We start from the raw sequence: 72,089 nt of genomic DNA on the forward strand, positions 1-72,089 counted from the left end.
ACACAGGAAACACACATATGGGGTGGCGCATGAACAACTTATCACTAGATGCTTCAGGAAGAGGTTTCAGCAAAGAGCAACAATGATTTTACAGATGAGTGCAAGCCACCTGCTTACATCCAGAGCGTGGGAAGGAACTGAATATCACCAGCACAAGTCCAGGGAAAATGAGAATATTTAAACTCAAGGGGAAATACAGATGATTAGCAGCTGAAGGGAAGAGGAGCTCCGCAGGATCTTAGAGGGAAAGGGATGAAAACCCAGCAGAGGAGATTCCTAGTACACTGAATACTAACAGCAGGAGAAATAGAAAGTCAGGCAGCATTTTGAGCAGCCAAATGCTGTTACCTTCTATTGCCAGAAACCACAAGATTGTATATCGCCTGTGACACACACGTGACATTACCTTTTGATACAGTAATTGCCGTTCCCCACTGATGCCTTCTTGTGACTGTGGCTGCTCAAATACTTGGGCATACCATCTCCTCATGTGCCTTTTGAAACGTGCACGTTGAGAGGCCAGAAGATGCCATAACTGGAAACGTAAAGAGCTCCTCAAAGTGTCCAAGTGTGGTGTCACTTATCTCTTTAGACTCGCCATGGTGGGAGGAAGAAGGATCAGGGTGAGGATTATGTGGTCCTGACTCTTCACTAGTCATATTGGACCATGTAGAAGATAGTGTGGTGCTGGTAAACAGACTGGAAGTATTATTTGCCATCCAACCAACATTCTGCTTGCTTCAACAGTGGTGTCCTGCACCCTCTGCAAAGTAAGACAGAAAGCTAGGTGTAGATCATAAGTGTCTTTGCTGTTCTCCTGCATCAGGGCCAGTTTGCCCTGACTCTAGGCCACAGCCTCTGCATGCACCACCATCAGCCGAATATCCACTTCCACATCCCTTTCCACAGGCCTTGTGCCTTTTAAATTATGTATGCAGCTAAGATCAGTATTATTGGAGAATGGAATATATTTTTTAGCTAGCAGCAGCACACTGTGTAAGGCTTCAATCACTCCCTACAGGCCTGTAATCCATGATCCCTACTCCATCAGCTTGCCCTACACTAAATTAAGCTAAAGTGGGCTTTACACGCTGCGATCTCGCTAGCGAGATTGCAAGCGATCGTACCTGCCCCGTCGATGTGCGACTTGGGCATATCGCTGTCCGTGCTGCACAACCTCGCTTACACCCGTCAAACGGACTTACCTGCCCTGCAACGTCGCTCTGGCCGGAGAACCGCCTCCTTTCTAACGGGGCGGTTCGTGCGGCATCACAGCAATGTCACACGGCAGCCGTCCAATAGAAGCAGAAGGGCGGAGATGAGCGGGACGTAAAATACTGCCCACCTCCTTCCTTCCGCATTGCCGGTGGAGGCAGATAAGGAGATGTTCGTCGCTCCTGCGGTGTCACACACAGCGATGTTGGTGCCGCAGGAATGACGAACAACATCGCTAATAAGCTGAAAACGATTTTTTGTTTCAGGACAACTTCTCCGCAGCAAACGATTTTGACCGCTTTTGCGATCGTTTAAGGTCGCTCATAAGTGTCACACACTGCGATATCGTTAATGACGCCGGATGTGCGTCACAAACAACATGACCCCGACGATAATTCATTAACGATATCGCAGCGTGTAAAGCCCCCTTAAGAGTGGTATTATTAGAGAATAGATTACATTTTTTAGGTATCAGCAGAATGGTCTGTAGGGCTAGATTCCCTACCTAAATGCTTCTTGCACACTAATCCTACTCCAGAAGCTTGCCCTACACTAAACGCAGCTAAGAGCAGTATTATTAGCAAATAGATTACATTTTTTAGGTATCAGCAACACGGTCTGTAAGGCTAGAATCCATGCTTACATGCTTCTAATACACTACCCCTACTCCAGAAGGTTGCCCTACAGTAAATGCAACTATACACTACCCCTACTCCGAAAGATTGCCCTCCACTAAATGCAGCTAAAAGCAGTATTATTAGAGAATAAAGGAAATTTTTGAGGTATCAGCAGCACGGTCTGTAAGGCTAGAATCCCTGCTGACATGCCTCTAATACAATATCCCTTCTCCAGTTGCTTGCCTTACAGTAAATGCAGACTAAGAACGGTATTAGGGAATAGAATAGCTTTCAATTAGCCCTGAAAAGGACTGTTTGTATACTATTGTACCAGCGGGTACTGTCACACTATAACAAACTGTCCCTTCTTCACCAGAATCTCTCCCTAGTCTCCACACTATTTCCAGGTAGAGTGCGGGAACATGGCATCTCTTGATCTTATATAGACCTGATGATTTTATGCAGCCAACCAATCATAGTAATTTTTATGGCATTGCCATGATTGGTAGGCAATCCCTACATGTTTACTAGCTGATAAAAAGCCGGAAAACATGTGGGGCGGGGACTCAAGCATGGCGTCTAAGCAGCAGAATAGAATACTTGATGGAATATCGAGCGTCTCGAGCACAGTAATGCATGATCAAGTATCGAGCAGTGCCGAGCATGTACACCCATTGCTATTTGTTTCTCTACAGAGAGTCCGGCTGTGTCTGACATCTAGCTTCAGCTCCTGCAGCTGTAAGATGTCATTTAGCTGCTCTACTTTGTAGTGACTTTTTAGAACATTACTGTAGAGTAGAATGTGGATCTCCCAGAAATGGATTATCTGTGGGAGGCCTTGAATTAGTTAAAAATTGTGTTAATGGTCAAATAGCTGCAGTTCTAAAATAAAGAGTTCTAGTTTTCTGAACCATGAGATCATCATGTTAACATATTTTGAGACTTGTAACGTTTTCCTTTTTTTCATCAATGTAACTATGAGAGCTTGTTTTTTGCAGTGTTGCTTTTTTTTGCAGTAACCAAAAAATGTGACACTGACATTTCATTTTTTTTTCTTACAATAATTGTAGATCACTTTACTTGATTTCGTCTTTTGATAGATTAGACTTTTATGAACTCAGAGATACCACATAGGTTTTTTCCTATTTTATTTTCTTAGTGTCTTTAAGGGACTTGAAGTTGCTATATTCTAATTGATTATACTATATTCTTCATTACCACAGTATTTCAGTATTTAGTAAAATCAGTTTTCTTCTACACAGGCTGCCCTTTAAAGGAGTACCGAAATGGCATGCCCAATCGTTATTATGCATTAAATACCGCTGCTTACTAATAATGATAGCGGCATCTAGGAGGTTGAGCAATTCTTGCTGCTGTTAGAGGCTGTTTCTGAGCGTGCATCAGAAAAAGGAACCTGACATATGTTATAACTGTACGTCGTATGTTGGGAAGGGGCTAAATAGGAAAAAATGAAGAAACTACATTAATGACTTTAATATATATATGGAATAAGTTTTATTCATACCATTTGGATTTCATTAATAATTATGCTACTTGTAAGTGAGCTGTGAAACTCAGATTTCATATTCTTATGTGGCTATGGAATCAGATGTGACGGCTACTTCTGCACACTCTAAAGCCCTGTGCACACAGTGCATTTTGATGCAGATTTGGTGCAGTTCTGTGATAAATCTGCATGTCAATCTTATCCCAGCAAAGTCAATGAGATTTCTGAAGTGCTGTGCGCACGTTGCTTATTTTTTACTTGCAGATTTGATGCAGAATATTATCTGCAGCATGTCAATTGTTGGTGAGTTTTTTAGCCCTTCCACCCATTAACTTCATTTAGAAAAACACATGGCACAAAAATGCACCAAAAATGAGTGTGTTTTTTGTTGTGGTTTTTGTGCATTTTTCTGCCAAAAGGTGCAGATTTGATGAACAAATGTTCTGCACCAAACACTCAGTGTGCGCACACAGCCTAAAGCTACTGTGGGATTTATAGTGTAGTGTCCCATACATATTATGTATATTTCTGGAGTCATACAAAGTGCCAGTACTGATGATATTGTTCAAAATTTGCTGTTTAATGCTCTGTTCACATCTGCATTTTTATTTCTCTTCCACTATAGAATCAGAAGTCCAGCCGGAGCCGGAGTCCAGCAGCACCAAACAGATCATATTCATTATAATGAGATGCGTCTGTTTTCTATCATTTTATGGGACAATTTAGCAAGTCGAGTATCTTTTCCGTGATCCTTGATCGGATTCCAGAAATTTACAGACCTGTTGTCCCTGGAATGGGTTTATATGTCTGCTTTTTTTTTAGAATTTCATGGTATTGAAGTTCTGGAGTGACCAGTCTTTGGCACAGCAGCGCATCGTCCTTAGATAGTCCAGTCTTTAGGTTGTAACCAAGTATCGTGGCAAACCCAGCCTGAATTGGCATCAGTGAATTGTCCTTTAGTTTCATGGGGTCAACCTCACCCTCTAGACATTTGTCAAACATTACAGTCCTCATTCTCTTGAGCTCTTTAACCTCACGTTCCATACGTTCCACTCCAAATGTCTGTACACGTTTCCAGAAAGAATTATTGAAGTAGGTATACATCTCCCAGTCCAAACTATTCCATGATTTTACCTTTTCTTGAGTTTCAGGAGTTAGTGTTTTCTTACTACTATTACTTCTACTATTGAGAGGGAAAGACAGGACATCATAGAAAGACCAGCAGAGAGCGTCCTTCAGGAGAATAAGAGACTCATCATAATATTCTGTGATCAGCACTAGATCAAATATATTATCCATAGCGTGCCATGCTAACACTGACTGCTCAGGGGAACTATTAAGATCCAAACCTAAATCAAAAGACAGCAAATTCTTACCAAAGCTGACCTCTCCATATGAATCTTTGTAAAATATTTTTGAATTCTGTAAAAAATCTTCCAGATTTTTAGCCTTTGTGAAACATTCGAAGTCCTTGTTGTAGGAAAAAGATGATTCCATCTGAGAGATTGGGTTTCGCAGGATGGTGAAGTAGAACGTGTCCTTTGGCATCACTTTTTCTACCTGTCAAAATTCATGAAATAGTTAATTACTTTAATTCTTTATAATGATGCTTATGAAAATCTAATTATAATTATATAACTCTGGAGGTAAAAAGTATGAGGATAGAAAATCTGCTGTCTCTTACAATGTCAGCACTATGGATAAGATTTATCTCACCCACACCCTGGGGGAAACTCCTCAGTGGAAATATACTTTTTTTTGGATTTTTAATCCATGGCACGGCATGCTGCCAACCAATATTTCAAATGTCTTTACCTTTTTTTTGCAATGCAAAAAATTTAAATTAAATCTATTTAAAAGCAACTCCAAAACAAAATGGTCCATGGCTTTTGCCACTGTGGATTCCGGAAAACTACTAATACAAATCCTGTATTTTGTGGTTAAATAGTTAATACAATTGAAAAAATGTGAAATATCCATGAAGATCACCCAAAGGATTGAAAAGAACAATGGGAAAGAGCACATATAAAACCCAGTTGTCGATCCACTGCACCAAACATTCATAAAGAAACTTTCTACATGTAGCAAAGCAATTACCATATTTTTCGGAGTATAATAGGCACTGGACCATAAGACACACCCAGGTTTTAGAATTGTAAAATAGGAAAAAAAATTTGAAGCAAAAAATATGGTAAAATATTTACCTAAATAACATACTGTAGTATTTCACCAACGTAAACAGCAGCGGCAAACAAGGGAAATGAGATGAACTTTGTCCAGGTAGTGGACAACCCCTTTAAGGAGAACTATAACTCCAAGCATATCCTGTATGGCATGCTTGGATGGGAGGCATATATACCAGGATGGAGACCATGTATACCAGGATGGGGACTATATAACAGGATGTACTAGGACTATAAAACAGATATACCAGGATAGAGGACATTACTACCTACATAATAAAGGAGGGGCAATTTGTATTTCTTTATATGATTTAGAATGCTACCGACATCTGACTAATCAACGTCCATGGAACGGGGAGCCCAGATTCAAACTTTGCACCAGGGCCCATTATAATCTAGTTACGTCGCTTGGAATAGCATAGGCATGACACCTGCATGACACTCGCTAACTTTTCTGGTTGAGAATCTGAACCATGTTTAGAAGTGAGTGCACACTAATCCACAATATACAGTAAAGCTGCCACATGAGCTGCAGAAAAATGGAAACATTAACCTACAGTTTCCTATCACAGCCCATTAACAGGAGTAGAGCTATTTGTGGTAAATAACAGACAACCTTTATGAACACTTAAGGGGCTTTTTACTTCTCAGACAACCACATAATTAATTCTATATTCCCTCTTTGAAAATAAAAATACCCTATTCTGACCCCCAGTGCACCCACATACTACGTTTATACACCATACTACGGTGTTTTTCTGTATATAATTTGATTCACAACGGTCTGTGACTGATGAAAACTTGTGATTAAAAGTCAAAACATTGCCTTTTTTCTTTCTTGGACTGCCTTAATAAAAACAATCTTTATGTTGGACACTATTGGAGGGCAAAGTGTCTTCTACACCTCCATTACTGGCACGGTTACAATGATGTCGATTCCAGGTGTCTCGATGATCAGAGGACATTGTGCAAAGTTAGCCTTGTAGCCAAACAGCGGCTGCTAATGAGCTATAGTGCTTACACCTCCCTGTATTCATGAGAGCACATCAGATCAATAGTGCTTGCTGATTGACTACCAAGCTCACGTGGCAGTAATAATGTGACGCCCTGACAAAATCAGGTTGTCACAGGAGACTGCATCCATCTTTCAGATGTATGACTTCCTCCTCCTTAGCCTACCAACACATCCTCACACAGGTACAAACACGCCACAAAAGCCTAGTAACCCCCCCAGAACAATAGGGACTTACCAGTGGGCGGGGCCAGGCAGATGGTGACACCCACCTAGGGGTCCTGAGGTGTCAAGGGGAGGGAACACATAGACAAGACAGGGAGTCTAGTGCTGACAGTGGAAGTGAGAAGAGTGAAGTGGTAGTCGGGGGTTGCAGCTCCCGCACTACTGGACTACCTGAGCTGACTAGATGGCAGAGCAGGGCCACAGGCGACGGAGATCCGGTAGCAGGAGACCTTAAGTGGACCGGGGCATGGTTGTAGCCCACTGGTGCAAACTGGTGTCAATTAGCCAGCAGGGGACAAGATTCCAAGTCTTGTCCCACCAGCAGCCCAGATAGAGCGAGACGATAGCCCAACACGGGGGATAGGGCGTCTGCAAGTGCCTGAAAAAATCCCAAGGGTCAGATCTCGTGGGCCACAGCTCCCACAGCAAAGACACCGGGAGTGGACTTTTCCCGTTTCATGTGGACTACTCAACACATGAGACACCAAAGTAGAGTGCAGGAGGAAGGGCCCCTGTTCTTTTCATCGGTGTGCGGGACCCGAGCACATCTCTCCGGAGGCTACCGGTATCTGGCACTTGGTTTACTATCTGGACTCTGTGTGATTTATAAAAAAACAGTGAGAACACCGGTATCATCCGGTCCATCCTGCAGACTGTGTCCCAGCATTCCACTCCACCTACCCCTGGGCCCTGGGACAACACCTCCCTTACCCGTGGAGGGGATAACATCCTGCTGCCCCACTCCATCAGCCACAGGTGCCCCATACCAAGGCAGCGGTGGTGTCACCAACTATCACCGCAACTCACGGGTGCCGTCACTAACAAACTCTCCCCTGTAAATAACCCCTTTATTGCATTGTGGGCGACGGGCTGCTGCACGAGCCTCGAATCCGGCTGTCACTCGAGCCACAGCCACGATCCCGGATCCGAGCATCTCGAGTAGCCCCCCTGCCGTGGTCTGCGTCCCCCGCCCGCGACAATAATATCATGCGAATCTCGAGAGATGTGGTGTCAATGTGGTACCCCTGCGGCATCAGGCGCCACAGGGTACTGCACCTACATTAGGTTGTAGTACTTATCCCAGGTCCAAGGAAGGTCAGTACCAGTTCCACACACACCTAGATGCAGTCACAGTGGATTGCCCTCCCCAATGGGGACCGGGACAGGGTTGGGTCACAGTAGGGGGTCACAACAGCGGTTGGGTTTCCAGGACGTCACCGCACCAGGGGCTCCCCGATCCACTGGAACCAGGACTCAAGGTAAGGGAGAAGCAACCACCAGGGGGAGTGAGGAGCAAGCAGTGGGAAGAGCAGGTTGACCTAGTGAGAGTAGTGACCCAGCCAGTGGCAGCGGCTGGGGGCAACAGCTTGGAACACACAACACAACTACAACAAAGAGAGAAGAGCTTCAGACACAGAGCAGAGTGGACATGCCGCAAAGCAGTTCTGTGGCCAAGGCATTCAACACGGTCGCTAGGGAGAAGCAGGCAGCTGCTTCCACAGGACTGGCGCTGTCGGGGTACAGAACCCTAGAGCAGGCATACTTCACGTTGTCTACCAACTCTGCAAGGGCTAGAAAAGTCACCGGATCTGTCCCACCGAGTCTGGAGCCAAATAGCATATAGGATCTGGGGCTGAGGTCCTCGACCGGCCCCACATCGGACCTGCGCTATCAGCATACAGAACGGGAAACTTTACTGACACTGGGATCCCCAAGTGCTACACGTCACAGGGATCCGATACTTAGCGCATAAAAGGAGGAAGGGCCCATAGGCTGACACACACGGGACCTGACCTTTCACAGATTCGGGATCGGCTGGAGCCCATCGTGGCAGAGATTTGTACTCTGGAGCAGCGCCTGAACTACCTGTGAGTAAAAGACCTGAACTACAGCCCCTGCCTCTGCCTCTCCTTTACCGTCGCCCAGCGCAGTGGGACCAACAGGGACTACCACAAACCCCCATCCATCTTCCATCATCCTCCGTGGGGTAACCCCGTTTCACCTGTGGGGAGCGACACCATCCCAGCTGTGACCCTTACCATCAGCCCCGAAGAGCAACACTCGCAGCAGCGGCCAATCCCTGGCCGTGGACCACATGTGGCGTCACGGCCTAAAAAAGACTTTCCTAACCGTCACTACCACCTCCATCCTTCATCCTTCCTTACATCCACCGCCTTCCTTCCCTCCTGTACGTCTCGGGGTCACGAAACCGAGCCAGGCCAGCCTGTGATGACGCAGTGGATCTGCACCCCCGGCCCGGCGACATGTCGGGTTAAAATCCCTCGACCCCAGGGTGTTACACCGACATTGCTGGAATGGCGCCAGTATGGGAAATTAGTATAAGGTGTTTTTATTTTACAGGTGGGACTGTAGTATTAAAGAAGGCATTGTCTGATTAGTGGAGAAACCCTTTAAAAAGATTTGTTTTGTTACACAAGAAGCAACTAAAATCAAAAGATAGAACATTGAAATCTACTTATTTCTGTTGCTTTAAATTACTATTTAGTCATTCATAACTCACCTCTGTATAATTGAATCGCATATGATGACACATAATATTAAAAATCTTCTTGGATTGATCAGAGAATCCATTTACAAAAGAGGTTTTGAAAAAATTGGCATATGCGTAGCTAGCGCCTTCAATAGGGAAGGCAAAGGTTAAGTTGCAAAATTCTCCATAACGGAACAGAATGTTCATGATTGAGCTGCTCGCCGTCTTGTGAGTTTTTAGGAAGAAGATGTTGTCCTTGGGTTGACAAGATTTTGTGTCTCGTTTGTTCCAGAAATCAGATTCCTGAATTAAAACTGTTTGGCTCCTTCTGTTTAATTTTAAAGTCATTAGCAATTCCTTCCACATCGGCCCTTTCAATGTATCAGATAATTGACCCTTTTGCAAATAAAGCAACAGTTCCGATGCAATATCTTGTTCTCTGACAAAATTGTTGTCACCTCTTTCAGCTGGGAGCATAAGTCCATCTTTATTATCAAAATGTAGCGTATTTGGTGTTGAAGCAATCTCATGTGTGTTATACCTGTGTGAGAATAAAATAAGGTAACACATTATAAAGATCATAGTGGTCACATTAGTTATAGCAATAGGTCTGATAAATTAAGGCACTGACTTGATAAAACTAAAAACTATATCCACTTTATCAGTTGCTAGAGCTCTAGAATATCAGATAGTGAGTTTTATTTTAATTGCCTTTTACTTCTACAGAATACACTAAGCAGAAATATAAACTCAATGTTTTTGTTTTTGCTTCTATTTTTCATGAGCTAAACCCTAAGGGATACTTTGCACACTACGACATCGCAACTGCGATGTCGGTGGGGTCAAATCGAAAGTGACGCACATCCGGTGTCGCTGTCGACATCTGAGTGTGTAAATCGTTTTTGATATGATTAACGAGCGCAAAAGCGTTGAAATCGTATCATCGGTGTAGTGTCCGACATTTTCATAATGTCGCGGCAGTGACAGGTACGATGTTGTTCCTCGTTCCTGCAGCAGCACACATCGCTGTGTGAGAAGCCTCAGGAGCGAGGAACATCTCCTTACCTGTGTCCCGCGGCTCACGCCGCCTATGCGGGAGGAAGGAGGTGGGTGGTATGTTTACGTCCCGCTCATCTCCGCCCCTCTGCTTCTATTGGCCGCCTGCCGTGTGACATCGCTGTGACACCGCACGACCCGCCCCCTTAGGAAGGAGGCGGTTCGCCGGCCAGAGCGACGTCGCAGGGCAGGTAAGTGCGTGTGAAGCTGCCGTAGCGATAATGTTCGCTACGGCAGCTATCACAAGATATCGCAGCTGCGACGGGGGCGGGGACTATCGCGCTCGGCATCGCTAACATCGGCTTGCGATGTCGTAGTGTGCAAAGTACCCCTTAGAGCAAAGACTTTTTCTATGTATACAGAAGGCCTTAATCTCTCACATATTATCACAAATTTGACAAAATTTGTGTTAGTGAACACTTCTCCTTTGCCGAAATAATCCATCCACCTCACAGGTGTGGCATATCAAGATACTGATTATACAGCACGATTTTTGCACAGGTGTTCCTTAGGCTAACCACAATAATAGGCATACTGACTACAGGAATGTCCACCAGAGCTGTTGCCCGTGAATTGAATGGTCATTTCTCTATCATTAGCCATTTCCAAAGGCATTAGAGAGAATTTCGTATTACATCCAACCAGCCTCACAACCACACACCACATGTAAGCACACCAGCCGAGGACCTCCACATCCAGCATCTTTGCCTTCAAGAATGTCTGAGACCAAAAACCCGGACAGCTGCTGAAACAATTGGATTTCATAACAAAACTATTTCTACACAAACTGTCAGAAACCATGTTAGGGAAGCTCATATGCATGGTTGTCTTCCTCATTGAGGTCTCCAACTGACTGCAGTTCATTGTTGTAATCGGCTTGAATGGGCAAAGCTTGCATTCAATGGCATCTGGCATGTTGGAGAGGTGTTCTTGATGCCATTTTAATTGCACAGAGATACTTTAAGGAGATCCTGAGTTCCATTATTGTGCCATTCATCCACAACCAGCACCTCATGTTGCAGCTTAATAATACACGGCCGCATGTTGCAAAGATCTGAGTCCATTTCCTGGAAGCTGAAAACATCCCATCTTTTGCATGGCAGCATACTCACTGGACATGTCACCCACTGAGCATGTTTGGGATGGTCTGGATCGGCATATACAACAGTGTGTTCAAGTTCCTGCCGATATCCAGGAACTTTGCACAGTCATAGAAGAGGAGTGGACCTACATTATTCAGACCACAATCAACAACCTGATCAACTCTATATGAAAGGAGATGTGTTACACTGCATGGAGCAAATGTTGGCCATATCAGATACTTACTGGTTTCCTGAACCCCCCACCCCCTCCCCGGGAACCTGCAAATACTGTAAAACTGCACACTTTAGAGTGGCCTTTTATTGTGACCAGGCTAAGGCACACCTGTGCAATAATCATGTTGTCTAATCAATATCTTGATATGCGACACCTGTGAGGTGGATGGATTATCTCTGCAAAGGAGAAGTGCTCACTAACAGATTTAGGCAATTTTTTGATTAATATTTGAAAGAAAAGGGTTTTTTTGTGTACTTTTACTCTTTTTGATTACACGGTGTTAGCCAAATAACCTATGCTATTTAACCCCTTAGGGATGAAGCCAACTTTGTACTGAGTGACCAGGCCTTTTTTTGCAATTCTGACCAGTGTCACTGACAGATTATTATAACTCTAGGACACTTTAATGGTTCTCTGTGATTCTGACATTGTTTTTTCATGACATATTGTAGTTCAGGATAGTTATAAATTTAGAACTTTATTTTTTCCTTTTATTTGTGGAAAAAAAATCATAATTTTGAAAAAATTTTTGCAATGTTCAAAATTTTAATTTTTATACCCTTAAACCAGAGAGTTATGTCACACAAAATAGTTAATAAATAACATTTCCCACTTGTCTACTTTACATCAGTGCAATTTTTCAAACAACATTTTTGGGGTTAGGAAGTTAGAAGGGTTCAAAGTTCATCAGCAATTTCCCATTTTTTCAACAAAATTTACAAAACCATTTTTTCCAGGGACCACATCATATTTGAAGTGACTTTGAGAGGCCTAGGTGACAGAAAATACCCCAAAGTGACACCATTCTAAAAACTGCACCCCTCAAAGTACTCAAAATCACACCCAAGAAGTTTTTAACCCTTCAGGTGCTTCACAGGAACTAAAGCGATGTGGAATGAAAATAAACAAACAATATCATTTTACCTAAAAATGTTGTTCTAGTTCCAATTTATTCACTTTTAGAAGAAATACAACAAAATGGAACCCAAAATTTGTTACCTAGTTTATTTTGAGCACGCTGATACCCCACATGTGGTCAGAAACCTCTGTTTGGACAAATGGGAGGGCTTGGAATAGAAGGAGCAATATTTGAATTTTGGAACACTATTTGGCTGAAATAGACTGGGGGCACCATGTTGCATTTGCCGGGCCTCAAAGGTACCTAAACAGCAGAAACCTGCCACATCTAGCAGTAGAGTGAGCATTTTGAACCCACAGGTACTTCACAGAATTTGATAACATTAGGCTGTCATATTGAACATTTTCATTGTTTTCACAAAAATGTTGCTTTAGCACCAAATTTGTCATTTTTTTCAAGCGGTAACGCCAAAATGTGGACCCCATTGTTTATTACCCACTTTCTTATGAGCTCGGTGATACCCCACAAATAGTCAGAAAGCTCTGTTTGGACAAATGGGAGGGCTCAGAATGGAAGGAGCAATATTTGAATTTTAGAAGGCAAATTTGGCTGAAAAAGATTGCGGGTACCATGTTGCATTTGTAGAGCCCCTAAGGTACCTAAACAGCAGAAAACCCCCAACATGTGACCCCATTTTGGAAACTAGACCCCTCAAGCAATTTATCTAGATGTTTGGTGCATAGTCTGAACCCCCGAGTGCTTTACAGAATGTTATAACGTTGAGCCATGAACATAATTTTTACTTCAGCTAGATACCTTTTTTTCACAAGGGTATGAAGAACAAATGTACCATAAAATGTATTGTGCAATTTCTCCTGAGTATGCAGATATCTCATAAGTGGTGGAAATCAACTGTTTGCATGCATGGCAAGGCTCGGAAGGGAAAGAGCGCCACAAAGATGGCCACACGCTGGACCTCATCTTCACTCGCCTCTGTTCCCTATCTATCCTCTCTAACTCGCCTCTCCCCCTGTCTGACCACAACCTACTCACATTCTCTTCCCTCTCTTCTCCAAGTATGCAACCCCCCTCCACAAACTTCCACACCCTCGCAGAAATATCAAACACATTGATTTACACGCACTTTCTCAGTCCCTTCTCCCCCTCACAGACATTGAATTTCTACATGATGCAGATGCCGCTGCAACTTTATACAACACTACAATCTGCAGCTCTCGAATCAGCTGCCCCCCTCACACACACCAAAACCCGCACAATCAACAGGCAACCCTGGCACACAAGGCAGACTAAAGAACTAAGACGGGCTTCCAGAATTGCTGAGCGCAGATGGAAGAGGTCTCATTCCACTGAGCACTTCATTGCATATAAAGAGTCCCTCACCACTTTCAAGTCCACACTCACTGCTGCAAAACAAACCTACTTCTCATCCCTCATATCTTCTCTCTCTCACAACCCTAAACAGCTATTCAACACTTTCAATTCTCTCCGCCGTCCTCCGGCACCACCTCCCTCTCCTCTCCTCTCAGCTGAAGACTTTGCCTCTTTCTTCAAGCGGAAGATTGACAACATCAGAGCAAGCTTTGGCCCACAATCACCACAGCCCCTCATCATAGCTACTCATCCCTCTTCCTCCAAATCCAGCTTCTCCACCATGACAGAAAACAATCTCTCCACTCTACTCTCAAGATCACATCTAACCACCTGTGCACTGGACCCGCTCCCATCGCACCTCATCCCCAACATCACCGCAGTCCTCATCCCAGCCCTAACCCATCTCTTTAACCTATCACTAACAACTGGTGTATTCCCTTCATGCTTTAAACATGCCTCTATTACACCCATCCTCAAAAAGCCCTCCCTTGACCCATCCTCTGTGTCAAACTATCGCCCCATATCCCTTCTCCCCTATGCCTCAAAACTACTGGAACAGCATGTCCATCTTGAATTGTCCTCATACCTCTTCTCCTGCTCCCTCTTTGACCGGCTTCAATCTGGCTTCCGACCACATCATTCTACCGAAACTGCCCTAACCAAAGTCACCAATGATCTACTAACTGCCAAAGCCAAGCGACACTACTCTATCCTCCTCCTCCTGGACCTGTCCTCTGCCTTCGACACAGTAGACCATTCCCTCCTACTACAGATTCTTTCATCTCTGGGCATCACAGACTTGGCCCTATCTTGGATCTCCTCATACCTAACCGACCGAACTTTCAGCGTCTCCCATTCTCACACCACCTCCTCATCTCGCCCCCTATCTGTCGGTGTCCCCCAAGGCTCAGTTCTTGGACCCCTGCTGTTCTCCATCTACACCTTCGGCCTGGGACAGCTCATAGAGTCCCACGGCTTCCAGTATCATCTCTATGCCGATGACACACAGATCTACCTCTCTGGACCTGACATTACCTCTCTACTAACCAAAATTCCACAATGTCTGTCTGCTATTTCATCCTTCTTCTCTGCACGATTCCTAAAACTTAACATGGACAAAACAGAGTTCATTGTTTTTCCTCCTCCTCACTCATCTCCTCCAACAAGCCTTTCCATCAAACTTGATGGTTGCTCACTCTCCCCAGTCTCACAAGCTCGTTGCCTTGGAGTAACCCTCGACTCTGCTCTATCCTTCAAGCCACACATCCAAGCCCTCTTCAACTCATGCCGATTACAACTCAAAAATATCTCCCGGATCCGTGCTTTCCTTAACCAAGAATCTGCAAAAACATTAGTTTATGTCAGTTTATGCTGCAGAGGAATGAAACGCAGTGGGCAGGAGATTTCTAAAAATCCTTCCACTGTGCTTGTACTGCATAATGCAGTGTTATGGACGCAGCCAAAACACTCTGCGTCTAAAACGCTGAAAATCCTGATCATGGGCACACAGCCTAAAAAGCTAGGATGGATGTATGGATGGATGTCAAACACATATATAATGTCCTACCCCCTGCATATTCTAAGCTGGCACCCTTTAATGCCTTTCTTGTGGCACTAAAGGGTGTTTAGCCCCCAAAAATAAATAAATAATTTAGAAAACCGACGTGGGGTCCCCTCCCATTTTTGACAGCCAGGTAGGGTAAAGCAGACGACTGCAGCCTGCAGATGGCAGCTTCACCTTGGCTGGTGATCTAATTTGAAGGTCACCCCACGCTGTTTTTTTTAATTATTTATAAATAAAAAAATAAAAATGTGGTGTGTCCCTCAAATTGGATTACCAGCCATGAATATTTATTTGGCCCTTTCCAGCCTAAAAATAGTAGGCCACAGCTGCCCCAGAAGTGGTGCATCCATTAGATGCGCCAATCCTAGTAATTCTCCCCAGCTCATCCCGTTGCCCTGGTGTGGTTGCAAATGGGGTAATATATGGGGTTGATACCAGCTGTAATTTCATCTGGCATCAAGCTAAGTGGTTAGTAATGTCGCGGCATCTATCAGATACTTGACATTACTAACTGTCAGTAATAAAAAAATAAAGACAAAAAAAATTATTTCAAAAAACACTCCCCAACACATTCTCTCTTTCTCCAATTTGATGAAAAGAAAAAAAAATAAGGTTCGCCGTAATCCATTTTGGAGGTCCCACGATGATTCTGGACCTTCCAGAATATGGGGAGCACGCTCAGCGAATGTATCCCCCATTTTCTGGAAGTGCAGGCACTCCATGAGAGAAGTGTGGATACGGTGATCTCCCTGAGAATACTGCACTCACATTCCCTAGGTCCACACCGCAGCAGTGTGAACTGGAGTATACTCACTGCGTGCAGTGAGCCAGCCGAGAGCCGCTCTCTGCGCATGCGGCCGACATATTTTGAGAAGGAGGAGGAGCGATCATGGGGGATCAGTGCTGCAGGAGGTACCGCGGGTTCTGGGGGAGACTGGCTGGACCTGTGGAGGACCTTTCTGTCGCATCTGTCATGCCAGACATGAGAGAAATCAGTGAAAGAGGATGAATGCAGCATGTGTGCCACTCGTGCGGCCGCCATTTTAGATGATCTGGAGGAGGAAGTAAGCCTGAGGGTCACTTTGGATGGGGACCAGGGGAGGAGATTTATCTCCCATCTGACATGTTTGATCATGCCTGGTGGGAAATAAAAAGTTTTTTACTGGCGCTGCCATTTACTGTAATGTCATCACAGTTATATGGTGTATAACGGTGATCACATGACCGGGGACTGGAAAAAATGACCCGAATCGTGATCTCCAGGGTCTCAGCTACCCCTGGTATACCAACTTATGCTCTGACTCATTTATTTTCCTGTGTTTGGTTGTACTCTGTACAAAAGGGGGTGAAGTCCCTCCACCCCTGAGCTAGACATTCAGTCTATATAGCTTCACATGGACAAGTGGCTCTAGTTTGGGCTTTGCCCTTCTCTACCCTTATTTATTTATACTGATGTCACTGACGCAAGGTAAAGTTTTAAGACCAGAGTAAGACGTCCTGACTAGGTACACCTTCTCACGGTGGGATAGTTTTAATGCTTTTTCATCAAACAATATTAACCAAGGAGCCTCTGTTATTTAAATGTACTACTACTAGTTACTTTGTAATAGGTTATACGCTCATTTTGCGTTTTTCGTTTGGGATTTGTTTGTGAAATGGCCATAGTGTGAATTTGCTTCTTTTGCACATATACAAACTGGTGCTCTGAATCATTTTTTCACACTTTGATTAGACTTTTCTTTTCAACCCCTTCCCAGACTGGCCATGTTTCATTTTTGCACTTTCGTTTTTTTCTTCCTCTTCTTACAAGAGCCATAACTTTTTTGTTTTTCCATCAATATAGCCATATGAGAGCTTGTTTTTTACGGCAAGAGTTGTACTTTTGAATGACACCATTTACTCTGCCACATACTGTACTGGAAAATGGGAAACAAATTCTAAGTGTGGTGAAATGGCAATAAAAGTTCAAATAAACAATATTTTTTAGTTTTGTTTGTTGTTTTTTTGTTTACTATATGGTAAAACTAGACAAAAAAACTGATGGCACTTCCTAACATGCAGTCTGAACAGGACATATAAAGACAATGGCAGTTGCACTCTAAAATGCTAAGGCATGCAAACCATGAATATAAGAATATAGACATGCATTACTGCTTAAGGACTTATAAGAAAAAATGAGATATTTAGCATACAAAAATGGCTATTTCTATATCTGCCCAGTAGTCACGTCTGTGAATATCTCATTTACTGGATACCTACACTTAACTAAAGCTTCTCTATAGGTTTAAGACCCTCCATGTGTATGGGAGTATTAGGGAGCTTCTGCAGTCTTTTTGTCTAGGTTCATGCCTTCTGACTGTGCACCCCTCTCCACTAGCCACAGGTGATTTTATTCTTTAGTAGCAGGTTCCTATTTGCCCATAAATTATTCAAGATAGAAGGAAAAAGCCAAGCACAACTTTCAGCTAGCAATCACTGTGCCTCATTCCCCTGTCTAGGTGAGCAAATGTGACGCCCTGGCAAAACCAGGTAGTCACACAAGAGGCCCCTGCATAACAACATCCCTCAAAGGGTTACAACAGCCGACCTGAAACCCTAGCCCCCCCCCTCAGGGCAAGACAGACACACCAGTGAGCTGGACCAGGTGGTTAGGAAATGCCCACCTAGGGGTCTAGACAGCCTGGGGCGGGAAAACCACCAGATTAAGTCTAGAGTTCAAGTTGAGAGGAGTGGAGGCTGGGACTAGGTTTAGATCCAGCGGAGGCGAAGCTCAAGTTGACAGGCACCAGGGTCGGAGCCCTGGTACCTTGGCTAGGTGGCAGATGGTGGTCCCCGTCAGCAGGCGACGGGAAGACGGCAGTCTGAGATCCGAGGTGGACCGGGACAGGGTTGGAGCCCACCGATACCGACACCGGAGAACTGACCCGGAAACCGTGCACAGAGGGGGTACTTGGACCCTGAAGCCAGGACCGGAACCAACAGCCTAGCTAATTAACCAATTGAGGGCAGGATTTTAGGTCCTGTCCCAACCAAAGTCCCAAACACAGAAAATGACCCACAGAGAGGGATAGGGCAACCGCCAGGGCCCGGTAGATCCCACAGGTCAGCATCAGCGCATGGCTCCTCAGGTACACAACAAGCCGGGCGCTGACTCCCGTGTTCCATACCGGGAAGTCCAACACAAGCAAAAACAATGCAGAGGGAAAAGACGGCGACCACCAGCCCGGGTGTGGGACCAGAGTACAACCGGCCGCAGCCACCAGCAACTTGGTTTACCAAAAGACTTGAGTGATTTATTCAACTGTTTGTAACCAAACATCCCCTGGTACGTCCGGCCGCGCAGGCCCCTGCCATCACCATCCCTTGTACAGAGCCACTGGGCCCCAGGGCAACCATCCCTACCCATGGAGGGTTTTTTTAAATAGAGGAAATAGGAGTAATTACACATGAATACAGTACAAAAAGCTTTATTGGTACAAAAATCAAATACAAAAATCACACAGTTGTAATAAAAACACATTAAAAAGAGAGTGTTACAGCGTGCAATGCTCACAATGAAGAAGGGACACCTGAAATACCCTCAATTACCGCCTGCATTAAGACAGAAGCAACAGTTGCTATGCCATAGTTATTGATATAGGGAATGATATAAGTCTATGATCTAAATGAACACCACAATTATATAATATCTTGAATCTATAGAGCTGAATCTAATGAATATATAATTGCATGCGTATAAACTAATAATACATATATTGAATACTAAGGCAATGCCTTGTCAAATATATATGTTCAATTAGATGGGGGATCACCTACAAAGTTAGATGGAGTTGTAACAAATGGTAACCGAAATCTGATTCTAATATAACGTCAGTATAGAGCTGACATCCTCCAGTCTCAATCATACCATTTATCAAATAGAAATATCAGAGCCTGGGTGGACTGAATAGCCACAGTGTGTCAGTATGCAGTAGGTCAGAGACGTAAGAGCATAAAACAGTTACACATATGGCAGTATAAGTGAAAAATCAAAGGTCACAGGCTATACCACTAGGCAAAAGAACCCCGATTCAAATCACTAAAGGGTAATCTGCTCCTGGTCCATCAAGTGCAGCAAAAGCATGTGTGCCATGTCTTTAAGATCTATAGATCCATTCAGCTAAAGTAATAAAATCAGGCAAGTAAAGCATACCCATGTTGATATGTGGCAGATGTCACCTCCTATGCCCCGATGCGCATTTCACATCGAGCTTCCTCAGGGGGCTACTCGTTAATCGGCACCTCACACCTATTATAGCTGCCATTACCCCATAACACCAGCTGTGGATCATTAACGGCGCGTGCATGCCTCTATCTGCCCACCGCCCCAGGACCGCCGCTCGTCAACGGCTGTTGCACGCGAATACTAACTAAAAGAAGCCAGTACCCGCGCGCCGCCTATAGACAGCGGCGCGATCCCGGACAGGAGGCGGAGTACAGCCTTCCTACCCATGGAGGGGTTAACATCCAGCTGCCATTACATCTCCTCCTGGGTGTCCCACAACAGCAACGATGGTGCCACCTTTCACCACACACCGTGGGTGTGAATGAGAATCCTGACCTATAGGAGTTGACGTCCTTAAAAAATTCTAAAGAGAAGTGGTGTCTCCATATCACTTCCAAGAGATGACATTCTGGATCCACCATGGATGAGTATATATATGGGCGTCTTCAAATTGTGCCATGTAGATATTGGCATAGTGGGTGCCATATTGGATCCCATTTTTTTCCCCTCTGTTGTATGAAAAACTGGTCTTCAAAAAGAAAAAAATTGTTCTCAAGGACCAGATGTAATAAATTCTTACAGAATAAATGTTGGGCTAGTGAAGGATGCTATATTTATTCAAAAAACAATCTACTGCCATTAGGCCTACTTGATGCTCTATGCTCATGTAGAGGTTGTTTAACGTTACTAATAGGCTCTGTGGTGGGACTGAATGTAGTTGATGCAAATGAGATAGCAAGTCGGAGCCAGGGAAGCCTATATGCAACAATGGTGCAAAACCTATTAACAGCCCTACACCTGGGCGACATCCCACTTGTGCCTTGCATGGCTCATGTCCTGAACCTAGTTGTCCAGAAATTTTTAGCCCACTATCCCGCGTTGAATGTGCTGCTGCACAAGACACGGTTAGTGTGTGCTCACTTCCGATGTTCGCACCCCACGGCTAATCGACTTGCAACGGTACAAAGGACTTTCGACCTACCGGCTAACCGGTTGATATACGATGTGCAGAGATGATGAAATTCCACTTTGCACTTTCTGTGCCAGCAGCAACCCTGGTGTACTATGCCATGAAGCATAACCTGGAACAATGCAGTACGGATGTGGAGCAAATCAAGATTGCGGAATGGGCAAAGAGGAAGGTCCCCTGCACCCTTCTGCACAGTTTCAAAATGGCTACAAAGCTGATTAGCGCTGACGATGCTGTCATCAGCATCACTATTCTGCTCATCTACATGTTGGAGCAAACTTTTAATTGTCTGCGGGAGGAGGTGGTGGTCCATGAAGAGGAAGGCACCAATTTTTTAGAACATAAAAATATTCTAAGAAGAAACGTTTGGGTAAAAATAGCAAATTTTATTAGTAGTTAAAAATAATGACCGCCAACTGGCAGTATGACTAGAAACAGGGGCATCACATGTATATACAGTACAGACCAAAAGTTTGGACACACCTCCTCATTCAAAGAGTTTTCTTTATTTTCATGACTCTAAAAATTGTAGATTTACATTGAAGGCATCAAAACTATGAATTAAAACGTGGAATGAAATACTTAAAAAAGTGTGAAACAACTGAAAATATGTCGTATATTCTAGGTTCTTCAAAGTAGCCCCCTTTTGCAGGTTTGTGATGCCACCGGTTGTGCATGTTAAGATGGAGTACCACCACTGCGATTGGGAGTACCCGGTGGCGATGGTGTGGGCAACCAGGAGTTTAACCCCTCCACGGGTAGGGGGAATGCCCCGGGACTCGGTGATGGTGTCGGGGAGGTGCCGTTGGGTTGGTAAGGGTTAATTTCGTACTCACTCAGTCCAATAACGCTGATGCTGACAACCGTAGTAAACCAAAGTTCTTGATGCCACTGCAGCAGGGAGGGAGCACGCCTGGATCCCGTGCCCATTGGTGCTGCTTGTTAGCCTGTGACCTTGACCTTGGCATCTCTTTTCTGTAGTTGGACCCTTTTAGCATAGAACTAAACGGGTCCCGCTCACCAGTATGGCTAAGTGGGTGAGCTTGCTCTCAGGGTTTACGCTTGGGATTTTCTGATTTTGGAGTGGGTGGAGAACGGATCTTGAAGGCTCCGTCCTCGTCGAGTAAATTAGCAGGACACCTGAAGCTACTTCCCGGCCTAGGGTTCTTGTACCCCGTCATGCCCTGGCCCCTGCCCGGTGATGGCACAAGGCCGCCGACTGTCCTCCTCGACAGTCCGTGCCCCTTGTCACGATCCCCTGTGACCGGGGTCCAGCTCCTACCAGGCCCAGACCAATGTCTGCCACCTAGTAACCAAGGAGCCAAGCTCCTGACTTCTCCTCTCGAGAGTCACCGCTTGACTAACCGTCTCCTGACACTCCTGACCTCCCCTAACCAACCCTTCAAGTGGGCGGCCCTATTCCCTTCAGGCTGTCAACTGGTGTGTCTGGTGGGTGGGGTGCAGAGTGTTCCTAGGGTTTTGATTAGCTTGTTCTTAGCAACACCAAAGGTCAGGGACCCATAACCAAGGAGGAGGTGGATATCATGCAGAAGGGCAGATTGCACAATACCCTGTGACGATCTGATGGGCCAGGGTGTCACACTACAAAGTATTAACTTGAAGGGGATGAATAATATTGCACACCCCACTTTTCAGATATTTATTTTTTAAAAAAGTTTAAAATAAGCAACAAATTTAATTCAACTTCACAATTGTGTCCCACTTGTTGAATCTTCACTATAACATTAAATTTTTTATCTTTATGTTTGAAGCCTGAAATGTTGGAAAAGGTTGAAAAATTCAAGGGGGCTGAATACTTTTGCAAGGCACTGTAAGTCTTGTGGGTACTGCCTGAATTATGTGACCAAGAGGCCCACACTGGTCAATGCAGCATGTCTTCCTTTTTCTAATTCTAATGCTGGTCCACAGGCCTGTGTGTTGCATGGACAGTACCTCCCTGCTCTTTTAATGCCCTATGGGGAGGGGGGCCATTGATGCTATTGTACTGCTGTGTCCCTGGAAGGATTTTTAATGTTGAGACTACAAAATGGGTGTGAAACTTATGTCTTGTGGGTAGTGCCAGGCTTCTGTTACCAAGAGGCCTACACTGGTCATTCTTCCTTTTTCTTTTTCTAAAGCTGGACCACAGACCTGTGTTGCATGGACCATCTTTCCCTGCTTTTTAAGCGCCCTATGGGGAGGGGAGCAACTGATGTTATTATACCCCCGTGTCCCTGGAAGGAATTTTAATGTCCAGACTCCAAAATGGGTGTGAAACATATTTCTTGTGGGTACTGCCAGGATTCTGTTACCAGGAGGCCTACACCGGTCACTGTAGCATGTCTTCCTTTTTTTATTTCTAATGTAAGGCCATAGCTTGTGTGTTGCATGACCCATACCTCCTTGCTAATAAGGCCCTATGGGGATGTGGCAGTTGATGCTAGTGTACTGCTGTCTGACTGAAAGGTTTTTAAATGCTGAGAATCCAAGATAGGTCTCATAGTTGTCTCTTGTCTGTACTAGCAGAGGTATGGGAGCACTAGTCCTACACCTGTCTCTCATCCACCTCCAGATTTCTTTTGTCAATAGTCTAGCAAGCTAATGGCTATGCGAAAACATTGGTGCTGTACTGTAAAAGGTATTTTTGCTGTTTTGAAAGCCTTTCAACCTCCCTAAGGCTATGTGCCCACGGGGAAAGTATCCTGCGGATATATCCACAGGACTTTCCACAGGAGCTCCCAGAAAACCACAGCACAACTTTGTCTGTTTTAATGCTGCGGTTGTATTGTGGAATGTGACAAAGATGAGATATATAGATAAAATATCAAATATTTATTAGAATTAATCGTAAAACCAAATCATGCAAAGTCATAAAATCACAACCTTCATGTCCTGAAATATCAGCAGAAAAGAAGAGTGACAATACAGATCAGACCATGTATACCACTATAGATGATCAGTATAGCTAGCAATAGAGTGAATGTAGTAGTGGATATGATTGCAGAGGATGTTCTATATGGAGTGATAACTCCTAAATAAAGTGTGCTAATGCAAAAACATCCAAAGTATAACCAACAATGTGGTAGCAATGTGGTACCAGAGCCTCCTAAGGAAGTTTCTAATGGACAAAACATGCTTCGGGTTTAGCGGCAGGCAGGCCAGCGCCCCCTGAGGAAGTTTATAATGGATGAAACTCACGTCGGGGTTAGCGGCAAGCAGCCACATCTGACCATTCACTAAGGTATCTATGTAACCAATTTTCAACCACATTCTTGATTATACTTTGGATGTTTTTGCACTGATACACTTTATTTAAGAGTTATCACTCCATATAGTACATCCTCTGCAATGCTTTGCACTACTACATGCACTCTATTGCTAGCTATACTGATCATCTATAGTGGTATACATGGTCTGATTTGTATTGTCACTTTTCTTTTCTGCTGCTATTTCAGGACATCAAGGTTGTGATTTTACATTTTTGCATGATATGGTTTTAACATAAATTCTAACAAATATTTGATATTTTATCTATATATCTCGTCTTTGTCACTATTTTCCACCTGGTGTCAATATCTGTAATTTGTGAATGCAAAATGTTTTGCATTTTTTAAAAAGATCAATATGATTACCTCCTCTCCTGAGTCTATGGACCTGCTTTATTACATGGAATCGTAATTGTACTACAGAGTGTTTTACCTGATGGAAATGGTGGAGTAATGGTAGCCATGTTTTATAAAGCCTGCTTTACACAATATGACCGATTGTGCGATAGCACGATCGATCATACCCGCCCCCGTCGTTTTTGCGTCACGGGCAATTAGTTGCCCGTGGCGCACAAACTCGTTTAACCCCTGTCACACGCACTTACCTTCCGGACGACCTCGCTATGGGCGACGAACATCCACTTCCTGGAGTGGGAGGGACGTTCGGCGTCACAGCGACGTCACATGGCAGCCGTCCAATAGAAATGGAGGGGCGGAGATGAGCGGGATGTAAACATCCCGCCCACCTTCTTCCTTCCATTAAGCAGTCGGGTGCTGCGGGAGGCAGGTAAAGCTACTGTTCATCGTTCCCGTGGTGTCACACGGAGCAAGGCGTGATGCCACTGAAACGATTAACAACCGCTGCTAATTTAATTAAACAATTTTAAGAAACCTAGCGACGAGCACACAACTCACGATTTGTGAGCGATACTGCGTCGCTAGGAGGTGTCACACAAGACGCTGTCTTGTACGATGCCGGATGTGCATCACGAAAACCGTGACCCCGACGATGAATTGCACGATCAGTCGTCTCGTGTAAAGCCCGCTTTATAGTGTATAGCAGATTTGTGGCTCACAATCCAGTCTCATATATGTTGTGTTGTTTCACCTATATAGAGCAGGCCACAAGGACATTTAATAATGAAAACAACAAAATTGGATTCACATGTAAAGAAACCTCTAATTAGGGAAGTTTTATCGGATTGAACGTGCTACCTTTGATGACATTCGAACATACAGCACAACCTAAATGTGAAAAAGTGCCTGTTCTTCGGTTTCCAAAAAATGATTGAATTGTTTAGATAGTTACCTTATATCATCCCTTATTAATTGGTCCTTGATGTTGCGAGGGTGCTTTGAGCACATTAATGGGGGGGCCTTAAATGCCTCGATCCCGGGGTATGCTCTAGTGAGTAGTGGCCAATTTTTATGGCTAGTGAAGTAGATCTTAGGCATTGAGGGATGATATTGATGGACAAAAGGTTTTTTCAGCAACACTGTGATCAAAACCATAATTTGGTCGAAACATCCTTCTGTCACATCCACTACTGATATTCTGGCACCTGTTATGCACTGCTTGATTAAAACTTTCTTTCTGCATGAAATAAAGGTAGCATCTTGATACAAATTGTGGGTTGTGCATAATCCCTTCACCGGTAACTCGCCCCAAGACTGAGTGCATACCAAATTCTTTACGACTTATCACTTTAGACAGGACAACCACTTTAAGAATTTTCCTGAAAATTGTTCTTAGAAAATCCATTTATCTTCAGTTTGGTATGTTTTACTGTCAGTCTCTAAGAGTGGCGTACTCTGACAACATTGTTACCAGCAGCGACCTGGAAGTCAGATTTGTGTCCAGGCATCTTCATGTTGTTCATTTTCCATCAATTTCAGGGATTTTAGTGCCCCCCAGATTTCCTAGGAGTGTCTGCTTTAAAAATGCTTGAGTCTCCCTTTTACTTCCATTTTACTTGTTACTTGAGACGTGCACCCGAGCAGTCCAATTTGCTTGATTCGAGTACCAAACACCAGAGCATTTGAACAGAATATTATGTATTTTCATTCTTGCTTTTACAATTTTGTTGAAAGTTATTACGGTTTTGTCAGCAGTTTTGTTCACTTTGAACAATCATGGAGTTCAAGTTGGAGTTCTCCTTGTTTTTCCCAGTTTGTCTTTTCCCATGGTGTTTTATTATTACAGTGGTTAGTCTAGCGTACGCCACCAGCCAGTTCCTTATGCAGGGGTTCAGTAGGGTGGTCGCAGGGTGTTTAGATATTCCTGCTCGGCGACAGATTAAAAGAACCTGTACAGGGACTGATTAGGTGTCCCGATGACAGTAGCAGGCTAATGCAGGAGGTGACAATTTTTCCTCCCTAGCGTTAGGGTCCACCAATGTTATCGTGCCCCCAGTGTTCCCCCATTGTCTGTTGTGTTGTTTAGGTGTTTATTCGTTGCACATCTGCCCTTGGTTGGACTGAAAGCGCTTGTCACCCATGTGGGGTGACAGATTTCAGCTGGTGTCATTACTTTCCATGGCTTTTTGCACCTCTCTTTCTTCATGTGTTCAATACTTTTCCCTTTGTCATTTCTCATTATTACACAAAGTTTAATTTGTGGACACCCATGGTTTGATTTTCTGCCTTTGTGGATTGGATGTGATGTTTTCGACATCTGGTGAGAAATTCATGTCAATAGCATCTTAACGAATATATTTGCTTATAATATTATTGAGGTGTTCAATACTTATTTCACCGCCGCATTCAACATGGATACAAGGGCAAGAACATCAACAATGAGCGAAAGCGTAGGCATTCTTATGCAGAATAGCAGTTGGTACTCTTAAGTGAGGAATCATTATTTGAAATACTTGGCTATAACAGACAGATGCTTGAACAACAAAGGGTTGGAGATTGGTACAATAAAACATTAGTACAGGCAACAGTGATCCATGGTGGAGGGTCCTGCAAGTTTGGGGCTGCATTTCAGCAAGTGGAGATGGGAAGTTGGTCAAGATTAATGTCCTCAATGTTGAAAAATAAATACTTATCAATCAGATAATACCATTACTAGGGGTCTAATTGGGTCCAATCTTAGTTTGCAGCAGGACAATGACCCAAACTATACAGAAAACATAAGTAAGAACTACAGTCATATGAAAAAGTTTGGGCACCTCTATTAATGTTAACCTTTTTTCTTTATAACAATTTGGGTTTTTGCAACAGCTATTTCAGTTTCATATATCTAATGACTGATGGACTGAGTAATATTTCTGGATTGAAATGAGGTTTATTGTACTAACAGAAAATGTGCAATCCGCATTTAAACAAAATTTGACCGGTGCAAAACTATGGGCACCCTTATCAATTTCTTGTTTTGAACACTCCTAACTACTTTTTACTGACTTACTAAACCACTAAATTGGTTTTGTAATCTCATTGTACTTTGAACTTCATAGGCAGGTGTATCCAATCATGAGAAAAGGTATTTGTCACGGCCAGGTGTGCGGGCAGGCCCAGGAGGTGGATCCACTGGACCGAACTCCTAGATGGTAGGAAAGAGTCCGGCAGCTGGAACACTAGAAACAGCAGAACAGTCCTTGCACACGGGAATAGCGGAGAAGTCCCTGGGACCACGGAGTTACGGGTGGTAGTCCGGGTGACGCAGCTCAGGTTCGGAAGCCGAGATGATGTCAGGCGGGGTCCGGAACCTTGGGAGCAAGATGACGGGTCACCGCAGGGATCCGAGATGGTGCGGACTGTCAGGATGGCAGAAGGACAGCGTTCGGGGTTCAGGATACGGCAGACTGGATGGCGAAGCAAGCACGGCTCTACAAAGAGAGATAGGTGAGTACACGCACTGAAACACCAGGAGACCTGACTCCTAGCTTAGGGAACACGAAGATCAGGCCCCGCCCCCTTGGACTATACACCCCTTTATACCCTGTACCTGATTAGCCTCATTACCTGTTAATGGACGCTGGCCCTTTAAGAAAGGGTCAGTGACCGCGCGCGCGCCCTAATGCGCATGCGCGCAGCCCGGGTGCCAGAAGCCAGGGAAGGAGGCTGAGAAGAGGACGCAGGGGAGCCGGCCAGGGCCTGGGAAGCCGTCGGGCGCCGCGATCGGGGACCAGGGGGCCTGGGAAGGACGGGGACCGGAGGCTGGAGAGCGGGGAGCGTGGCAGGTGAGCCGGGGAGCGGGGCTGAGGACCCGGGGAGGGAAGCCAAGGACCCGGGGAGCGTGACAGTACCCCCCCCCCCCACGCCCCCCTCCCCGCAACCGGGACATGAAGGCACGGATCAGAGGAGTGCCCACGTTCTCCCTGGGCTCCCAGGACCTATCCTCAGGACCATACCCTTCCCAGTCCACCAGGAAGAACTGTCGACCTCGTACGGTCTTCATGGCCACGATATCCCTTACCGCATAGATGTCGTCATCGGCAATAGGTGGAGGAGCCGGACAGGCAGCAGCGGAGAAGGGACCAAGGACGACCGGCTTGAGCAGGGAGACGTGGAAAGAGTTGGGAATCCTCATCGTGGCCGGGAGCTGTAGCTTGTAGGAGACCTGATTGATCTTGCTGAGGACCTTAAACGGCCCGATGTAGCGAGGACCCAGCTTGTAGGAAGGTATCTTCAATCGGATGTACTGGGAAGCAAGCCAGACCAGGTCACCAGGAGAGAAACACGGAGGGTCCAGACGCCTCTTGTCAGCGTGTTTCTTCATCCGCTGGGAAGCGCGTCCAAGGGACGCCTTGACAGAGTCCCAAATGGTAGCGAAGTCACGGGCTACAGTATCAGCCGCAGGGACATCCGAAGAAGGGGATATAGGCAATGGAACGGAGGGCTGTAGTCCGTAAACGACATGGAAGGGAGATTTGGAGGACGACTCACTGATATGGTGGTTATGTGAGAATTCAGCCCAAGGCAGAAGCGTGGACCAGTCGTCGTGATGGGCGTTGACATAGTGACGTAAGAAGGATGTCAAGATTTGATTGACCCTCTCCACTTGGCCATTAGACTGAGGATGGTATGCGGAAGAAAAGTCCAGAGTTACTCCCAGATGCTTGCAGAGCGCCCTCCAGAAGCGGGAGGTGAACTGAGTTCCTCTGTCGGACACGATGTGGGATGGAAAGCCATGCAAGCGGAAGATGTGATGTATATAGGCTTCCGCGAGTTCCTGAGCAGAGGGCAGTCCGGCCATAGGGACGAAGTGAGCCATTTTGGAGAACCGGTCCACCACGACCCATATGACTGTGTGTCCGGAGGATAATGGCAAGTCCGTAATAAAATCCATCGCTATGTGTTGCCACGGAACTGAGGGTATAGGCAGAGGCAGAAGACGGCCATAGGGCAGGTGTTTGGGCGTCTTGTTCCTGGCACAAGAGGAGCAGGCAGAGACATAAGCAGCGACGTCCGTGCGAAGGGATGGCCACCAGTAATGGCGTACAATCGCACCCCATGTTCTCTTCTGGCCTGCATGACCGGCTGTTTTGGAGGCATGACCCCAGTGTAACACTTTTTGCCTGTCAGTTTCAGAGACGTAGGTCTTTCCGGGCGGTATCTGGGCCAGAGTGACAGGGGCCACCGGAATAATCTTGCTAGGAGGGATGATAGGTTGGGTAGTCTCTTCCTCCTGCTCCATGGGCACGAAAGACCTAGACAAGGCATCAGCGCGTACATTCTTGTCCGCGGGTCTGAAATGGAGCTGGAAGTCAAACCTGGCAAAGAATAAGGACCACCTGGCTTGCCGTGGGTTCAGTCGCTGAGCGGACCGCAGGTATTCCAGGTTCTTGTGGTCCGTGTAGATAATCACGGGGTACACTGCTCCTTCCAGGAGGTAGCGCCACTCCTCCAGAGCCAGTTTGACCGCCAATAGTTCTCGGTCACCGATGGTGTAATTACGTTCCGGCGCTGAGAAGCTCTTGGAGAAGAAACCGCAAGTCACCATCTTGCCGGAGGAGGATTTCTGCATGAGCACTGCTCCAGCTCCCGAGGAGGAGGCATCCACTTCCAAGGTGAACTGGCGGTTTAACTCCGGACGATGGAGTACAGGAGCGGAGGCAAATGCTCGCTTCAGGGAGCAAAACGCGGCGTCGGCTGCAGGTGACCAGTCCTTTGGATTAGCCTCCTTTTTGGTCAAAGCGGAGAGAGGAGCAGTCAGGGCAGAGAAGTGAGGGATAAACTGGCGGTAGTAGTTGGCGAATCCCAGGAACCGTTGGATTGCCTTCAGTCCAGAAGGAGGAGGCCAGTTGAGTATGGAGGAGACCTTCTTTAAATCCATCTGCAGTCCAGTGCCCGATATGATGTATCCCAGGAAAGGGAGAGAAGACTGCTCAAAGACGCATTTCTCATATTTGGCGTAAAGACGATTCTCCCTCAGTCTTTGCAGAACCAGCTGTACGTTCTCTCTATGGGTCTGGAGGTCCGGAGAGAAGATAAGGATGTCATCCAGATAAACTACGACACAGACGTAGAGGATGTCCCGGAATATGTCGTTCACCAATTCTTGGAAGACAGCTGGTGCGTTACACAGGCCGAAGGGCATCACGCAGTATTCATAGTGCCCATCGCGAGTATTAAACGCGGTCTTCCATTCGTCCCCAGAGCGGATACGAACTAGGTTGTAGGCACCCCGAAGATCCAGCTTGGTGAACACACGGGCTCCCCTGAGCCGGTCGAACAATTCGGGGATGAGCGGCAGAGGGTACTTGTTTTTGACGGTGATCTGATTCAGACCCCGGTAGTCGATGCATGGGCGTAGGTCACCCTCTTTCTTCTTCACGAAGAAGAAGCCTGCTCCCGCAGGAGAGGAGGATCTCCGGATGAATCCTTTTGCCAGGCTCTCTGTGATGTAGGTAGACATGGCCCTGGTTTCGGCCGGAGACAACGGATATATCCGTCCTCGAGGTGGTGTTGTTCCTGGGAGCAGGTCGATGGCACAATCGTAGGGACGGTGTGGCGGAAGTACCTCAGACTCCTTCTTGTCAAAAACGTCTGCGAAGGACCAATAGGCCGAGGGCAGTTCCGGTAGGTTCTCTGGAACCGGAGGTCGTCGGATAGGTTGTATGGGCTTCAGACACTTCTCATGACAAGCAGAACTCCATCGGGTGATTTCGCCAGTACCCCAGCTGACTGATGGTTCGTGTGTCCGCAACCAGGGAAGTCCCAGCAGGATTTGATGGGACATGTGTGGAAGGACGTAGAGAGTGATGTTCTCGGTGTGCAGGGCACCGATACGCAGTTCGACCGGTCTGGTGACCCAGGAGATGGTATCAGAGAGGGGTCTCCCATCCACAGAGGCAATCACTAGGGGCTTCTCGAGTAGAGTAACAGGCAGCTGGTACTTGTCCACCGTGGCCTGCTGGATGAAATTGCCTGCTGCTCCAGAGTCGAGGTATGCCTCAGCCGTGAAGCGCGTCTCTCCCGTTGACACTTGCACAGTCCACATAACCGGGTCTGAGAGAGTCCCAGCACCTAGGGTGGCCTCTCCTACCAACCCTAGGCTTTGGAGTTTCCCGGCCTTTCCGGACAGGAGCGTAGGAGGTGAGTGTCCTCTCCGCAGTAAAAGCAGAGGCCCTTGGCGAGCCGCTCTGCTCGACGTTGTTCAGATTGCCGTACTCGGTCGATCTGCATGGGCTCTTGGACGGGAATCCCAGCTGTTGATGACTGCGATACGGAGGACTTCTGTGGAGGAGGGGAATGCCGTACCGGACGTCTCTCCCGAGACAGCTCTTTGGAGCGCTCCTGAAAACGAATGTCCACTTGAGTTGCTAGGGCAATCAGGGCATCTAGGGTGGAGGGCACGTCACGACCCGCCAACTCATCTTTGATGCGACTCGAGAGTCCTTCCCAGAAGGCGGCTGTTAGGGCCTCATTATTCCACCCGAGTTCAGAAGCCAACGTGCGGAAACGGATGGCGTATTGGCCCACCGTCAGTGTTCCTTGACGTAAGCGGAGGAGGGATGAAGCAGACGCAGAGGCGCGTCCCGGCTCGTCAAAGGTGCTGCGGAAGGCCTGCAGGAACTCTTGGAGATCCTTGGTCATAGGGTCCTCCTTCTCCCACAACGGGTTCATCCACGCCAGTGCCTCGCCCTCCAGGTGAGACATGATGAAGGCGACCTTGGCTTGGTCGGAGGCAAACAGATGTGGCAGCTGCGTGAAGTGGAGGGAGCATTGGTTTATAAACCCCCTGCAGGTCTTGGGATCTCCGGCGTACCGGGGTGGTGAGGCCAAACGCAGTCTGGAAGCATCCGAAGAAGCGGCCACGGGAGCGGGGGACGTGGCTTGACTAGTGGCGGCTTGGGATGTTGTAGACGTGACTGCCGCTTGTAGCGTGGTCAGGCGGGTGTCCACGGAAGTCATGAAGTTCAGCATGTGGGTCTGGACTTCACGCTGGCGTTGGAGTTCCTCTTGCAAGGCCGCTAGTGCTGCAGCGGGATCCATGGCCTGATCTTACTGTCACGGCCAGGTGTGCGGGCAGGCCCAGGAGGTGGATCCACTGGACCGAACTCCTAGATGGTAGGAAAGAGTCCGGCAGCTGGAACACTAGAAACAGCAGAACAGTCCTTGCACACGGGAATAGCGGAGAAGTCCCTGGGACCACGGAGTTACGGGTGGTAGTCCGGGTGACGCAGCTCAGGTTCGGAAGCCGAGATGATGTCAGGCGGGGTTCGGAACCTTGGGAGCAAGATGACGGGTCACCGCAGGGATCCGAGATGGTGCGGACTGTCAGGATGGCAGAAGGACAGCGTTCGGGGTTCAGGATACGGCAGACTGGATGGCGAAGCAAGCACGGCTCTACAAAGAGAGATAGGTGAGTACACGCACTGAAACACCAGGAGACCTGACTCCTAGCTTAGGGAACACGAAGATCAGGCCCCGCCCCCTTGGACTATACACCCCTTTATACCCTGTACCTGATTAGCCTCATTACCTGTTAATGGACGCTGGCCCTTTAAGAAAGGGTCAGTGACCGCGCGCGCGCCCTAATGCGCATGCGCGCAGCCCGGGTGCCAGAAGCCAGGGAAGGAGGCTGAGAAGAGGACGCAGGGGAGCCGGCCAGGGCCTGGGAAGCCGTCGGGCGCCGCGATCGGGGACCAGGGGGCCTGGGAAGGACGGGGACCGGAGGCTGGAGAGCGGGGAGCGTGGCAGGTGAGCCGGGGAGCGGGGCTGAGGACCCGGGGAGGGAAGCCAAGGACCCGGGGAGCGTGACAGTATTTAAGGTGGCCACTTGCAAGTTGTTCTCCTATTTGAATCTCCTATGAAGAGTGGCATCATGGGCTCCTCAAAACAACTCTCAAATGATCTGAAAACAAATATTATTCAACATAGTTGTTCAGGGGAAGGATACAAAAAGTTGTCTCAGAGATTTAAACTGTCAGTTTCCACTGTGAGGAACATAGTAAGGAAATGGAAGAACACAGGTACAGTTCTTGTTAAGCCCAGAAGTGGCATCCAAGAAAAATATCAGAAAGGCAGAGAAGAAGAATGGTGAGAACAGTCAAGGACAATCCACAGACCACCTTCAAAGGCCTGCAGCATCACCTTGCTGCAGATGGTATCAATGTGCATCGATCAACAATACAGCGCACGTTGCACAAGGAAAAGCTGTATGGGAGAGTGATGCGAAAGAAGCCGTTTCTGCAAGTACGCCACAAACAGAGTCGCCTGAGGTATGCAAAAGCACATTTGGACAAACCAGTTACATTTTGGAAGAAGGTCCTGTGGACTGATGAAACAAAGATTGAGATGTTTGGTCCATATGCATGGAGGCAAAGAAACACGGCATTCCAAGAAAAGCACTTGCTACCCACAGTAAAATTTGGTGGAGGTTCCATCATGCTTTCGGGCTATGTGGCCAATGCCGGCACCGGGAATCTTGTTAAAGTTGAGGGTCGCATGGATTCAACTCAGTATCAGCAGATTCTTGACAATAATGTGCAAGAATCAGTGACGAAGTTGAAGTTACGCAGGGGATGGATATTTCAGCAAGACAATGATCCAAAACACTGCTCCAAATCTACTCAGGCATTCATGCAGAGGAACAATTACAATGTTCTGGAATGGCCATCCCAGTCCCCAGACCTAAATATAATTGAAAATCTGTGGGATGATTTGAAGCATGCTGTCCATGCTCGGCGACCATCAAACTTAACTGAACTGGAATTGTTTTGTAAACAGGAATGGTCAAATATACCTTCATCCAGGATCCAGGAACTCATTAAAAGCTACAGGAAGCGACTAGAGGCTGTTATTTTATGCAAAAGAAGGATCTACAAAATATTAATGTCACTTTTATGTTGAGGTGCCCATACTTTTGCACCAGTCAAATTTTGTTTAAATGCGGATTGCACATTTTCTGTTAGTACAATAAACCTCATTTCAATCCAGAAATATTACTCAGTCCATCAGTTATTAGATATATGAAACTGAAATAGCTGTTGCAAAAACCCAAATTGTTATAAAGAAAAAAGGTAACATTAATAGGGGTGCCCAAACTTTTTCATAAGACTGTATCTGCAGTGCAAAGAAGAACAAGGAGTCCTAAAAGTGTTTATATGGTCCCCACAAGACACGAATCTGGGATTACATGACGATGGATTGGGCAAGTTTGCATCCACCCATGATCTGTGGTCAGTTCTCCAAGTTGTTTAGAAAAATGTCTTTGTCAAGTTTCTATAAAATCTGTCTGCAAGTGTACCTAGAAGAATGGATGCTGTTTTGAAGGCAAAAGACAGTCACACCAATTGTGTTATGTTAATATGATTTTTTTTGTTCATTCATTCAATTTCATTTTTGTTCATCTTTTAAAGCATTCTCACTGTGTAGCATTTTTCAATAAAATCTTTACCCATAAACCCCTTTATATTATTGTCTTTGATGTCATTCAGGAGTAGTTTTTGTGCTATGATCTAACAATATGGTCAAAAACTAAAACTCAAGCATCATATTAATGTTTTGGCTTTCTGTTACTTGAATTTTTTTTCATCAATAGTGGTTGCTAATCCAATGCCTCCAATCTTTGTGTGTTGTAACCCTAAACCCTTTTCATCAAAAATAGCAAATATTATGAATGAATGATTCTCTTATCTTTGTGATAAATGTTTATCTTAATGTTAGACACTTGTCTCTCACCTTTCTGTCTCGTATGTTTTCATTACTTTTAAGGCCCAAACCAACACTATTGTAATTAGAGCAAAATATGCAGAGATTTTCAAGCTCTTAATGCTGCTGCGTACACACCTGAAAGACAAACCAAAATGAATTAAGCCAATTTCATCACACATTTATAACAATGCACTCTATACAATTTACTTTATATTCTTTAAGGCCCCTTTATACACTGAGACTTTCTAGCAATGCCACCAGCGATATCGACCTGGCCGGGATCGCTGGAAAGTCTCTAACAGTCGCTGGTGAGCTGTCAAACAGGCAGATCTGGCCAACGACGCAGCAGAGATATGGTCCTGCAGAACGACCTCGCTGGAAAGGGAACGCTAGCACGCCTATGGACTGGGTCGCTAACGATGTCGTTGTAACGGTGTCAAACACACCGATACATGCTTCGCAGCGGGAAACAAAGGACCAAAGAATGATCCTGAACGACTTGTAGCGAATAGCGACCTCACAGCGGGGGCCAGGTTGCTGATGCGGGTCACACACTGCAATGTCGCTGGGAGGTCGCTATTACGTCACAAAACCGGTGACGTTACAGCGATATCGCTAGCGATGTTGCAGTGTGTAAAGGGGCCTTTACACTGGATCTGGGCAAACAGTAGCACACTTCCACATCCAGTCCTTTGGCTGTTCCTGTCTGAACTCCAAGTGGGAACATCAAAGGGCTGGAAACAATGACGTTCCACACATTAGTTGGGGAGCTTGGTGCCAAGCAGCACAACAATCTCCCTGTCCAGCTCCTGGATTTCAAGAATATCTGCATCCTGGGAATGCAAATACCGCTGAACACAAAGGTGTAATGCAGAGCTGTCAGCTTCCTGCACCACCATTCAGGCAGGTATAAGTAGGTACAATAATGTCACTATATCGCTCTCATGTTGCACAGATCCTCAGTACACGCAGTACTAGAGATGAGCGAACCGGTCGCGGTTCGGCTCGAGGTCGGTTCGCCGAACGGAGGTCCCGTTCGAGTTCGGCTCGTCGAACGTTCGACGAACCGAACTCGAACTGCATAGGAAACAATGGCAGGCAATCACAAACACATAAAAACACCTAGAAAACACCCTCAAAGGTGTCCAAAAGGTGACAAACAACTCACAACACAACACAAACACATGGGAAAGTGACAAGGACATATACTCATGCGAAAACAAAAGAGCTGGACAAGAAAAAAGAGGAGGACACACAGATATATGAGTATATGCAAGGAAACATCGATGCCATTACTGTGCAACTTGAGCCCTGCTCATTTTAGGCTTCCAATCTGGATAAATTGCCTGAGCTTGCCACGTACGCCTTGGGGATCTTGTCGTGTCCTGCAGCCAGCGTTCTCTCAGAACCTGTCTTCAGTTCTGCTGGGGGTCTGCTGGCAGATAAGCACACGCGTCTGTCCACTGACAATGTGGACATGGCTCTCAGAGGACTTTTCTTCCCCTGGGTCAGCCAGGGGACGGGAAAGGCACGCGTATTTTTGAGAGTGCTTCATGCAAAGCATCTTTTTCTTTTTCAAAAGGGGGGTCAACTTATGCCAGTCAAGTGGGGTGTGTGTGGCCCAATTAGTGGCAACGAGGGAGACTGTGGTTGGAGTCCCCTCGCTGTGTTTCTGAAAGAACCAAGATGAACAAGTCATGGCTCTCAGAGGACTTTACTTCCCCTGGGTCAGCCAGGGGACGGGAAAGGCACGCGTATTTTTGAGAGTGCTTCATGCAAAGCATCTTTTTCTTTTTCAAAAGGGGGGTCAACTGATGCCAGTCAAGTGGGGTGTGTGTGGCCCAATTAGTGGCAACGAGGGAGACTGTGGTTGGAGTCCCCTCGCTGTGTTTTACATGATTTTCGAAGGGCATGACATGCCTAAGAAGTTGAGTTTCATCATCTGCAACTTGTTGGCAACAGAAAGGCTGCCTTTACACCCTTTTGAGACCGAGGATTTTCGAGACCTTATGCCCATTGCAGTGCCCCAAGAGCCGATGGCCAGTCGTCACTCCTTCTAAAAGAAAGGCGTGCCCGCGCTACCACAGTAGGTCGCACACAACCTCACCGATTCCTTGAGAAACTCTGTGTGTGACAGGGTGCATTTGAACACAGATACTTGGACCAGTAAGCATGGACAGGGGAGTTACATGTTGCTGACTGGGCACTAGGTAACTATGGTGAGAGATGGAGAAGGGTTTGCTGTACAAGTCTTGCCGTCCCCACGACTTGTGTGTCAATCCTTCCTCTGTATGTACAAGTTCCTCCACTGCTTCTGCCTCCTCAACCTCGTGTGGGTCCTCCACCTCGGCCCAAACCCTGTGTGGTCAGGCCACCCTTCCTTGTAACTGCGCCCAAGGAATCCCACACACCTCCTTACTATGCTGGCAGCAGAGCTCAAGGCCATCAGGCGGTCAAATGTTTACTTTGAAATGTAGGGGAAATGTGAGACACTGCTGAGGAATTGTGGACGGTTAGCTCTGGAGAGTGAGACCGAGTTTCACCAATGGTTGTCTCCACTCAACCAGCAGTCAGGGAAGGTCGGGTGCGACAATGATGCAAACCAGTCTGCGGCCCTTCTTCAGGGCAATGTGACACACGGGCCTTGTATGGCTCACGTGTTGAATCTGATTCTCCAGCAATTTTTAAAATACCATCCCGGCCTACATGGCCTTGTGCAGCGGGCACACTGCTATGTGCTCACTTTCATCCTTCGCACCCAGCAGCTCAACAACTTTCATCGCTCCGGAAGTCTTAGGGTCTGGCAGTTAAACGCCGGAAATGCGATGTTCCGACACGCAGGAATTGGAATCTGCACATGTTGCAGCGTGTGTGGCAGCACCGCAGAGCCCTGCTGAAATACGGTATGACGTATACCCTGGGCTAACTTGATCCAGAGGTGGTGCAGATCACGCTGCTGGAGTGGTGTCAGATCAAGGACCTATGCACCTTTCTACACAGTTTACAAATGTCGACGAAGATGTTTAGCACTGGCAATGCCATTCTCAGCGTGACAATTCTGGTCATCTACATGATGGAGCACACTGTAAGCATTATTCGGAGTCAGGTATTGGTCCAAGAGGAAGGTGAGGAAGTACTGGAGGAGTCATATGCAGACGGGATAATAAGATCTACAAGGTCCATATGGTAAGCGGCACCTAGGCAGCAGTTATGGTGGGGGATAGGGATTAACAAGGGCGCATAGTATCAGCAAAAATTGTTGAGGAAGGTGCAGGAGCCATGAAGAAATGGAGGACGAACTTGCGATGGGCATGGAAGACTCAGCAGATGAGTGAGAGCTTGCTCACATTTCGGTTGTGCGAGGTTGGGGGGAGAGGGCAGAGGAAGGAGGCACGATTCTCACCTCTCTGCCACCAACACACCAAGGACTTGGTCCTCCTGGATGCACAAGACACATGAGCGTCTTCTTGCTGCACTACCTACAACATGACCCTCGGATTGTACGAATTCGAAGTAATGCTAACTACTGGGTTGCCACACTGTTAGATCCCCGGTACAAGACAAAATTTGGCGAAATAATTCCTGCCATAGAAAGGGACGCACATGTACAGGAGTATCTTCAGAAGGTGGTACGCAATCTTAGATCTGCTTTTCCACTAAACACCAGTGCTGCACAGAGTGAATCTCAACGCTTTGTCATGGATAGGAGGAAATGGGCATTTACTTGTCCACATCTGAGGGACCGAGGGCTGGCTGCTGTGCTGAGATGGCATTGAGTACGGTGTCCCTGCAGAGTTGCACTTTTGGTCATATACAAAATGAGTTGAAAAAGGACAGATGCTGGTGGAAAGGGGAACAGGTGTGTTGGAAAGGGGAAAAAAGTTTTGGTCCGTGGGTTTGATGAAGAAACACCATCTGTTACGGTGGGACTGGCAGATTTGGATAAGGTGGTATATACTATGTTACCGCTATATAACGAAAATTAATAAGAAAAGAAAGAGAAAGGTATATATCCCCATCAGCAGTCAGTGTCCACCGTGCTCCCAGATGGAAAAGGAGAGGTTGGCAACTGGAAGGTTAGGTGGAGGATACAGAGCTGTGTGGCTATGAAACTAATAGTAGCCTGAACCAAGTTAGACGCCACTCGGATCTTGAGACTGGGAGCCCTGTTAGCGTCACAGGGTCCACATGCCCACCCAGCCCAGGAACTCCCTGTTAACATCACAGGGGCCATTCAGTACGCTGACCGTGTGCATTGGGGCCACACCTGTGGACAGCAGGCGCATCAACAGCAGCAGGCCTGTTAATGCCACTGGGCTGCACAAGCAGGACTTGTAGGACAGGAGCTGGTCTTAACCGTTCTGCGTTACCAACTGTGGTGGCGGCCTGCATCGACGCCCTATCCCTGCCTACCTCTGGCCTAAAGCCGCAATGGGTTCAACACATGGAGGTGTGCTCTTTCGGAGCATAATAGAAGACTGCGCACCTCCTTGTTGTCTCCAGTCCCTTTTATAACCTGGGTCCGCCCCAAACCAGGGTGGACCACAATGCACCTCCTGGAGACAAAAGCAGAGTGATACGTCATGAGTGGCATAACTAGCGTCCTATTTGGAACCGCAACTTCAATGATGACCTCATGGCTGTCATGACCCAAACACCTCACCAGTCATCGTCTGACCATCAATAATGAGGTGACAAGTCATAGGGGCGGGCCTCTGCAAGCCATTTGGGAGTGGCCTGGCCACATCGTCAGGACACCTGATGCTCTGTGGTCTAAATGGGCCCCCCACATCAGGGGCAGGGCCAAAGAGTTCATTACCGGACCTAGTTTCTGATGCAGTAAGTGCCTGACCATGGTCAGTTGCATGAAATACAGTCTCTGAAAAAAGACTATCAGCTTTAGCATGGTGTCTAGGCACAACACAGGACTTAGACCCGGCACGGAGTGCAAGTACCTGTGCAAAGAGGCTTTTCGCACTAAGTGTGGGAGCATGCGCTGTAGCCCGAAATGAAGACTTAGCCTCAGGAATGGCACAGTCAGGCTGAGCATACTCACTAGGCGAAACACTGGAGTTAGGCTGCGGCTGGGGTAAATCGGCACACGCATGCGCACTAGCTGCCTCTCCACACTTAGACGTGGAGGAGAAATCAGCCAGCTGGACAACCCAAGGCACAGGCCTAAATGGCAGCTGATGCCTGGGCGCAACTGAAACCGCAGCAGGCTGCTTGCGTTTAAGGCGTCACCGTTTTGTAACAACAAATACCATCCAAAAGAACAGGTGTACTTCTTCCCATGGATAATCTGATATGATCCCTTTTTTCATGGACACGACCATCGCTAACAAATGTAGATGAGGCCAAAACAGCAGCTGGTTCAATGGATCTGAAGTGCTCCATAAAGTGGCCTCTCCTCCAACCAAATTTCAAGATCCCAAATACTCCATTCCTCTGTGGTGTCAATCCAATCGCACTTGCTTCCTAACAGCTCTCAAGTTTCCACCAGCCCTGCTGAGTATGGGGTAACAGAGATGGTTGAGTTTGCATAGCTGTTCAGTCGCACTATAGCCTGGGAATCAGAGGTCTGCTCCAAAGCTGCAATGAGTACAGACAAGAAAGTTATTATTATTTCTATTATTATTGATTTATAGAGCACCATTGATTCCATGGTGCTGTACATGAGAAGGGGGTTACATACAGAATACATATACAAGTAACTATAGACAGACTGGTACAGAGGGAAGAGGGCCCTGCCCTTGCGGGATTACATTCTAAAGGATTTTTGGGAGGAGACAGTAGGAGTGGTTTAGGTTGAGCGTCAAGTATGTATGGTGGTGGTGTCATTGAAGGTTATAGTCATTTCTGAACAGATGAGTTTTCAGATTCAGTTTGAAGCTTGCGGGTGTAGCAGATAATCTGACGTGTTGAGGTAGCGAGTTCCATGAGACAGGGTTAATGATCTGCGCAGATGGCCAGAAGCTTTGTGAGTGGGATCCAGGCCCCGATGAAGAAGGTGCTGAGCCTAATCTACACCCTCATTTCCAAAAAGTAAATCCTCCTGGTGGAGACAATGGGGAACATGATGAGGAGCACAGATACCTGATTGGAATGACAACTTTACTATTCGGTCAGGGCAGGAAGAGGTTGTCTCGGAGGACTCAGGACGAGGGGAATGAAAACACACAGGGTTATTGATGAGGTTGGAGACCACACTTACTGTCAAACCAAAGTCAGCCAGTCGATGAGGTCCGCAGAGGAGGTGGAGGAGGATGCTACTGATGACGAGGTTACGTTGCGTCTTCCTGGCCAGAGACAAAGTACTGGAAGCACGTCAACAACTGAATCCTGGACCACAACTTTGACTCTGAGCAGAAGTCGTGTTGGCTATGCAGGTCGCATGGGCTGTATGCCTTGCCGAGCCTGTGAATTTTTGGACATCGCAAAGAATCACCCAAGTCATGGAATCTGTAAGATTTGTCAACAATCTGTAAGTAGAAGGCAAAAACTCACACTTTTGAGTACTTCCTCCATGAAGTATCACATGACAGCGTGAACGTGTATTGCTCAGCTTTAGCAACTGTCAACGCAATATGCTTATTTGCCGTTCATTGCATGCATTGTTGCAGACTACACACAAGGGGCTGCTGTTTTTTTGGATCTGCCTTTGGTCACTATAGCAATATAAAATTGCTCTTTGGGTGTGGACTTGGAGATGCTGTCTATGAACAGAAGGAAAAGCTAAAGGTGTGTGTTACAGCAAGGAGCCACCGCAGAAACAGTTCGTTCAATTGTGAGGGGAGTTGTGTTGTACTTTGATGATGAGCACTGTAACGTCAGTGAGCAGCATCCTGTGCCACAGACCAACATTCTTACGGTGCTGTCTATACTGTTTACCGTGAGAGGAGCGTAAAGTCTGTATTTCTGGCAACTGGACATCACAGTACCCGGGTACGGTAGGCTGTGCCCAGACAATAATGCGGGCACGCAACACTTTGTTTTATTAGCAAAACACATATCTGTTCTGGGTAGGCCGACTATATAGACAATAAGACTTGCTGCCTCTGCACTGTCAAATTGTCACGTACAGTTTAAATCATAGAGGGACAGCGACACATGTTTGCATTGACTGTTGCTTTTCAAGATTTCCATGACTGTGTTGCAGAGCTGTGTGGTTTGCATTCACACTGCTATCATCTGCCTTATCTGTGAGGCTTCAGCTAACAAGGGTATTCAGGGGGGGTAATGTGTTTTGTCTATGTTTAGGTAGATAACTTGGAAGCTCTTGTGATGCGACACTGGTAAGTCGTGTTTGCACACACACACACACGCACAAACACACAATTACTGCTACACAGAGGGATTAGCAGGTAGTAGGCAACAGAATAGATTGTTCAATTATTTAAATTGTATGCATGGTTCTTATTGTTTGTTTTGGTAAAGTTAAACAATCATTTATCAACCCAACTGCCTAGAGTCCTTTTCCTGTTGCCTGGTTTTGCTGCATACTGGGGAGCCCACCCTGTACACGACTTAAAATGAAGCATAAGTCTCAATGTGAATTTCACTGTGCTACAATGCGGCCTAGCGTGCCTGTGCAACCACCGCCTGCCCCATCAAGTGCATCTGCGTGCTCTTCATCCTCTGTGACTGTGGGGACAGCAGTCACACATGGTTTTTCACACTGAACTTCCACTCCTTTACCCGCAACAGGGAGTGTGATTGGCAGGTCATCACTTGTTTTGGAAGTGGAAACAGAAGGTATTGTTGAGCTGTCAGACATCGAGAGAACCATCATTGGATGCAGGCTACATTATATCCACGCCTGCACCTTCGTCACAGATTGGCTGGACTACCTGCAGTTAATAATTGCATTCCAGAAATGGAAAGGAGTGTAGAATGCACATGTGTTGTACCTTGCTTGGCAGCAAAGGAACACTAACTTAGTATTCCAGACAATTTTAGGAAGGCAGAAAAAGAGTCAGCTCTTTGGGCAAATTAAATAGCGTGGCAAAAGTGGACAGATGGGTACAGTGGCCGTGTTCTGTGGGTACCAGGACAGTAAAAGAAGCCTCACTTTCTATCCCTCCTAATGATCAAATGCAGCAAGGAATTCCCTGAGTTTGCTATAAAATTAGCATAGCAAAATGTGCATGAGGGTAAAATGCAGAGGTGCTTGAGATTGCTTGGCACAAATGGCACAATAAAGGAGTCCTACAGCCATTTTTTGTATGCCACTAAGTTGCAGTATTTTTTGCTATCATTATAGCTTATTAAAAACAGAGCAGGAGGGTGTCATGCAGAGGTGCTAGAAATAGCTTGGCACCAGTGGGGCACTAATGGAGTACAACAGCCACTTCTTGTATGCCACTAAGTTTACTCAATTTTTGGTATTATAATGTATTAGTACATTACTGGTCCTGGTATGTGTTTATAATGGTCAGTGTTTACTATTTTTATGCCATATTGTGGTAATCACAACTTTGTTCTTTTTGGTCTGAGACGAAACAAACCCTTTGTTCTATTCTAGGTTGAAGCTGTGTGTTTCAAGCATCCATGCTGTTATACCCCTGATGAGCCCCCCTTTTTGCTAACTAAGGGGCGAAACGCGTAGGGTGCATCCTGGACAAAAAACAGCTTAAGTCAATAATGTATCTGTAATTTTATTGCATGTCGACTTGTTGACGTAGTTTGGGCCATCCCTACTAGTCTGACAGATGATTAGTGACGGATGTGTTCTTCTCCTTTGCACATTTATGTGTGCCTATAATTTTGTGGGCTCTGTCTTTGGTGTTACACCTTACCCACTGCTATTTAGACACACTCTATGTCTTCTTGAAAGTGAGTGGAGGGTCATTATAGGACATCAGTCGACGAGGAACGGGGGCGTTATGACCAATTAGAACGCCGACCTCCGTATGTAAGGAAGGGTGAAAAAGGGAAAAATCTTCTCGCCTTTCTTTCCAATGATAATTTAATATAATTTTATTACTTTATGTTTGTATGTACTCTGTTTGTGGCATATATGTTCAATAAATATTGTGATTTTAAGGTATAAGGAATTTTCGGTTTTTGATAGTATACTATACCTTGGTATCTATAATCGTTTTTTTGGTTTACGTGTTAATTGATATGGCTGGTTTCTTATCGGGACCAATAAACGATCAGTCGTGGCTTGATGATGCGCGGGAGGCATTTTCGGAATTATCTGCAGATGAGAAGAGTAATCAACAGCCATCCCTAAAAAATAGATTTGAACAACTTTATGTGGCCTACAAAAATAATATAAAATCTTGGTGGGAGGTCCAATCCTTGGATAACTACATTAAACAAAAGGTAGTACCTAGAGGGCTGCGGATTCAGATCACCCCGGCTAGTAGGTGCAGATCCCCGGAGCTCCTAAAAAGATGGGAAGAGGAGTCGATAGCCTCTTCAATTAGATTCATGACGATATTACGTGATGAGGAGAAACTGACACTGGAAAAATCTTCAGTTAGATTACAAGAGCTGATTACGGAGACCCTGAAAGTGAAAAACGAGACTGACTTTAAGACAAGGGAATTGTCACTTAAGGCCTCTGTGGAGAAATTTAGGGCGACAATCAAGGATAGGAAGCATAAGAGGTTTCTGCGAGATCTTACTGATTTCCGCGATAAAGAGGCGTACTCCTTCTTGAATAGGATACCGGCGGATTTGTCTTCCACTGATGGTGAGACCTCTGACACAGAAGGCAGGGATAATAAATTCCTTAGGTCTAGAGAACCATACACTAGGAAAAAATGGAGAGGGTCAAACAATTGGAGAAGGGGGAGATACCAAGGTTACCAGGGCTACCAGAACCAAGGGTACAGAACTCCCACAGAACTACCAAAACCACCTGCGTCATCATCTTCGGCCTCATCCTCCTCTTTTTTAGAGCAGGCGAGCGCAAATACATACAACCTGAGGAGTGGAGGAGAACATCGCACAAAATAGATACGTGCACAAGGAGGGATTACGATTTGCAAATTGTCAATCTGTCAAAGTATAAACTATCGTTAAATGAAGAAAATATCTTAAGAACAGGGTTATCTTTTGTTCCAACGACAAAATTCGATGCGTTTAATTGGATCAAAGACATTAATCTCTTCATTAGAAAACTTAAATGGAGGAAATACTTTACATCAGTGGAGAAAAAGAGGTGTCTTGAACTTGGTGTCCCACATGATATATTGGAAGACATGGACATATTGATTGAACTAGAAAATGAAGGATTGAGAGCCCAGGGGGAGGGCCCCTTTACGGACCTTAGGAATGTAAGCAAGAAGGCCCCCCCACTAGGTGACTATGCTGCTATTGACATTTTCTGCAAGGTAGTTACAGAAGAGATTAAGAGAATAGACCCCAAAAAAACGCATCGATACCCAATCTTACGCCTGATGAAAGGGAGGCATTGCATAATCTCGAGTCCAACAAGTCGGTGGTAATAAAACCCTCCGATAAAGGAGGAAATGTAGTTATTCTGGACCACGATATGTATGTTGGTATGTGCGAGAGACTTATTAAAGATCGAACAAGTTACGAACTGCTAAGGGAAAACCCCACTCCAGCATATCAGATGGAATTGAGAAGACTTCTATTGAAAGCCAAAGAGGAGAGGCTGATTTCGTCCGCTGAACTCGATTTTCTATGTCCGAAGTTTCCAAAATTAGCGACCTTTTATGCCCTACCTAAGGTCCATAAGGGCACAAATCCCATAAAAGGTAGGCCGATTGTCTCAGGTGTTGACTCACTTACTCAAAACTGTAGTACGTATGTAGGTACACTCAGTGTTTGCTAGTATAATGGCTTAGTTATAATGAGTTTGAGTGTGCAATGCAGGCAGAGGTGCTGCAAATTTCTGTGCACTACTGGGACTATACAGAAGTCCAATAGCCACGTTTAGGATGACACTAGGTACACTCAGTGTTTGCTAGTATAATGGCTTAGTAACTATCAGTTTGAGTGTGCAATGCAGGCAGACGTGCTGCAAATATCTTTGCACTAGTGGGACGATACAGAAGTCCAATAGCCACGTTTAGGATGCCACTAAGTTCACTGAGTGTTTGCTAGTATAATGGCTTAGTAACAATGAGTTTGAGTGTGCAATGCAGGCAGACGTGCTGCAAATATCTGTGCACTACTGGGACTATACAGAAGTCCAATAGCCACGTTTAGGATGCCACTAGGTACACTCAGTGTTTGCTAGTATAATGGCTTAGTTATAATGAGTTGGAGTGTGCAGAGGACAGGAGGGTACAGTGCCAGGATTGTGGGGCTCTGGGTAGAGGAATGGAAGCCTGCCTTTCTATTCCCTCCTAATGGGGAAATGCAGCAAGGAAATCCCTGACCTTAGCTACACAGACGCTGTCTCTGTTTTCAGGACCTGTCACCTATGGCTCTGACCCTGCCGGTACGAGCCCTTAAAAGGACTGATAGAAAGTGCTCTCCCTAAGCTGTCCAGCGCTGTGTATGGAGCGCATACAGCTGTATCGGCGATAGGGCTCAGGACGGAGCTGCGCCAGTGATGTCTGACACCAAGGACGCAGAAGAGATAATGGCGTGCTGGAGGAAAATGTCCGGTTTTATAATGCAGGGACATGTGACATGGACATCCTATCACACATGCCGTTGCTTCTCTGGCTAAAAGTCCACTTAGCTGTGTGTGTGTCTGGGATTGGCTGACATGCTGGCCCTCCCCACTACACGCGCGCGCTTAGGGAAGGAAGACAAGGAAAAAAAAAAAAAAATGGCGATCGCCATTATACAAAAACAGCAGTGATCTGAAGGCGCTGTTCCCGCACACTATACACTGAAATTTCATAATAGTGTGAGTCACAGAGTGACTTACACTATTACAGCGGAAATCCAGCTAGGAATTAGCTGTTTTTTTGCTGCTAGAACCGTTCACGAACGTTTCTAGAACTACCGAGCTTTTGCAAAAAGCTCGAGTTCTAGTTCGATCTAGAATAGGCCCCAAAATCACTCGAGCCTAGAACTGGAGAACCTCGAACCGCGCTCAACTCTACGCAGTACACAGACCAGAGAAGCAAGCTGAAGAAATAGGGATAGACAAGTGGCATTTTTAAAAACAAATTGCAAGACGCTAGTTGAGAGTTTGAGGGGGAAACTGTGAAGACATCATATTGTGTAAGGATGTTGGAGGATCATACTGTGTGATGGGGCCGGGATGTGTAGCACCCCTGAAGCCATCAGGGAGCTACAAGGTTCTGCATCCTCACTGGGATGCAGGGCCTACCCCCAGGGCCCCACAAGACCAGTGCCGGTAGCACCAAACACTCCAGGTAATCCCAGTGTTCCACAACATTCCCTCATAGAATGGTACAAAGCTAGGGTCGGACCAATGGATGGCTGCCTAGAGGTGGAGCCAGTCCAGTCCACTAGTTGACCAGGTGGGAGGGGCAGACTGTGGACAGTCGGAGAACAGTGTGGATGGTCAGAGAAGAGAGTGGAGAGTAGTCGGTCTGCAGTGGCTGGGAAAGGGAGCAGACGTGCTGACTAGGAGTGAACAGTACCCTGGTGCCCAGGGGGGTAGTTGCCGATGGAGCACGGTGGAGTACTCCCGGAACTACACACCAATGGGGTACAGGACCCTAGGTCAGGCATAAGCTCCAGGCAGGCCTAATAACACCTGGACAGCGAGGGAACCATCAAGGACCTCGCTGACTTTAAAAATCCGCTGACTTTAAAAATCCAAGACTCAGTAGCAAAGGAAGAACCGAGGATAGGACTAGAGACTCCAACCCCACAGTGTTCACGCTACTGTCATACGGACAGCAGTGGAAAACCACCAGACAGGGAAGCCCAGTTGCTCTACGCCTAGGGAACCCACCAACCAGAGACAGGTGCAGGGGAAGAAGGTACCAGAATACTACACTGGCCCAAAGGGGACTTGAAGGTGAAACCAGCCGGCTTCGGGTGACCAGTTACCATCAAGCAGTGAGTAAATAACCAGTTGCACTGAACCCTTTGTGTGGACTACCTTCTTTCGACACCTATCACATCACCTATCTTCTGGGGAAAAGCCCTGCTTGCGGGGGGTCTAACACCCAGGCTGGAAGTAACACCAGCCTCAGTAGTGGACATTGTGCTGCGACGGATCCATCTACATAGCCGAAACACCGCAAGTGGTGTCACGTGTCAACACTATTCTAATCCCCTGTAAATATTCCCCTTTTCAAAAAGAGCCCAGGGTACGGGACCGGGAAACGGCAACCAAAATTACATTCCCCAGTTATACACCGCCCGGGACCAAGTACCCCATAACCCTGGGCGATACAGATGCATCATACTGTGTGGGAGAGTTTGAGGACATAAAACTCTGTGTGGGGAGCTGTGCAGACATCATACTGAGTGGGAGGACTTTGGGGGCCATCTTACTTTATGAAGATCTGAGGGAAGGTGATATTATCTGGTGGGCTTAGGGGGCACTATAATGTGTGGTAGACTGAGAGGTATCATACTGAGTGATGGACAGGGGACTATCATACTGCATTGGGAACTGTGAGGGCACCATACCATGTGATGACTTTTGTGTCAAAATAATGAGTAGAAGGAGTGTGGGGGTATAAGATTCTGTGAGTGTGGTGGAAGACATCATACCTCGACAGAATCTGGGGGACATCATAATGGCTGTGAGGGCTGTGGAACATTATACTATTTTGAGACTATTTATTTTTGTTATAAAACAGTATGGATAGAGAAACTGTGGAAGCGTCATATTGTGTTTGGAGGCTGTGGATGATCATATTCTGGGAGTGCAGGATACTGTTTCGGGGCTGTGAAGGCTATCATACGGTGTGAGGGAGCTATTGGGGGTATTATATTGTAAGTGGGGCGTGACGCCCCTGGACTAGTCAGGTCGTCACAGGGTACTGCACAATCTTTCTCTCCCAGTGCAGGACTCAACCCCCCATGGTTCTGGGTCTCCATCTTGCAGTACTGCTTCCACCAGCATGTACTAATCCTAGTGACACCCCGCACCACACCCTGTCAGGCACACCAGTGGGCTGCTGAGCTGGAATAAGGCCACCCACCTAGGGGTCAGGCAGGGAGGTGGGAGGTGACAAGTCAGTTCTGTGGTAGCCCTCGAGCTGTGAGAAGCTGGGAGTTGGAGCTCCCAGGGGAAAAGCAGACTAGGTTGCAGACGGTGGTCTGGACCCGGAGGAGTCAGAGACCCAGTCGCGGGAGATTGGAACTGGGTGCCTGGCTAGTCTTGGAGGATACCCAGCAGCCACAGTTCAATAGCCAGGCTGGGACCGAAGGCACATCGGGGTACATGGACCCTAGGTCGGGGAGAAGCTTCAAGCAACCTGGCAATTAACCTGCGGAGGACAGGGCCTATATGGACTGTTTTCAAGAAGCTCAGAGATCGGGGGCACTAGCGCAATCAGGGGGATAGGGCTTTCCAAGCAAAGCAGCCCACTGAAATCCCAAGCGTGAGCTCTTGAGAGCAAGCTCCTCTGCTACTCTTGGCAGGGAGCGGGACCTGGAAAGCTCCAAGCTGACGGGCCACTTGGACACTCTAAAATTACTGTGCCAGGAGGCAGGCCACAGACCACCAGGCAGTGCTGCAGGGGATGGGACCCGGACGAGCTCCCCAAGAGGGCAGCGGCACCCAGAGACTTGGTTTACTACGTTGTCAGCGTCTGCTTTCTTGCTGAGTGAGTACCTGAATAGCCCCTGCAACCAAAAGTTTGGACACAACTTCTCATCTCTAGAACAACTGTTAAGAGGAGACTTTGTGCAACAGGCCTTCATGGTAAAATAGCTGCTAGGAAACCACTGCTAAGGACAGGCAACAAGCAAAGGAGACTTGTTTGGGCTAAAGAACACAAGGAATGGACATTAGACCAGTGGAAATCTGTGCTTTGGTCTGATGAGTCCAAATTTGAGATCTTTGGATCCAACCACCGTGTCTTTGTAGAAAAGGTGAACAGATGGACTCTACATGCCTGGTTCCCACCGTGAAGCATGAAGGAGGAGGTGTGATGGTGTGGGGGTGCTTTGCTGGTGACACTGTTGGGGATTTATTCAAAATTGAAGGCATACTGAACCATCATGGCTACCACAGCATCTTGCAGCGGCGGGCTATTCCATCCGGTTTGCGTTTAGGTGGACCATCATTTATTTTTCAACAGGACAATGACCCCAAACACACCTTAAGGCTGTGTAAGAGCTATTTGACTAAGAAGGTGAGTGATGGGGTGCTACGCCAGATGACCTGGTCTCCACAGTCACCAGACCTGAACCCAATCGAGATGGTTTGAGGTGAGCTGGACCGCAGAGTGAAGGCAAAAGGGCCAACAAGTGCTAAGCATCTCTGGGAACTCCTTCAAGACTGTTGGAAAACCATTTCCGGTGACTACCTCTTGAAGCTCATCAAGAGAATGTCAAGTGTGTGCAAAGTAGTAATGAAAGCAAAAGGTGGCTACTTTGAAGAACCTAGAATATAAGACATAATTTCAGTTGTTTCACACTTTTTTAAGTATTTCATTGCACATGTTTTAATACATAGTTTTGATGCCTTCAAAGTGAATCTATAATTTTCAGAGTCCTGAAAATCAAGAAAACTCTTTGAATGAGGTGTGTCCAAACTTTTGGTCTGTACTGTATACCAGTAGGGGTCCATAAGAGGAACATATATACCAGGAGGGGGACAGTATATACCAGGATGCCCTCCTGATAGGAATATATATGCCAGGAGGGGGACAGTATAAACCAGCAGAGAGGCAGTATATACGATGAGGAACCCAGTAGAAGAACAAGTATACCAAGATGGGGACAGTATAAACTAGGAAATGCCCAGGAAAGGAACATATATACCATGAGGGGGACAGTATATAACAGGACTGGGACAGTATATACCAGAAGGTGCCCAGGAGAGAAACACATATACCAGGATGGGGGACAGTATATAAGAGGGGTAGGACAGTATATACCAAGAGGGGCCTTGGAGTAGAACATATATGCCAAGTGCGGGACAGTATATAAGTGGAGGGGGACAGCATATAACAGGAGGTGCCCACTAAAGGAACATATATATCAGGAGGGGAACAGTGTATACCAGGAGGGGCCAAGGAGGGGGACAATATGTACTGACATGGGGGACATACCAGGGTGGGGTGCATATATTCCAGGATGGGGAACATATATACCAGGATGGGGAACATACACTACAGTTCAAAGGTTTAGAGTCACTTAGATACTTCCTTATTTTTAAAAGAAAAGCACATTTTTTTCAACAAAGCTAACATTAAATTAAACAGAAATACACTCTATACATTGCTAATGTGGTAAATGACTATTCTAGCTGCAAACGTCTGGTTTTGAATGCAATATCTACATAGGTTTATAGAGGCCCATTTCCAACAACAACCACTCCAATGTTCTAATTGTGGGAAAGATTACTATGGGCAAAAGAACACAGACATTGGACAGAGTAAGATTGGAAAAAAGTGTTATGGGCAGACAAATCGAAGTTTGAGGTGTTTGGATCACACAGAAGAACATTTATGAGACACAGAACTACTGAAAAGATGCTGGAAGAGTGCCTAAGGGGTATATTGCACGTTGCGACATTGCTAGCATCGGCTAGCGATGTCCAGCGCGATAGCACCCGCCCCCGTCGCACATTCGATATCTTGTGATTGCTGCTGTAGCGAACATTATCGCTACGGCAGCATCACACGCACATACCTGGTCGTCGACGCCGCGGTGACTGCCGAACAATCCCTCCTTCAAGGGGGAGGTGCATTCGGCGTCACTGCGACGTCACCGCAACTTCACTAATCAGCCGGCCAATAGAAGCGGAGGGGCGGAGATGAGCGGGACGTAATATCCCGCCCACCTTCTTGCTTCCGCATTGCCGTCGGGACGCAGGTAAGGTGATTTTGTCGTTCCAGCGGCTTCACACACAGCGATGTGTGACGCCGCTGGAGCAACAAACAACATCGTACCTGCAGCAGGAGCGACATTATAAAAATGAACGACGTGACACAGATCACCAATTTTCGACTGTTTCACACTCGTTCATCGTCGCTCCTAGGATTTACACATTGTAATGTCGCTACCGGCGCCAGATGTGCGTCACAACAACCGTGACCCAGACAATATTTCGGTAGCGATGTCGAAATGTGCAAAGTACCCCTAACACCATCTGTCAAGTTTGGTGAAGGTAATGTGGTGGTCTGGGGTTGCTTGGTGCTGGGGAGATTTGTACAATGTAAAAGGGATTTTGAATAAGGAAGCCTATTACTCCATTTTTCAATGCCATGCCATACCTTGTGGATAGCGCTTGATTTGAGCCAATTTCATCCTACAACAGGACAATGACCCAAAGCACACTTCCAAATTATGCATCAACTATTTAGGGAAGAAGCAGGCAGCTGGTATTCTATCTGTAATGGAGTGGCCAGCCCAGTCACCAGATCTCAACCCCATTGAGTTGTTGTGGGAGCTGCTTGACTGTATGGTACGCAATAAGTGCCCATCAAGCCAATCCAGCTTGTGGGAAGGGCTTCTGGAAGCATGGGGTGAAATATCTCCAGATTGCCTCCGCAAATTAACAGCTAGAATGCCAAAGGTCTACAAAGCTGTATTTGCTGCAAAGGGGCATTCTGTGACAAAAGCAAAGTTTGAAGGAGAAAATTATTATTTCAAGTAAAAATCATTATTTCTAACCTAGATTTTTCATGGAAAAGACAAAATTGTCTGGGTGACCCCAAACTTTTGAACTGTAGTGTGTATTGGGACAATTTCATTGTAATTGGGGATACCGAACATAAATGGGGTAAGTTTAAGGATATACTATTAGAGTGCTGTAAAAAACTTATACCATCTAGTAATAAAACGTCCAGGAAAAAAATAAACCACTATAGATAAATAGGACAGTACAAAGTATAATAAAAGAAAAACAAAGGGCATTCAAAATCTTGAATACTGAGAATGCAGGAATAGCATTTCAGGAGTATACAATTCTCAATAGGAAATGTAAAAAAGATATCAATCTAGCGAAATAAGCTACTGAAACGAATATTGCCAGACATTATAATTAGCCCCCTAAAATATTGTAAATACATGTATTCCAAAAGGAAAAATGATGGTATCGGCCCCATAAAAGATTATAACAGGATAATTATTAAGGACAAAGCAAAGGCTGAGATATTAAATAGGCACTTTTCATCCATGTTCATCAAAGGACTGACTGTTCCAGGGATCATTCAACAAGACAAAACTCAAACTGACCCCCACACACCACATATAACTAATTTAACACAAGAAGAAGTGTACCTGCGTCTGAGTAAATTAAACATTGACAAATCCCCTGGGACAGATGGCATTCATCCACGGATATTGAGGGAATCAAGATCAGTATTTGACGGACCGCTGTATCTCATCTTCTTAGACTCACTTGTAACAGGGTTGGTACGTCAGGATTAGAAAATGCTCGACGTGGTACCGATATTTAAGAAAGGTAAGAGGGTGGATCCAGGCAACTACCATTCAGTAAGTCTGACATCAGTGGTGTGCACATTTTGTGAGGACATTTTAAGAGATAACATGCATGGATATATTAGAGAGAATAATATAATAACTGATAACCAACATGGATTAATGAAAGATAAGTCATGTCTAATCAACATGTATATGGAGGTAAGTGCAAATCTGGATATTGGTAATGCAGCTGATGTGATTTTTTTTTTAGACTTTGCAAAAGGCATTTGATACTATGCCACATAACAGTCTTGTAATGAAGCTCCAGAAGCAAGGACAAGGAGAAACTATAAGCAGATGGGTAAGGAATTGACTAAAAGATAGGAAACTGTAGAGGGTAGTGTCCCAATATATTGCTATTTGCTGGAGGCGTGCTCCTTCTCAGGTCAGAGATAGAGTGTCCCCTGTCTCTCCCGTGCCCGAGACTCATTCTGCGGGTTCTGCTCTGCCTCGGCGCTGTTCTTAGCATTTGGCCCAATCCACCACTGTGTGACTGGTGGCTGTTCAGCCACCAGAGTCTATGTGTGGAAATCAGGCTTTGTCTAAGTCAGACTCTTCGGCCAATGCACATGCGTTTGACGTGGCATCCTTGGATTGGCTGTTGGACGTCAGCTGTTCTGATGACGTGGCTTATCTGGATTGACCGTTGGACGTCAGCTGCTCCAATGATGTGGCCTCTCTGGATTGGTTGTTGGACATCAGCTACACTGATTGGGCATGAGCTGAGACTGGGCAGTGCTTAGGTTATATAGGGACGGCATGACTAAGACCTATGCAGGTCGAAACGCGTAGGAAAGAGCTCCTCTGTCCCCCATGCCTCTGTATGTCATTTTATACTGATGGAAAGAAACTTTTAATACTCAATAAAGGAATCGTTTTTACCTTCAACTCTCCTGGAGACACTGGAAATGTTTCTGCATTGCCTCTGCCCATATAGGTCTCATCGTATATGGCCCCTCTCCCCATATAGTTGCCATGTTATGCGGCCCCTCTGCCTGCATGTTCGGCTCACAGAGCGATTACCTGCTCCATGCACTGTCTGCCTCTCCTCTGTCTTACGTCCTCCTCCGTGGCACTCTGCACACTGACGCTGACAGACGGCAGTAGGAGGAGCTCCCTCCTCACACTGCTGTGACCTCTGCAGCATCAGCGCATCGCTGCACACTGGGCCAGGGAGCAGACAGGCTCCAATGTACCCGGAAGTGCGACGCGGAGGTACGGGGATTCATTTGTGCTAGTGTCTTAAAGAGACACTAACACAAATGAATACAAGGAACCGGATCACCGGAGCTGTTTCTTGCCGGTTGAATCCCACCCCTGGTTCTTGGTGCGGAACCACCACAGGGAAGTGTATACCCGCTGTCCATTCCAGAAACAGAACCCATGTCTGCTTATATTAAACACAATCTTGAGCAAGGGTTCATAAGAAGATTTGTATCTCCTGCTGGTGCAGGCTTCTTTTTTGTGGACAAAAAGCATGGGTCTCTGCGGCCTTGCATCGACTATCGGGGGTTGAATGCTATCACTATTAAAAACAAGTACCCTTTACCTCTTATTTTGGAACTTTTTGACAGGTTTCGGGGAGCCACAGTTCTTACAAAGTTAGACCTCCTCTGCGCATACAATCTAATTTGCATCCGAGAGGGTGTTGAGTGTAAAACGGCTTTTAATACCCAGGATGGCCTTTATGAGTACCTCGTCATGCCTTTTGGATTGTGCAAGGCCCCCGAAGTGTTCTAAAATTTTGTGAATGACATACAGTGGGAGAAAAAAGTATTTAGTCAGATGAAAATGTGAGAGAGGCCTGTAATTGACATCATAGGTAGACCACAACTATGAGACACAAAAGGAGAAAACAAATCCAGAAAATCACCGCGTCTGATTTGGCAAGATTTTTTAAAAATTGTGGTGAAAAATAGGTATTTAGTCACCTTAAAACATGCAAGATTTCTGGATCTCACAGACCAGTAACTTCTTTTTTTAGAGGCTCCTCTGTCCTCCACTCATTACCTGTAGTAATGGCACCTGTTTGAACTTGTTAACAATATAAAAGACACCTGTCAGCAACCTCAAACAGTCACAAATGCCATTATGACCAAAGAGCTGTCAAAGGACACCAGAAACAAAATTGTAGCCCTGCATCAGGCTGAGTAGTCTGAATCTGCAATAGGCAAGCAGCTTGGTGTGATGAAATCAACTGGGAGCAATAATAAGAAAATGGAAGACATACAAGACCACTCATAATCTCCCTTGATCTGGGGCTCCATGCAAGATCTCACCCCGTGGGATAAAAGTGATCACAAGAACGGTGAGCAAGAACCCCAGAACCACATAGGGGGACCTAGTGAATGACCTGCATAGAGCTGAGACCACTGTAACAAAGGCTACCATCAGTAACACACTACGCCACCAGGGATGTGTTCCTCTGCTTAAGCCAATACATGTCCAGGCCCGTCTGACGTTTGCTATAGAGCATTTGGATTAACCAGAAAAGTATTTGGAGAATATCATATGGTCTGATGAAACCAATGTAGAACTGTTTGGTAGAAACACAACTCATCATGTTTGGAGGACACAGAATGCTGAGTTGCATCCAAAGGCAACATCAGGCTTTGGGGCGGCTTCTCTGCAAAAAGACCAGGATGACTGATCCATGTACATCACAGAATGAATGGGGCCATGTATTGTTAGATTTTGAGTGCAATCCTCCTTCCATCAGCGAGGGCATTGACGATGAAACGTGGCTGGGTCTTTCAACATGATAATGATGCCAAGCACACCACCAGGGCACAGAAGAAGTGGCTTTGTAAGAAGCATATGATGGGCCTGGAGTGGCCTAGCCAGTCTCCAGATCTCAGCCCAATAGAAAACCTTTGGAGGGAGTTGAAATTCCATGTTTCCCAGACAGGCCCAAAACATCACTTCTCTAGAGATCTGTATGGAGGAATGGGCCAACATACCACCAACAGTGTGTGCCAACCTTGTGAAGACTTACAGAAAATGTTTGACCTCTGTCATTGCCAACAAAGGATATATAACAAAATATTGAGATTAACTTTTGTTATTGACCAAATACTTATTTTCCACCATATTTCCACCAAATTGCTCGCCATGGATCCCACCAAAGTAGAAGTGGTATTAAATTGGCCTGAACCCCATTCATTGAAAACTTTACAGCGCTTTCTCGGGTTTATAAATTACTACTGCCAATGTATCCTTCATTTTTCTACTCTGGCAGCCTCTCTGGTAGCACTCACGTGTAAAGGAGCTAATCCCAAAGTATGGGGTGAGGAGGACTCAACAGCTTTTACTTCTCTCAAAGCTCATTTTTGTGCAGCCCATCTCAGGACTTTGCTCCTACCTCACCAAGCTCTCTAGCTCAGTTGCTATTTCACCTCTCCCACGTCAGTTTTACTGACTATTCTTGCCTCTCGTACTCCTGGGCACTATTACATTTCCTTGTGCCCACCCTTAACATCTAACCCTGCTGCAGTCTACCTCAGGATAACAGTGCCTTGACAAAGGCTCACAGAGCCGAAACGTGGTAACTGATGGTATTGACTATTGCAGAAACCACACAATATTTTTTTTTTTTTCCCATGTGTGCTAGAAATATTTTCTATTGCGTTTCTGCAGGATTTCTGAAAATGTCTTTCAGATTAATGTTACAGATAATGATGATGTAAGAATTCTCCTGTGTGATCATATGATAAGATTTAATACAGTTACCTGGATCTTGTTTTCCAGCACCTGGGACTTGTTTTCCATCTGGGCTCCATAATAAAATCCTTAGAAAATCTCACATCCACTCACACTGTTATCTCTCAGAACATTTGATTGACCTGCACATTTTCTTTTGTACTTTGCTCTTATATATACACAGTATATTCATCTTCCATAGGATCACTCCACCCCTTTACTGTCAGAAGGTTACTCATTGTCATAACACCCAACCAAAACCTCAATATTAAATTGAATGAATACCTTTCCAATAAGGATCCACAATTAAAAGCTGACATAGTATACACCTCGCCTTTCACTATTGAAAAATTGCCAACATAAAATTATCTAATTACCGTAGCCAAATATATATCTGAGTTCTTAGATTATTTTGGGAACATGGTGTTCTCCGTCTGCTAGCAGAAAACAAAACCATTCACAGAAAAGATAGAGAAATGTATATATTGAATTGCTTTGTAAACTAAGACGCACCACAGTATAGAACTGTTGTGAAAATGAATATATCGTTATGCGTGAAAACATATTAACCCTTTAATGCCCAACCAGTTTTTGGTTTGTTTTTTTTCACTTTTGCCCTTTTGTTTTATCCCCTTTTTTCCAAAAATCATAACTTTTTATTTTATTTTTCTGTCAACACAGCCATAGCTTTGAATGGCACCATTCAAATTTACATATAATGTACTAGGAAACGGGAAAAAAATCTAAGTGGATGAAATAGTGAAAGAATTGCAATTCTACCTTAGTTTTTTGTTTTGCTTTTATGGTGTTCATTGAATGGTAAAAATGAACAGGGAACATAATGATTCTCTAGGTCATTACAACACTCCAAACTTGTGTCATAAAAAGGTTTAAGTGGGTTCGAATCCCACTAAGACAACATCTGCAAGGAGTCTGTATGTTCTCCCCGTGTTTGCGTGGGTTTCCTCCAGATACTCCAGTTTCCTCCCACACTCCAAAGACATACAGATAAGGAATTTAGATTGTGAGCCCCAATGGGGACACTGTTCCTGATCTATGTTAAGCGCTGCGGAATATGTTAGCGCTATATAAAAATAAATATGGTAACGGTCTATTATATGAAAGGGAAACAATTGAAGGATAACAGAGAAAAGTAGCATAGAAAAGACTCTGCACTCCCAGATATCATGTGCAAAACATGGTTTTATTGGCAAAAAAGGGCAAAATCACTGACAAGGACACAAAGTTAAAAAACATTTAAAAAAGATGACAAGTAGTCATAGGCAGGGGCGTAACTACCGTGGTCGCAGAGATTGTGACTGCGACCGGGCCCGGCAGCTTAGGGTCCCGCGGCCGCCTGGCAGATCAGCAGGCAGCTCCTTTCTGTGAGAGGAGCTGCACTGATCTGGCGCAGACCACGTGGCCGCTATATGACCTGGTGCTGCCGCCGCTGCTGACACCGGGGAGCCCTGCCCAGTGTCGGCGGCACCGGGCCCCCCTCCCCCGTCATCGTGCACAGCAACAATGAAGCGTTGAGCGGCCAGTGCAGCTCCACGCTTCATCATTCTCCCTCTGTGCATGTGCGGTGACATCACTGGCTGTGCACAGAGCCTAGGGCGGGAGGACGCCGATGGCAGCAACAGGGGAACAAGGAGAGAGGAGGACAGAGCAGTGCTGGAACAAGGAGAGAGGTAAGAACTTGTTGGGTTTTGTTTTTTTAAATCAGTGAGTAAACGGTGGCCAAAGGCCATTGGGGGCTGCATTATACATGGAGTACGGGGGCAGCATTCATTACACATGGCACATGAGGGTGCTGCATTAAACATGGAGCATGGGGGGCTGGCTGCATTATCCATGGAGCATGGGGAGCTGGGTGCATTATCCATGGAGCATGGGGGGCTGGCTGCATTATGCATGGAGCATGGGGGGCTGCCTGCATTATACATGGAGCATGGGGGGGCTGCCTGCATTATACATGGAGCATGGGGGGCTGCATTATATATTAGAGCATGGAGGGCTGCCTGCATTATACATGGAGCATGGGGGGCTGCATTATACATGGAGCATGGGGGTATGGCTGTATTAGACATGGAGGATGGGGGTCTGGCTGCATTAGACATGGAGCATGGGGGGCTGCCTGTGTGATGCCCTGGCCTATCAGGTCGCCACAAGGGTGCCGTGCAATCTGCCCTTCTGCATGGTACCCGCTCCTCCTTGGTTACAGTTCCTGTCCCTTTGGTGTTGCTAAGAACAGGTATACACAAATCCTGAGGAACACTCTGCCCTACACCCACCAGACACCCATTGGGCAGCCGGAGGGAAATAGGGCCGCCCAGATGGAGGGATGGTAGAAGGAGGGCCAGAAGTGTCAGGAGTAGGAGAGGAGTGCCAGTGAGCAGTGACAGGAAAGGTCACACTGTGGAGCTGGGCTCCTGTAACCGTCCCATGTGCCACACGTTGGTCTGGCCTGGAAGGAGCTGGAACCCCGGTCGTAGGGGGTAGTGACAGGGGGCACGGTACTGCCACAGAGGGCAGACCGGCAGCCTTGTGCTACAACCAGGCAGGGGCCAGGGCACGACGGGGTACACGGACCATAGGCTGGGAAGTAGCTTCATGCAGCCCAGTAATTCACCCGACGGGAATGGAATCTTCACGAACCACTCTCCACCCGCTCCAAAATCGGGGTACTAGCGCAACGAGAGGGATAGGACTTCCCAAAATCATCCAGAAAATCCCAAGCGTGAACCCTGAGAGCAAGCTCACTCTGCTAGCCACTCAGGTGAGCAGGACCCGAGTAGTTCTAGGCGAAAGGGATCCGCCAAGTGTATACACAGTGCCAACCGACAAGGCTTCAGACCAACCAGCAACGCCAAAAGGGCACGGACCCAACGTGTTCGGACTAAAGCTGCAGGGCGTTGAAGACTTTGGTTTACCTTGTGTCATTGTCAGCATCTCTGGACTGTGTAAGTACGTTGTGCCCCTTTGCTCCCAATGGGTCCACAGCCTGCCAGGACCGAGCCCCAGGACACCTTCCCCTGCCCACGGAGGGGTTAACATCAATAGCTGCCATTCCATCACTCCCGGGCACTCCCCTTTCCCCTAAACGCAGCAGCGGTGGTATCCCAATTTTTTACCACGAACCGTGGGTGGCGTCACGAACATTATCCAATCCACCCTTTCTACCCCACTTTTATTTTCGAGATGCCGCACGACCCCGCCTCAGGTCTGGAGACCCCTCGAGCCACTGCGGATCCGGATCTGAGCAGCCCGTCGGCTGTTGTGGGGCGGCACACCTGCATCATACATGGAGCATGGGGGGCTGCCTGCATTATACATGGAGCATAGGGGGCTGCCTGCATTACACATGGAGCATGGGGGGCTGCCTGCATTATACATGGAGCATGGGGGGCTGCCTGCATTATACATGGAGCATGGGGGGGCTGGCTGCATTATATATGGAGCATGGGGGGCTGGCTGAATTAGACATGGGGCATGGGGGGCTGCCTGCATTATATATGGAGGTCTATGGTGCTGCATCATACAACATGATGGACACCTTATACATACTACTGTGAAGGCCTAGGCTATGAATCGTTTGTCCAGTATGATATTATATTATAATAAGATTAATTTGTATTTTCTATGTTTTATGTATTGCTTTTTACATATACCTGAATGAAATGTTTCAAGGATTGTAAACGTAAACCAACTATGCTTAGGGCTAAGTAATGAGTTTGCAGTCTCATAAATAAGTAAAGTGACATTCTTCAATGTCTTCTTCCAGTCTTGGAAAACTGGTTAGACTCATGATTAAGCAATATCCTTGAATAGACTTTCCTCTCTTCCCAGACACACCTGAATGCCTTAAAGGAATGTTGTTTTACAGGACTGTCCAAAAAGCTGTATAAAATGTTATGCTTTTGAATACACTGGCAGAAGGCATCCACGTTTCTCTGTGTGGTCATTTTCCTGATTCATATACATCTGCGCAGTTCTGATTTGAAATCCACCTCCGTGACCCTGAGAGACCGGGAGGTCTCCCCCAACAGTTTGGCACCCAAATCGTGGGGCCCCCATAAGGAGCACCCCGATACCTGGACACCCCGATACCTTGGACGACACGGACCAGGACCTCCCTCCGCTCCAACAGGCCTGATCAACCAACAGCCCCGGTAAGTGTTACATACTGTGTATTCACTGCCGACAAGGTTGTTTTTGGAGAGGGGGGGTGACAGGCCTTGTGTCCCCATCGGAGTTAAAGGTAACCGATAGTGACTCGGTGGTGATGCCCACTGGGGGCCCAGTAGCTCGAATCCTACCCTGTGGTGTGGATTTCAATTGTCACAAGGGATCCGGAGGATGGATTGTAGGGAGTAAGATGGCAGCAGTTGGATATAGCTGGATAGACTGACCCGATCCGTAGTTTGAGGATACGGGGGGGGATACCCATGATCGAAGATAGGGATTAGGACAATAAATTGGTACAGCTGACCAAGTCCGGAGGGCGGGACATTCTTGTATGTGACATTTTTGTACGTCCTCCTCCTTTCACGGGACACCTTTGTTTTTACTTAGCTGAGGGAGCTAGAGTAAGGGTGGAACGCCCCAGTGCCGGCCGGACTGTAGCGTGCACCATATAGTCTTGAATTAGTGTAATCCAACTGTCGTCAAGACAGCAACAATGCTTAGGTGGAGAAAAAGAAAGTTGAGAAGGTTTGCAGAATGTTATAGAACTAGTGACAGACAGAGAGGAAAAGAAAGTTGTGCGCCATGCCTCAGAGATTTCTAAGGTGTTAGGTTTGCCTAGGAGCGGATGGCTATAGCCGTCACATGGAATGCGGCGCTGAAGGGAAAGAAAGTGAAGTTGAAAGACAAAGGATTGTGGGAAGATGCACAGGTGTTTGGTAAAGTTTAGCGCAGATGTTGCAGTCAGAAGGATAGGTTGAAATAGAAGAAGAAGGTGCAGGAGACAGGGGTGTATAATAACCCGGCTAATTCACATTTACATCATGCTGGGGGAAGTTGCCCAGCAAATGGTTTTACAAGGTGGTCAGACGATTCAGGAAGAATCAGAGGAATATGTTGGATAGCCTGGTGAGAATAGAGAGTTTACAAGTACAAAATTTGTTACTTTGAGTCCCTGAAATGTCGACCCCTTATTGTACAAATAAGTGAAAATTTTGAACAATTGGTGTTGTAAAAGTGTGGCAGCATTATATCTTAAAATAGAATAGGGGCAGGTAAATACATATTTTTGCACTGTGTTAGCTAAATAATCTAAAAATTCATAAAGACTTACCCCAATAATGTTGGAAGGTATTATATCCATTTAGAAAAAATAGATCCAACAGAGACGTGTATTATGGAGAATTAGATTTCTTGAGATACAGACTGCCAGTATTTCATTAATATTTTGATTTTCCTTTCTTTCATGGATATTAGTGTACAGTATATACAAACTGAGTTATCTATTGTAAGGTCTCAAAATTCCCCAGCAATGTATATTGTTGCAGAGAACTTTGCTAGATTAGTACACTAAAAAAAAAAAAAAAAAAAAAAAGGTGTTTTGAAAAACAATGCATGGGGAAGGGTTTCTAAAAGTCTATATAGTGTCTATATAGAGAGAATTGGGTAGAAGGGGAAAGGGAAAAGAAAGACAGAATTTTGAGTTATGTATATAATAAAAATGTACCTTGTGAGCGACCAAAAATGGCGATGGTGTGGTATGGGCCTGTTCTAGCTGTCACTGGAAAAATCCGGATGAGAGTGAACTTTGTTGTGGATGTGGAGACTCTAGGCTGCAATACTATGATAAACCATGTGCTATTTTAGGTCAGATCTAAAAATGGTGGATGAAGCACATGGTGGTCGAGGCATGGTTATTACAAAAGAAGTGAGAGGGGGATGTGTAAATGTTTAAACAACAGATTGGGTGGACTACTACATACTCAGACAGAAAAAAAGGTGTTTTATCTATAATTAGACTAAGATCATGGTTAAATATATATAAAGTAATATTTGGGACTTGGGTCAGTCATAAAGAGAGTGTCAGGTTAGTAGGAAATTGGATTTAATGAGTATTTGCAATGTGAGCCTCAGGGATCAAAATGTTAACATCCATTGCTATATTGAATAAAACTGAAAGATTTAATATGAATGAATGAATGAATGAATGAGTGGTTGTGCTGGAGATGGCAGTGGAAGACATTTAAGATATATCCAGTGTGTAGGTTGGATTGAGTAAGCACAGTCATAGGGGGAATGCCTTAGGCTATGTGTCCACGGTAGAATGTACCTGCGGATTTTTCTGCATGAAAATCCGCGACTTTCGCGGCAAATCCGCCGCGGAAAAATCCGCAGCATGGACACAGCATTTCCAAAATGCCATTGAAATGGCTTGGAAGTGCCGCTGCTGCAGATTTTCAGGAAATCCGCGGCAAAATCCGTGCGAAATCCGCAGCGTGGGCACATAGCCTTATTAATTAGTGCATAGAGGTCAGGCTGTGTACAATTAGTTAATTATTATAATCTTTATTAATAATCTAATTTATTAATAATTATAATAATTTGGTTTACGGTGGATGATTTATGGCATTCTGTGTTTGATATATAATGTATTGAATAATCTGTTTTCTTTTTATAGAAAGATTGTAATGCAGATTTCTGTGTTTCAAGCAAAGATTGAAAAGTCATTGAAATCGTTTTCCATTATAAGGCTACACATAACATATTTATGGTGTTCCCGGTTAGGTATGATCTATACAATGTGACTTTTGTGCCTAAATGTAGAGCTCCGGTGACACACACTTTTTGAATCTAATTATGCTTTGGGTAATGGATTCAAAAAGGGGGGAAAGACCTATTTTTAAGTTTTTAATTTGTTAATCAATTGAGTTTGTCTATTAAGTTTTCTTTATATTTATATCTGTAAGGAGGATACAGCAGACATACATATATCTCATGATTGCTCTGCTGTAACAAGAATTGTCAGATTTTGAACATGTCTCAGATGAGCCCATTGCTAATGCAGATTTTAAGTTTTTTCGTAGATGGATCCAGATACCAAGATGCTGGTTGATTTTGCACTGGATATGCTGAGGTTACACAACATGAGGTAATAAAAATCGAACCACTCCTCTCCCATCGGAATAGGACAACGAGATGAAGATTTGCGATTGCTGTGGTTTGTAGAGCGGAAAGGGGTAAGATAGTCAAATGTGGCTATAGGCAGCAGATCTTTTCTAGTGTGACGTGAAAACCCTATAAAGACCGTAGAGTGCATATGAGCCCAGGTGGAGGCTCTCGCACAGGTGCAGACAGCAAAGAAGCAGTGAATGGGCCTAGAGTTGAGAGTACTTTACCAATGCACACCAGTACCTTGGTGACTCCTGTCACATCCGTGACATTGGTCACTACTTGTGTTTTTAAATCCCTACAGAAACAAGTGATTCAGCAAGGAACGGAGTGTGAGACGCAGGGAGCCAGCTGACTGAGGAAGGTCTGTGGATAAAGTGTGGTAAGCTTTCTCTGCCATGAGTGCTCTACTCAATAATGGCCCAGGTAACCCATGAACACATGTGACAAAGATCATTATAAGTGTGGTGGTGGACAAGATATGGGCGGCACCAGTGCTCAGTACCCAGGTGGCCAGACACACCAAGTCTTGTAAGACCTGTGCTTAATACAAAGTAGAGAAACTAAAAAGACCTCGTAGAAACACTCCCCTCATCCACTCTACTGCTCCGGTGATTGCAGATTAGTCATATACATCTACCATGAGTAGGTTTATGTGAGTTTGTGCGTGTTGTGTAAATTTCTTTCCAGGTTTGGTCAGAGGCATTCCAGTGCAGAAAGCGACGTTATTGCTGAAAAGCACATGATGGAGGTGGTATGTAAAAAATGGGTTTACCGAAGTAAAGAAAGTGTATATTTTTATAGAAAGGTGGAAACTTCTTTTCGTGATAAACAGGTCTATTTGTAAGATATTTTTTGGTTTATCTCAGGCATGTACAATTTTTTTTTTATATGATTGACTAAATAGTGTGATAAACAGGTGTATTCTCCAATTCCAGATTTTAAATCAGTGTCAGGAGCACGTGGTCTTCAGTCAGGGGACTGATTGATCCTAAAAGGACAAGCGAGAATGAGCCATCCAGCCACAGACATGTCAATAAGCACGACGGCAGGGCAACATGGATTCACACGTCGCATTGCAGAAGGGTCGGCCCACCGAAGCTACACTGAGCGTCTTGCTTGTATTTATCCTTTTTAAAAGACCTGTACAGTGTCAGACCATCATTGCCAAAATACGTAGAAGAGAGGACTTAGAGAACCTTGAGACATGGGAAAGTCCAACTACAAAGGGTGAGGACTCGTCTAGGAGTCTTTAGTCTCCAACCGATGAAGAAAACCCTTTCCCCTCTCCGCCCATGCCTCAACGTTCAGTCAGGCAGGTTTTCCCAACAGATCTCTTTCCCTCTCTTCCTAAGGGAACACAGTACCCTTAGTATTCAGAAATGGCAGAAATAAGTCTTTAGGGGGGACTGGCACCATAAGAATTGAGTAACCTGAAATACTTAATTCAGCCATTTCACAGACCCCTATACGTAGTTTAGTCGATGTAGCCTAATATACATATTTATGAATGCTTTTGTTTTCTTCTAACACATATATAAATATATTCGTTGATTTGCCTTAATACAAAATGCCAGCTGTTAACCCTCTAATCCTGGGAAAAGTTTTTGGGAGAGCCCATCCCACCAGGCTGATGTCGCCTAGTCTGCTGAGCACTGGCAGTGACACGTGAGTTAAGATCTTCGCCTCAGAAACCAATGGACCTAAAACAACTGAAGCAGAGAGCGGCTGCCATTCCACCCATTATCTCAGAAGGCTTCTCTGAATCAACGCCTCAAACTGTTCACATGAAGCCTCATCACGCTTTGGATCTTTATCAAGAGCAGATCACCAAGGTTCACGAGTCGGCCCTGGACAGGACTAGCACCAACCAAGTATCCTCCTTCTCATCTGGAAAAGACCACAGACAACGTGTAGCAAATGTTGTTTTGTTATGTGCTAACCTCAAGATAAGATCTAGACTCAAACTTCCTTGGTCAGGATAATGTGCCCTAATGAAAGTGTTAATGCCGATCCTAATAAGCCCTGTAAATCATGGAGTTACCTTTGAGCAGATAAGAACAAGTAACCAAGGTAGAACCAGGCCCCGTAGAACTGTGTCAAACAATGACCTATTGGAAGACCCCCATGTATATATTGATGTAATTGGAGTCCCAAGGGGGGTCCCAGATGAGAATAAGGCCAGAGATGAAATAGCAGCAGGATTTAAGTCCTTACTTCCCATTATTACTGTGAATAAAAATTTTGCATGGATCAATTATCTCTATTATAATCAACAGAGATTTGTTAATTACTTCAGGAACTCCTTAACTTGGTTAGCTACTCAGTTGGGTCAGACTACTCTGCTGGCCAACCAGAACCGGATGGCTCTGGATATGTTATTAGCAGAAAAAGGCAATCGCTCCAATCAGTGTGCAGTGGGGCGGACTGATCTGCAGGTGGCCGCCTTCCCCAGTCCTGTGCTGGTCTGGGAAGCCCTCCCCCAACATGTCTGCAGCGTGCACTGGCTGGTACTTGTGGTACCACGCCACCACTGCTGCTGCCGCCACTGATGTCACCGCTACTGCTCCTGTTCCACGTAAGTATTCCGCACCCCTTGCAGCCCGTGCACGCTCCCGCGATGGCCCCTGCCCGTGCCCCCCGCGATCTGCCCCCCCACAACCCGATCTGCCCCCCTACATCCAAATCTGCTCCCCCTGCGATCTGCCTGCCTCCTCTGTGATCTCTATTCTGCTTCCTTCCTTCTGCCTTTGCTTCTCCGCCCCCTCTGCTCTCCCCCTCCCCCTCTGCCCCCCCAACCCCTCTGCCCCCCTTTCCCCCTTGACGTCCTCTTACCTGCCGGGTCGTCCGAGGTCTTCACTGGCCCGATCACATCTGCCTCGATCGCTGGGTCCTTCTTCCTGGGTCTTCTGCTGATCTGTCCAATGTCCTGAATGCTGCTACTGTACAGCTGTCTATCTCGCTTGCCTTCTGTTCCTCCTGCAGTTCTTCTGGTAAATGATCCTCCTGTTAATCCTCTGGGTACTGTGAGTATAACTTTTTTTTTTTCCTGTATCCCCTGTCCATTTTTACATCTCATCCGTCCATGCATCCCGCCGAGCGCTGATCAGGGATGCAGATAACGGATCTGCATCCATGGTCAATTTTTGGTGTGACTTTTTTTTTCCCGTATCCCCGACGCTTTTTGTATCTCATCCGACCGTGCGTCCTGCAGCGGCCGATCAGTGCACCGCATCTGTGCGTTTCAAAAGTCAAATGGTGTTCCTTCTCTTTTGAGCCCCGCCATGCGCTCAAACAATTTATTTCCACCACATATGAGGTATGTATCTGCGTACTCAGGAAAAATTGCACAATACGTTTTATGGTGCATTTTTTCCTGATACCTTTATAAAAAAAAAGGCTACCTGTTACATCTCGTGGCTCTCCTGAGGCAAGGACTGAGGCAGTCTCCCATTCCTTGCCTGCCACGAGCACTACTGCTCAGCAGCGCCGAAGGTCTGCCAGACTGCGCAGTGTGCAGGAGATACCTTCTCAGAGAGGCAGCAGAAGGGTGACTGTTACGAGGGGGAGCCGGGGAAGCGTGCCAAGATGGTATATGGACAGCTTCCGCCGGTCAAGGTCCACTGTGCGGTGTAAGGGACCGCTGCTACGGTGGGAGAAGAGTGAGCGGGTTGCTGCTAGCGATCGTCTGGAATGTCACAGACGATCTGCGTACACCTGTCCGCCCTAACCCGTGAGGGTTGTATGGCACGGGGCTCACAACTCGGTGTACCTGTTGCACGGGGACGCACAGAGGTGCCTACGCACGTGTGCCAGCGGGAGTCACAGGAATATGGCACGAGGGTAGCACAGAGGTGCCCACGCACGTGTGCTTCAGAAACCAGGTGAGTCCGACAGAGATTCAAGAAGCTCACCTGGGACAGGAACACAGCCTGTTAAACGGAATACTGCCGGAGCAGCAAGGCAGGGGCGAGACCTGCAAAATACAATGTCTGTACAGTGGCGTGGCAGCACGCTGCCAGACATCCAAACATAGAAGGACGGTCGCGCGCCGCCATGATGGCAGGAGGGGTTTTTAAGGAGATGTAGCTCCAGCCAAGGGCGGGCGCGAGACGGATGTGACCCAATCATGATCTGTGACGTCCTGGCCCGGCCAGTCAGGATTCAGCACATCACCAGCCTCGTTATCTGGCCGTGTGATACCAGTGAGCGAATCAGAAGACGTCACGTGGGGCACATGCTCAACCTCCTGCCTCTGGGTCATAAAGGCGGGATCTTCGGTTTCACAATGTGCAGAGCTAAGGGAAGTCTTGCTGCTTCCCTGAGCATCTATCCTTTGCACACTGTGCAACCACTCCGACCCTCTGCGATGCTGAGCAGGAGGACACGTGGCAGGCAAGGGATGGGAGACCACTCCATTCCTTACAAGGAGTAAACCACTAGGTGTCACCCTTCTGCCGCATCTAGGAGGAGGAAACTCCTGCAGTCTCCCAGGCCTTTGGCGCTGCTGAGTAGGAGGGCTCGCGGCAGACAAGGAATGGGGGACCACCTCATTCCTTGCAAGAGGAGAGCCACGAGATGTAACATTACCCCCCCGTCTAGGGCCCCCCCGTCGCCTGTGCTCAAAGGCTGCTACCAAACCCGGAGCGTGGACATGATCCTCCAATTCCCAGGTCCTATGCTTTGGTCCACGACCGACCCACTCCACGAGGAAGTACCTCTTGCCCTGAACGATTTTTGTTTTAACCAACCTCGCTACTTCAGGGTTGTCGGACGAGGAGTCGGCCGTCGGCCACCAATCATGCCTGGCCTCTAGAACTTTGGTCCTTTTGGACCTGAAGAGGCCCACGACCTTGGAGGTATGGTCCCAGGAAAGTACATCGTTCCGTAACCTAGGGGGAACGAGGGTCTGGCCAGGTGGCACCAGGTCCAGGGGAGTGGGTGACCCGGTGGTCCCGAGGTGTTCTTTACATGACCCTGCCCAGGACGAGATCTCCCCTGTTGTCTAGTTGAGTATCGGAGCATGCCGTTTCAACCAGGGGAGTCCTAGTAGGATCTCATCCGTCCCTTCTGGAAGCACCAGAAAGGACACCTGCTCATGGTGGCCTGGTGGTACATCCATCCTGAGAGGGACGGTGATCTGGGTAATGGATTTGACAAGTAGGGACCCGTTGATTACCTGGACACTGATTGGTTTAGGCAACAGGACCAGGGGAACAGAGTACCTAGTTGCCAGGGAGGCTGAAATGAAATTGCCATCAGCGCCAGTGTCTAAGCAAGCCAGGGCAGGGAAGACAGTGGTGCCGAACTGCAACTGGGCGCTGAGGGTTAATTTAGAAGGAGAGGCAGCGTCTAGGGTTCCTCCTCTGATGGAAACCAGACTTTGTCTCTTTTCCGATGGTTTTGAACATCGGGTAGCTACATGTCCCCTCTGCCCACAGGCAAAGCAAACGACCGGCGGCTGAGAGCCTGTGGTAGAGGAGACCACCTTGGAGACTTCCATGGGCTCCACAGAGTCATCAACAGAACTGGCTGGGAGACTGGTCTGGTGGGGAAGGAGAGTCAGAGGCTCTGTAGGCCAGGTAGACGTGGGTGCCGAAGAGACCTCGAGCCTCCGCTCCGCGTGGCGGATGTCTATGCGAGAAGCAAGCCGTATCAAGGCCTCTAAGGTGGTCGGCACATCACGCGTGGCCAGCGCGTCTTTGACGAACCCTGCCAGACCCTCCCAGAACACAGGGACAAGGACTTTATCTGGCCAGTCCAGCTCTGCGGCGAGTGTCCTGAACTGCACCGCAAAGTCCCCGACTGAAGTGGACTTTTGCCGAAGGCGTAGGAGTCGCAGCACGGAGTCGTGGGTGACTTGAGGCCCGAGGAACACCTTTCTCATGGCCTCAAGATAAACTGGAAGGTGATTCACCACCCGATCTCCGCGCTCCCACAACGGCGTGGACCATTTTAGCGCTCTCCCTGTGAGCAGGGACTGGACGAATGCTACTTTCGCCTTCTCAGTGGCATAAAGAGTGGCGGACATCTCCAAGTAGGTGGTAACCTGGTTTATGAAACCACGGCACTCGGAGCTGTCCCCGTTGAAGCGCTCTGGGAGCGCAAGGCGAGGCGACTTTCCGCTCAATTCCACAGCCTGAGTAGCCGCTTGGGTGGCAATTGTCGCTAGAGCAGCCTTATCGGGGGAAGACCGCTCCACAGCTGCCAATCGTGACTCCAACTGCTGCACATAACGCAGCAACTGCTGCTGCTCTTCTGCCATAGCCAGACCTTTGGCGCGACCGTAATGTTACGAGGGGGACCCGGGGAAGCGTGCCAAGATGGTATATGGACAGCTTCCGCCGGTCAAGGTCCACTGTGCGGTGTAAGGGACCGCTGCTATGGTGGGAGAAGAGTGAGCGGGTTGCTGCTAGCGATCGTCTGGAATGTCACAGACGATCTGCGTACACCTGTCCGCCCTAACCCGTGAGGGTTGTATGGCACGGGGCTCACAACTCGGTGTACCTGTTGCACGGGGACGCACAGAGGTGCCTACGCACGTGTGCCAGCGGGAGTCACAGGAATATGGCACGAGGGTAGCACAGAGGTGCCCACACATGTGTGCTTCAGAAACCAGGTGAGTCCGACAGAGATTCAAGGAGCTCACCTGGGACAGGAACACAGCCTGTTAAACGGAATACTGCCGGAGCAGCAAGGCAGGGGCGAGACCTGCAAAATACAATGTCTGTACAGTGGCGTGGCAGCACGCTGCCAGACATCCAAACATAGAAGGACGGTCGCGCGCCGCCATGATGGCAGGAGGGGTTTTTAAGGAGATGTCGCTCCAGCCAAGGGCGGGCGCGAGACGGATGTGACCCAATCATGATCTGTGACGTCCTGGCCCGGCCAGTCAGGATTCAGCACATCACCAGCCTCGTTATCTGGCCGTGTGATACCAGTGAGCGAATCAGAAGACGTCACGTGGGGCACATGCTCAACCTCCTGCCTCTGGGTCATAAAGGCGGGATCTTCGGTTTCACAATGTGCAGAGCTAAGGGAAGTCTTGCTGCTTCCCTGAGCATCTATCCTTTGCACACTGTGCAACCACTCCGACCCTCTGCGATGCTGAGCAGGAGGACACGTGGCAGGCAAGGGATGGGAGACCACTCCATTCCTTACAAGGAGTAAACCACTAGGTGTCACCCTTCTGCCGCATCTAGGAGGAGGAAACTCCTGCAGTCTCCCAGGCCTTTGGCGCTGCTGAGTAGGAGGGCTCGCAGCAGACAAGGAATGGGGGACCACCTCATTCCTTGCAAGAGGAGAGCCACGAGATGTAACAGGTGACACCTAGTGGTTCTCCTGTTACAAGGAGTGAAGCGGTCTCCCATTCCTGGCCTGCCGCAGACTCTCCTGCTCAGCGGCCCCGAAGGTCTGCGAGGCTGCGCAATGTGCAGAGGTTTACTGCTCAGGGAAGCAGTGAGATTCCCGTTATCTCTCCACATTGTGAGACCGAGGATCCCGCCTCTATTTCCCAGAAGCAGGAGGGTGAGCATGTGCAATGCGTGGTGGGTCCTGATTCGCTCACTGACGTCACACGGCTTGATGACAAGGCTGGTGACGTGGTGAATCCTGACTGGCCAGGCTGGGACGTCGTGGACCCTGATTGGGTCAAGTCCGTCATCTCCGCCTCGCGCCCGCCCTC

General features: G+C 46.7%; 1 protein-coding gene across 3 annotated transcripts; it reads right to left on the reverse strand.

The window, feature by feature from the left end:
- Nucleotides 1-3,898: 3,898 nt before the first annotated feature.
- On the reverse strand, nucleotides 3,899-57,419 carry LOC142296887 (galactose-3-O-sulfotransferase 2-like). 3 transcript variants are annotated; one of them, XM_075340981.1, is made up of 7 exons: nucleotides 57,302-57,375; nucleotides 44,680-44,807; nucleotides 44,382-44,560; nucleotides 44,128-44,246; nucleotides 35,072-35,179; nucleotides 9,281-9,791; nucleotides 3,899-4,899 (listed from the first exon to the last, which is right to left on the reverse strand). In XM_075340981.1, exons 5-7 carry the CDS (start codon nucleotides 35,092-35,094, stop codon nucleotides 4,111-4,113), a joined length of 1,323 nt encoding a protein of 440 aa, XP_075197096.1. In that variant the 5' UTR covers nucleotides 35,095-35,179; nucleotides 44,128-44,246; nucleotides 44,382-44,560; nucleotides 44,680-44,807; nucleotides 57,302-57,375; the 3' UTR covers nucleotides 3,899-4,110. The 3 variants fall into 3 exon arrangements, with proteins under 3 accessions (XP_075197096.1, XP_075197097.1, XP_075197095.1); XM_075340982.1 differs by lacking the exons at nucleotides 44,382-44,560; nucleotides 44,680-44,807 and having other exon boundaries at nucleotides 57,302-57,386; XM_075340980.1 differs by lacking the exons at nucleotides 44,128-44,246; nucleotides 44,382-44,560; nucleotides 44,680-44,807 and having other exon boundaries at nucleotides 57,302-57,419.
- Between the last annotated feature and the right edge of the window lie 14,670 nt (nucleotides 57,420-72,089).

The sequence above is a fragment of the Anomaloglossus baeobatrachus genome, chromosome 3 (genome assembly GCF_048569485.1).
Source record: "Anomaloglossus baeobatrachus isolate aAnoBae1 chromosome 3, aAnoBae1.hap1, whole genome shotgun sequence".
Lineage (NCBI taxonomy): Eukaryota > Metazoa > Chordata > Amphibia > Anura > Aromobatidae > Anomaloglossus > Anomaloglossus baeobatrachus.

Coding starts and splice junctions, on each gene's coding strand:
- LOC142296887 (XM_075340980.1), bottom strand. CDS start 57,351: ATGGAGCCCAGATGGAAAACAAGTCCCAGGTGCTGGAAAACAAGATCC. Junction 35,180..57,301: donor TGCTGGAAAACAAGATCCAG/GTAACTGTATTA, acceptor TTTGTCTTTCAG/GTGTGTACGCAGCAGCATTA. Junction 9,792..35,071: donor AAAACATACGAGACAGAAAG/GTGAGAGACAAG, acceptor ATTCTCACACAG/GTATAACACACATGAGATTG.